This window comes from Pelophylax lessonae, assembly GCF_965119305.1.
Source record: "Pelophylax lessonae genome assembly, chromosome: 2".
NCBI classification, from domain to species: Eukaryota; Metazoa; Chordata; class Amphibia; order Anura; family Ranidae; genus Pelophylax; species Pelophylax lessonae.
Window position 1 is genome coordinate 715531010 of NC_138769.1, and position 72089 is coordinate 715603098.

Sequence of the window (72089 nt, forward strand, 5' to 3'; positions counted from 1 at the left end):
ACACTAAGATAGCCCACTAAGAACCCATTTACACTAAGATAGCCCACTAAGAACCCATTTACACTAAGATAGCCCACTAAGAACCCATTTACACTAAGATAGCCCACTAAGAACCCATTTACACTAAGATAGCCCACTAAGAACCCATTTACACTAAGATAGCCCACTAAGAACCCATTTACACTAAGATAGCCCACTAAGAACCCATTCACACTAAGATAGCCCACTAAGGACCCATTCACACTAAGGTAGCCCACTAAGGGCCCATTCACACTAAGATAGCCCACTAAGGGCCCATTCACACTAAGATAGTCCACTAAGAACCCATTCACACTAAGATAGAACACTAAGGGCCCATTCACACTAAGATAGCCCACTTAGAATCCATTCACACTAAGATAGCCCACTAAGAACCCATTCACACTAAGATAGCCCACTAAGGGCCCATTCACACTAAGATAGTCCACTAAGGACCCATTCACACTAAGATAGCCCACTAAGGGCCCATTCACACTAAGCTAGCTCACTAAGAACCCACTCACACTAAGATAGCCCACTAAGGGCCCATTCACACTAAGATAGCCCACTAAGGACCCATTCACACTAAGATAGCCCACTAAGAACCCATTCACACTAAGATAGCCCACTAAGAACCCATTCACACTAAGATAGCCCACTAAGGGCCCATTCACACTAAGATAGCACACTAAGGGCCCATTCACACTAAGATAGCCCACTAAGGGCCCATTCACACTAAGATAGCCCACTAAGGGCCCATTCACACTAAGATAGCCCACTAAGAACCCATTCACACTAAGATAGCCCACTAAGAACCCATTTACACTAAGATAGCCCACTAAGAACCCATTTACACTAAGATAGCCCACTAAGAACCCATTTACACTAAGATAGCCCACTAAGAACCCATTTACACTAAGATAGCCCACTAAGAACCCATTTACACTAAGATAGCCCACTAAGAACCCATTCACACTAAGATAGCCCACTAAGGACCCATTCACACTAAGGTAGCCCACTAAGGGCCCATTCACACTAAGATAGTCCACTAAGAACCCATTCACACTAAGATAGAACACTAAGGGCCCATTCACACTAAGATAGCCCACTTAGAATCCATTCACACTAAGATAGCCCACTAAGAACCCATTCACACTAAGATAGCCCACTAAGGGCCCATTCACACTAAGATAGTCCACTAAGGACCCATTCACACTAAGATAGTCCACTAAGAACCCATTCACACTAAGATAGCCCACTAAGGGCCCATTCACACTAAGATAGCCCACTAAGAACCCATTCACACTAAGATAGCCCACGAAGAGCCCATTCACACTAAGATAGCCCACTAAGGGCCCATTCACACTAAGATAGCCCACTAAGAACCCATTCACACTAAGATAGCCCACTAAGGGCCCATTCACACTAAGATAGCCCACTAAGAACCCATTCACACTAAGATAGCCCACGAAGAGCCCATTAACACTAAGATAGCCCACTATCTTAGTGTGAATGAGTTCCCTCCCCCATTGGTTGGATTGGTTGATAAACGTGAAATTATTTTTTAAAGTCAGAACTTATTTATTTTCAGTTTTGGATGAAGTACGGCATGGCTAAGACACAATGGGGTTGATTTTCTAAAACTGAGTGCAAAATCTGGTGCAGGTCTGCATAGAAACCAATCAGCTTCCGCCTAGGTTCACACTGAGGGTGGGTTTTAAAACATGCGAGTTGAACTGGCACGATTTCAAACCGGCATTTCAGTCCAACTTTAGGGGCGATTTTAGAGACATCTGATTAGGTTCATGCACAGATGTCTATTGAAATCACCCCTGAAATCGCCAAAAGAAGTGCAGGAACTACTTTTGGGAATCAGTGTGGTGCCGCAAAAATGGCTTTGCAATGATTCAGACAGTGCCATTGCCATGTCAAATTGCCCTGATGTGAATGGGGGCTCCAGGGTTTTGTCAAAGCTTCATTGAGCAAGCTGAAGTTAGAAGCTGTTTGGCTAATCTGCACAGCTGCACCAGATTCTGAGTGCTCCAGTTTTAGTATGACCCCTTTCACACTTGTGCGACCTAAAAGTCGACGATTTTGCCGCAATTTTGACTAGACTTGCGCAATGCCTGTGTAATATTGAGGTCTATGGACCTCAAAACGCATCAAAGTCGGACCAAAGCAGTGCAGGGACTACTTTGAAGCCATTGCGACTTGAAGTCGCACAGATATGAAGGGTGCTTATTGGAAATCATGGAGTGCGACTTGTCATAGTTACATAGTTACATAGTTACATAGTAGGTGAGGTTGAATAAAGACAATAGTCCATCCAGTTCAACCTGTGTAGGTGTGTGTGGCTGTAATCATTTCTCATACCCCTGAATGTTCTTCTCCTTGAGATGTACATCCAAGAGTCTTTTGAAAGCCACCATACTTCCCGCAGAAACCACCTCTTGTGGTAGAGAATTCCACAATCTTGTAGCCCTAACAGTAAAGAACCCCCCACGTTGCCTGAGGTTAAAACGCTTCTCCTCTAATCGCATTGTATGCCCTCTAGTCCTCATGCAATCCTTTCGACTGAACAGCTTTTTTTCTATGCTGAGATCACCATTGAGATATTTCTAAAATTTGAAAATAAATTTTTCTCCTTCACTGATGTGCGCTGATGAGGCGGCACTGATGGGCACTGATAGGCTGCACTGATGGGCACTGATGAGGTGGCACTTATGGGCACTAATGAGGGGGCACTTATGGGCACTGATGAGGAGGTACTAATATGCCGCACTGATGAGCACTGATAGGCGGCATTGATGGGCGGCACTGATAGGCGGCACTGATGAGCACTGATAGGCAGCACTGCTGGGCACTGAGAGGTGGCACTGCTGGGCACTGAGAGGTGGCACTGAGGTGGCACTGCTGGGCACTGAGAGGCGGCACTGACGGGCGGCACTGATGGGCACTGAGAGGCGGCACTGATGGGCACTGGCGGATGGCACTGATGGACACTGACGGGTGGCACTGATGAGCACTGATGGGCGGCACTGATGAGCACTGATGGGCAGCACCATCAGTGCCCACACTCAGTGCCCATAGTGCTGCCAGTCAGTGCTCATCAGTGCCTAGATGAGCAGGCACTGATGGGCACTGACTGGCAGCACTATGGGCACTGATTGTGGGCATTGATGGGGGGCACTGATGGCGGGCACTGTGGGCACTGAGTGTATGTTTTTTTACCTTGCAGTAATCAGGGCAATGGTGATCAGTGCCCTGATTACATTCTCCTGTGTCCCCGGCGGCTGACGGCTCCCCCTCCTTCCTCACACTGCAGGCTCCGTGTGAGGAAGGAGCGCCGGCGATGAGAGATGATCTCATATGTTTACATATGAGATCATCTCTCATTGGATGGTCCGATCACGTGGTGAATGGCCGCTGTGATTGGCCATTCACCACGATCTGTGATCGGCTGTGTCCAAGGGACACGGCCGACACAGATTCTCCCCGATGCGCGCTCGCGGGAGCACGCGGGGAGCCTGCTTCTGGGAGGCCGTTTAAAAATGGCCTTCCGAAAATTCGAGTCCGCGCTGCAGCCGTATATGGGATGGGAGGAAGTTAAAAGAAGAAGTCTCTTTTTCATTCTTCTTAATGTGTTCTGTTCCCTAGGGAACAAATGACATGTCGTACTTTGTCCTATCCTCCTATGTGCTGTCTAATGGCACTTTTCCACTGCAAGTTCCGGCTCGGCTCTACTCGGCCCTGCTTGGCCCGGTTTGCTTTTCCACTGCTGGTACCGCATGGTACGGTGTTGGAATGGTTTGGTACGGTTTGGTATGGTTTGCTTTTGCACTAAAGTAGTACTAAAGTTAAGTGGGTGGGATAACAACGATTCTCTGACCAATCAGTGGCTAGTAGTGACTGCATGCAAAGGATTGTGGGATATGGTACTGGTATGGTACCTCTTGGAACCACAATCAAGGTGGTACTGTTTTAGAGAGCCGTACCGTTCGGTTCCATGTAGTGGAAAAGCGAAGCCGTACCGTACCGTACCGAACCATTCCAACAACGTACCATGCGGTACCAGCAGTGGAAAAGCACAAAAGTGAGCCGAACCGTTCAGTTCCATGCAGGGGAAAAGCACCATAAGGCTACCCCTCCTGCCTCCACGGCCACCCAACAACGCTGCTAGCAAGGAGATGGCTGCTTTGACAGACAGCACTCTTCTCCATCTCCAAACACTTGTCTGCTTGCCTGGACGATTTTGAATGACACGCCTCCTTCCAGCTGCAAGTGCTTGGAGACGAAGGAAAGTGCCATATGTCAAAGCAGCCTTCTGTCAAATTCTGTCAAAGTGCCATATGTCAAATGCAGACAGTACTGATGGTGGGAGGAAAATCCCCCTTACTATAGTGGTCAGTGGAGTGCCTCTTTACATTGTCCCCCAATACAAATCATAGCAAAATATTTACTTACATTGGTGGTCAATAGAAGAGATGCCTCCTTACACTGAAAGTCAGTAGATAGAAATGACCACTGACACTATGGTCAGTATGAGAAATACCCCTTTACACTGGTGGTAAGTAGGAGAGATGCCCCTTACATTGTTGGCCAGTTTAAGAAACACCCTCATACATTGATGGTCAGTAGGAGAGACGTTCCTTTACATTGGTGGCCGGTATAGGAAACACACCCATACGTTGGTGGTCAGTAGGTTGAGATGTTGCTTTACATTGATGTCAGTGGCAGATGAAACTTTACATTTATGGTCAGTGGGAGAGATTTGTGCTTAGTGAGAAAGATGCCCCTTGTCTTTGATGGTCAGTGGGACAGATTCCCCCCCCCCATAATTGATGGTCATTGGGAGAGATCCCCCCTTACATTGATGGACATTGGGAGATATGCCCCTTACATTAATGGACATTGGGAGATATGCCCCTTACATTGATGGTCAGTGGGAAAGATCCCCCTTACATTAATGGTCAGTGGGAGAGATCCCCTTCCATTGATGGTCTCTGGGAGAGGGATCCCCCTTCCATTGATGGTCAGTGGGAGAGATCTCCCCTCCATTGATGTTCAGTGGGAGAGATCCCCCTTACATTGATGGTCAGTGGGAGAGATCCCCCATAAATTGATGGTCAGTGGGAGAGATTCCCCTTACATTGATGGTCAGTGGGAGAGATCCCCCTTACATTGATGGTCAGTGGGAGAGATCCCCCTTACATTGATGGTCAGTGGGAGAGATCCCCCCTACATTGATGGTCAGTGGGAGAGATCCCCCCTACATTGATGGTCAGTGGGAGAGATCCCCCCTACATTGATGGTCAGTGGGAGAGATCCCCCCTACATTGATGGTCAGTGGGAGAGATCCCACTTACATTGATGGTCAGTGGGAGAGATCCCCTTCCATTGATGGTCAGTGGGAGAGATCCCCCTTCCATTGATGGTCAGTGGGAAAGATTCCCCTTACATTAATGGTCAGTGGGAGAGATCCCCTTCCATTGATGGTCTCTGGGAGAGGGATCCCCCTTCCATTGATGGTCAGTGGGAGAGATCCCCCTTCCATTGATGGTCAGTGGGAAAGATCCCCCTTACATTAATGGTCAGTGGGAGAGATCCCCTTCCATTGATGGTCTCTGGGAGAGGGATCCCCCTTCCATTGATGGTCAGTGGGAGAGATCCACCTTCCATTGATGGTCAGTGGGAGAGATCCCCCTTCCATTGATGGTCAGTGGGAGAGATCCCCCTTCCATTGATGGTCAGTGGGAGAGATCCCCCATACATTGATGGTCAGTGGGAGAGATTCCCCCTTCCATTGATGGTCAGTGGGAGAGATCCCCTATCCATTGATGGTCAGTGGGAGAGATCCCCCTTCCAATGATGGTCAGTGGGAGAGATCCCCCATACATTGATGGTCAGTGGGAGAGATCCCCCTTACATTGATGGTCAGGGGGAGAGATCCCGCTTCCATTGATGGTCAGTGGGAGAGATCCCCCTTACATTGATGGTCAGTGTGAGAGATCCCCCATCCATTGATGGTAAGTGGGAGAGATCCCTCTTCCATTGATGGTCAGTGGGAGAGATCCCCCTTCCATTGATGGTCAGTGGGAGAGATCCCCCTTCCATTGATGGTCAGTGGGAGAGATCCCCCTTCCATTGATGGTCAGTGGGAGAGATCCCCCTTCCATTGATGGTCAGTGGGAGAGATCCCCCTTACATTGATGGTTAGTGGGAGAGATCCCCTTCCATTGATGGTTAGTGGGAGAGATCCCCCTTACATCGATGGTCACTGGGAGAGATCCCCCTTACATTGATGGTCACTGGGAGAGATCCCCCTTACATCGTTGATCAGTGAGAGATCTGGACCCTTGGTGTTTAGTAGGAGAGATGCGCCTTTACCTTGCTGGTCAGTGGAAGGAATGCCTTGTTGTATACTTGCATTACTTATATAGGAACACCTAACAACCTCTGAAGGAAACCTAAGGTTCTACCTAACAATGGGTAACAAAATCTATTTTAATTACACTTTAAAGAAACCCTGTCATCAACCTAAAAATTGTTAAAATCACAGAAAAATCAAGTATTAAAATATTTTTTTCTTGTGTTTTTCATTACAATATTATTTTTTTAAATTAATTTTGAACTTGCTAGAAAATTTTGACTACTCCAGGATGGGTCAGTTCCCTAGCGCAGCCCTCCAGCCCTCTCTGTCCTTGGTGGTTCACTCATTTTAGATTTTGTTTCCAAAAATAAAAGAAAAAGCATTACAGTACACATATTAAGGATTTTCTAGCAATGTCTCCAGTTGCAGACAGATCCCAAAAGAGGAAAATATGTTTACATAGCATAACTCCTGTCTCTTTTTTGAGCATGTGCAGCTGCTTCAAAGCAAAACCGGACAAATAAAGATAGAGCTTCTCTCCTGTAATGTAATTAATCTGCTAAAGTTGCTTGATAGCCTGTCTATGGATCTTAATACATAGATAAAGGTCATCCATGGTGAACTTTGCTTTTAACAAGCCTCACTGACTAAGAACTCCAACCGCAAGTTCATCATGTTGTCTGATAAAGAGGATCTCCACGATAAAATAACCTCAGCCTGTTTGATTAAATAATAAGCCCCATCCACCTTCAAGCATGCCATTTCACGCTTATATTGCTCAGTGAACTCAATAAGACACACTATGGGGTTGATTTACTAAAGGCAAAAAGACTGTGTGCTTTGCAAAGTGCAGTTACACTCTGCAAGAGAAGTTGCTCCAGATCTTCGTAAATGAGGGGAAACTCTGCAGACCTTCATCATCCAATCATGTAAAAAGCAAAATTGCTGTTTCTTTTTTTGTTTTCTTTGCACGTGGTTGGGTATTCTTTGCAAAGTGAAGCTTTACCTCAATTACTAAGCTCTGGAGCAATTGCACCTGCAGGGTGCAAGTGCACTTTGCAAAGTGCACAGCCTATTCGCCTTTAGTAAGTCAACCCCATTGTGTTATTCCTACAGTATTAATAACTGCTTGGATGGGCTGCACTCACAGACTCCCTAGCTGTTAGAGCTGCAGCACATTGCTCCAGAAGGAAATGGAAGAATGTGGAATTTGCTCTAAGTGGGTGAAACTAGTAGCCATTAGTCACATTCAACTGGACTTGTTCTGTAATGTTGAAGACTTTTTGGAGCTTCTTCAAGCCACTTGTTTAGTTCTAACGAAGTGTCAGGAAGACATCCTAACATTTATATCCATACAGGTAGCACAGACACCTTAATCCAATCACCATGGACTGTGTCAAGGTTGATTGTCCAAGAACAGGATGGGTGGGGGGGGGTGAAAGATGTGGAATCCACCTCTTCTAGTTACATAAAGCCACTCGTGGTGGCTAAAGTCTTCATAGGTGTTATTCATTCAATTCATATGGTTAAAGGTGTGAATTGTCAAATCACAGGGGTAGAGACGTTAAACTGGCATTAGATGGTCTTTTTCACATCTGTGGTGTGTACCAATTGTCCTCTATCCAAAATGTGCACCTCCTTGTCCTCGAAAGAAGCCATCTTTTCCCTAAGGTGTTGGAAAACTGCTGCCTTGACACATTCCATGGTGATTGGATTAGGGTTTTTGTGCTACCAGTGTGGATATAAATGCTTTAACATCTTTTACAAGACAGAACAGGTCCAGCTGATTGGAACTAACTACTACTAGATATACAATGACCTAAATCAGCGGTCTTCAATTCCAGATTGCCTGCTTTTACCTGGCCCTTGGGGCACTATTTTCCTCCACTGATACCAACAATGGGGCGTAATTCCCCCCACTGACATCAATAAAGAGGCAGAATAACTCCCAGTGACACCAATGGTAGGTAACAATTGTTACACCAAAGATGGGCAATTCCTCTCAATGATGCCAACAATGGGGCCTCCTGACACCAATGATGGGGCACCATTACTCCCATTGACACCAATGGGGCACTATTCCTCCAAATTAGACCAAAGATGGGGCATTGTTTATTCCACATATGTCGGGACCTTTTCTACTCTCAAAGGCCACAGCCCCCCTTTAGTTTGAAGAACAGTTAACTGGCCCTTAGTTTAGAATGTTTGGAGACCCCTGACCTAGATAATGAGATGGGGGACAATTCCTCCCAATAAGGCCAACAACGGGCCATAATTCCTTCCACTGACTCCAAAGATGTGACACTATTCCTCCAAATGACACCAACAATGGGGCATTGTTTATTCCATGGATGTTGGGACCTTTTCTACTCAAAAAGGCCACAGTCCAGCCCCCATTTAGTCTGAAGAACAGTAAATTGCCCTTTAGAAAGTTTGCAGACCCCTGACCTAGATAATGAGACCCATCACTGACAAAGTGGGTGAAACTTTCCCTGAATATGGTTCTGTTGTTTAGGTTGATGTGGCCAGAGCTTTATTCTGAGAGCCAATTTTGAGATGATGGGGTTGCTTTCCCAAAAGAAAAGGATCTCCATTTTCTAGGAATCCTCAGTATACATACATTTTTTTTTGCTTTTTTTGTTTAATTGTGGAAATCCCCCTAAAGATGCTAAAACCTGGCAACACTATTATAAAAAAAAGGCAAGCATTGTAAAGACCAGAACTGTTAGGGCGTCTCAGATACCCACAATTTTAAGACATTTTGACTCCTATGTGCTGCATTCATAAAAAATAGGTACTTGTATTTAGAAGTGAATGTCTGCTATAAGATGATAAAACCTGATACTCCTTTATATGCTGAACAGACAACCTGAGGATCCCCACCAGTGGAGGACACACAAACTGCAGCATTCTGAGAGGTTTAGTGCCATAGACACCAAAATGCCACTGCAGCCATGAGAACAATAATATACCTTGTAAAACACGATACACCCTGTGCAAAATGTACAAAGCCTTTTCACATATACATTCGACCTCCTAAATTTGGTTATTCAGATTTGCACAGGAACCAACTTAGTCCCACATTTCACAGTTTATCTGGAAGTAAACAAAACACATAGTCTTTTTAAAAAAGATGAATAGCACAAATTACAAGTCTGTTAAAAAAGTTGAACCCATATACCCAAAACTTCACGGCATTAAGAGGAAACCAATGAAAGCCATTCGTTCAGGTCTTGATTGCACAAACTCCAGCCATAGCCTAATCTTTTTTCACCCGTTCTGAAGATACTTTAGTCCGTTTAACTTTTGGAAGAACATACTCCAAAAGCAAGAAGGAGATTGCCGCCCCTAGAATAAGATGGAAAAAAGGTCATCTAATGATGGTGATATTATAAAAAATAAAAAAAAAACATTCTAATAAGCTATAACTGTATTTAGATAAGTAGTATAACATAATTACACTTTTGACAAATTTTAATCCTTTCTATTATAGAAAAAAAAAATAATTAAAGGACCAGTCAGCTTCTCAGGTGGACAGGAACAGTCTTTGGCATGAAGGTCTCACTGGTTATCCATGACATAGAAGAAATCAGAAATCAGGTCCACCTATTGCTAAAATATGGCTGTTCGATGGACTAAACCTTTAATGAGAACTTGTGAGCTCACCTTACCTTTCAAGGTGGCACTAGGTCTATCTTCAGCTGCCTGCCTGCATCCTTGGTATATTGTCATATAGTATGCTCATGTGGAATCACCCCCCTTTTTTTTTCTCCTTCTACCAGACAGATCTCCCAATTTTTTCTGGGTTCCAGCTGTCCCCATTCGGTCTATGGACTGACGGGCACACATTAATAAGAACGTGCTTACATGGTATACCTCCAATTTCTGTTATCCACCTTCCTCAATCTGGCACCCAAATACAGGGACGAAAGCATTCCAGCTTTTTGTTTTTAAAACACTATGGGCAGGCATACACTCTAAAGTGTCATCGGACAGATTCTGTAAGTGTTTCATCATAGATATATTGTGTCTAAATTATGCATGAATTGTAATAACTATGAAATACTGCTATATGCTTTTTATATTTACCAATGATTGATTAGTATATGATTGATCACTTGCAGACCGCCACTTTAAGGTTGCCCCTGAAGAAAGAATTTTGTTGTGTCTCTGAAACGCGTTGGGCACTCACCTTTATACAGCGGTATTTGTATCTGCCTCATGACCCTATGAATTGTACACAGCTTGCCATATGTTTTTAATCAATTTTTGTAACTGTAATTTTCAATAAATTTATATAACTGTATATGTTTGTTTCAAATTTTATATTATTATTTGTGCCTCAAAAGTCCCACCCCAAGGGGAACTTTTTTATAAGTTGGTATATTGTCAAAGCACCTCAGGTTACCCAAATAGAAAAATATTACCAGAGTGCTGATGATTGACACCTAACCTGTTTCTTCCTGAACTGTTTTAGTAGCCAATAAATAGGCAGCCTTACTGGCCAATGGGAAAACACAAAACAAGTGGGCCAGCCATAAACAGTGAAAGCTTTGGTTGATATTTCTATTATACAGTGCCTTTAGTTAGGGTCCTTTGAGAAAACCCGAAAGGGTATAATGCATCAGGTGGATGGTACGTCATGACGGATACCCAAATATAAAATAATTACCAGAGTGCTGATGATTGACACCTAGCCGGTTTTCTCCTGAACTGTTTACCTAGCCAATAAATGGGCAGTCTCACTGGCAAAAAGGAAAGCTCAAAATAAATGGGCAAGCCATAAACAATTAAAGCTTTGGTTGAGATTTCCATAATAGAGTGCCCTAAGTTTAAGTGCTTGTTCTATTGAACCTGGGAGTGCCTTAGAAGAAACAATGAGCCCATAAGAATACATTCACAGTATTTGAGGAGTTGCTTGCGGAGTAGAACCTGGGAACTTATTCGATGAAAAAATCTTCCCAAATGAATAAGATTACAGTATTTAAGGAGCCGCTTGCTATATGAAACCTTGGGCCATCTTAGAAAAAGGTGTGCCCATATGTATAAAGTTACAGCATTTGAGGGGGTGCTTGCTTTATGAAGCTTGGGGCCTTCTTAGAGGAAAAGGTGAGCCTATATGAATAAACTTATAGTATTTGAGTAGACACTTGCTCTATGGAACCTGGGTGCACCTTAGAAGGAAAGGTGAGCGTATATGAATAGGAATACAGTACCTGAGGAGTCACTTGCTATCTAAAACCTGGGGCCACCTAAGAAAAAACGTGTGCCCATATGAATAAAGTTATAGTATTTGAAGAGGTACCTAATGTATGAAACCTGGGGCCACCTTAGAAGAAAAGATGAGTCCATTTAAATAAAGTTACAGTATTTGAGGAGACACTTGCTCTATGGAAGAAAAGGTGAGCCCATATGAAGAAGACTACAGTACACAAGGAGTCATTTGCTACTGTATATGAAACCTGGAACCACCTGGGAAAAAGGTCTATCCATATGAATAAAATTACAGTATTTTAGGGGAGCTTGTTCCATGCAACCTGAAGCCACCTTTGAAGAAAGGATGAGCCCATATGAAGAAAGGTACAGTATTTGAGGAGGCACTTGCTCTACGGAACCTTGGGCCACCTTAGAAAAAAAGATCTGGGGCCACCTTAGAAGAAAAGATGAGCCTATATGCATAAAGGTACAGTATTTGAGGAGGCACTTGCTCTACGGAACCTTGGGCCACCTTAGAAGATCTGGGGCAACCTTAGAAGAAAAGGAAGCCCATATGAATAAAGGTACAGTATTTGAGAAGGCACTTGCTCTACGGAACCTTGGGCCACCTTAGAAGAAAAGATCTGGGGCCACCTTAGAAGAAAAGATGAGCCCATATGCATAAAGGTACAGTATTTGATGAGGCACTTGCTCTACAGAACCTTGGGCCACCTTAGAAGAAAAGACCTGGGGCCACCTTAGAAGAAAAGATGAGCCCATATGCATAAAGGTACAGTATTTGATGAGGCACTTGCTCTACAGAACCTTGGGCCACCTTAGAAAAAAAGATCTGGGGCCACCTTAGAGGAAAAGATGAGCCCATATGCATAAAGGTACAGTATTTGATGAGGCACTTGCTCTACAGAACCTTGGGCCACCTTAGAAGAAAAGATGAGCCCATATGCATAAAGGTACAGTATTTGATGAGGCACTTGCTCTACGGAACCTTGGGCCACCTTAGAAGAAAAGATCTGGGGCCACCTTAGAAGAAAAGATGAGCCCATATGCATAAAGGTACAGTATTTGATGAGGCACTTGCTCTACAGAACCTTGGGCCACCTTAGAAGAAAAGATCTGGGGCCACCTTAGAAGAAAAGATGAGCCCATATGCATAAAGGTAAAGTATTTGATGAGGCACTTTCTCTACAGAACCTTGGGCCACCTTAGAAAAAAAGATCTGGGGCCACCTTAGAAGAAAAGATGAGCCCATATGCATAAAGGTACAGTATTTGATGAGGCACTTGCTCTACAGAACCTTGGGCGACCTTAGAAGAAAAGATGAGCCCATATGCATAAAGGTACAGTATTTGATGAGGCACTTGCTCTACGGAACCTTGGGCCACCTTAGAAGAAAAGATCTGGGGCCACCTTAGAAGAAAAGATGAGCCCATATGCATAAAGGTACAGTATTTGATGAGGCACTTGCTCTACAGAACCTTGGGCCACCTTAGAAGAAAAGATCTGGGGTCACCTTAGAAGAAAAGGAAGCCCATATGAATAAAGGTACAGTAGTTGAGAAGGCACTTGCTCTACGGAACCTTGGGTCACCTTAGAAGAAAAGATCTGGGGCCACCTTAGAAGAAAAGATGAGCCCATTTGAGAAAAAGAAACAGTATTTGAGGAGGCACTTGCTCTACAGAACCTTGGGCCACCTTAGAAGAAAAGATCTGGGGCCACCTTAGAAGAAAAGATGAGCCCATATGCATAAAGGTACAGTATTTGATGAGGCACTTGCTCTACGGAACCTTGGGCCACCTTAGAAGATCTGGGGCAACCTTAGAAGAAAAGGAAGCCCATATGAATAAAGGAACAGTATTTGAGAAGGCACTTGCTCTACGGAACCTTGGACCACCTTAGAAGAAAAGATCTGGGGCCACCTTAGAAGAAAAGATGAGCCCATATGCATAAAGGTACAGTATTTTAGGAGGCACTTGCTCTACGGAACCTTGGGCCACCTTAGAAGACCTGGGGCCTTCTTAGAAGAAAAGATGAGCCCTTATGAATAAAGGTACAGTATTTGAGGAGGCACTTGCTCTACGGAACCTTGGGCCACCTTAAAAGATCTGGGGCCTTCTTAGAAAAAAAGATGAGCCCATATGACTAAAGGCACAGTATTTGAGGGGATTCTTGCTCTATAAAACATGGGGCCACCTTAGAAAAAAAGATGAGGGCAAAAAAATAAAATTACAGTATTTGAAAAGCTCTGGGGCCTTCTTAGAAGAAAAGATAAGCCCATATGGATAAAGTTACAATATTTAAGGGGGTACTTGCTCTAAAGAACCTGGGGCCACCTTAGAAGAAAAGATGAATACATTTGTAGTCACCTCAGAGATACTCAGTTCTTAACACCCCAACTTCCCTGCTATCTGCTAAGCTTCACTGAATATCGGTCAACAGTCCTGACACTAGGACACTGAATCATATCAGAATAACAGGTGAGGAATAATGCCTATTATTAACTCTCTTGGAGTTAGGAAGCCTCTGAAAAAAATTAAGAAAACTATATTTAGAAATGTTAACTGTGCAAGACTGAAGTAAGACTAGAGTTCAACTTTAAGTAAATAAGGCCCCATAGCCACCATCCATTTCCATCCAACAACATTGTCTCACCAATAAGGGGTCCGATCCAGTAGACAAAGATATTCTGCAAGTAAGTGTTCCCATGACACCAGAACACAACGGCGAAGGCCAGGGCAGGGTTAAAGATGGCTCCGGTCAGGGGTCCACCTGAAAAAAACATAAAACAGACCTGGATTTAGTAAAGATTCACAACACATTTAAAGTGAGGTTGATAAAATATTTAGTAATCATCAAAACATTTTTAACCCCAGTAATATGGACAAACACAACTCTGAATACCTTTGTGAGAAGGTTCCTGAATTAGGAACAAGTAATTATAGATTTAAAACGAAGGAAAAAATCTGCGCTTACACCAAAAATAGGAAAGCAGCAACTAGAGTGCAAGACAAACACAGTAACAAATCAGAATATCAAAAAAAATTACGCTGTATAATGTAAAACATTGAACTCATCAATGATAGCAAATAACCAAATTTTAAAAAATTACATGAAAAAAAGAAAAGTTCTTAGACATGTATTGCTGAAAAAAAAAAAAACAGTGATAATGTCCAAACCGGTAAAGAAGCCGCAATGCAGCTGTGCAGCTATAATTTTCTTCTGTGAAAAGAACCTTTATCACAATAAGTGATTCCTCAACTGAGCTAAATGGCCTCTTACTAGAAAAATATGACCTGCAAGGTCATCAACGCTTGTGGGGTCACCCAACCGGGGCCTATAGGATAGGAGATGTCATGCAATGTATGGATCCAGAGGGTTAGTAAACACTGCATAAACCTCGTCATCCACCTTCACTTACTACGGTCAACATCACTCCCCAAGAAAGAGATAATGAACCTCCATAGTGTAAAAATATATATATTTTAATAGTTGATAAAGAAATGCACTTAGAGCAATCCAGATAAAATGCGCATAAAAAGTGTATGTAGCCAGCCGGCTATTCCAGCATCATCCGTCCATCCGGGATATCACGTGGTGACATCAGTACGTCCCGACCTGGCGCGTTTCGTCACAAATGACGTCGCCCTGGGATGACTATGCTGTCCAGTGTGGATGGTGCCAAGTCAGCAGGTGACCATAATGTCCAGTGTGGATGGTGCCAAGTCAGCAGATGACCATACTGTCCAGTGTAGATAGCGGCAAGTCAGCAGGTGACCATACTGTGCAGTGTGAATAGTGCCAAGTCAGCAGGTGACTATACTGTCCAGTGTGGATGGTGCCAAGTCAGTGGATGACTATACTTCCCAGTGTGGGTGATGCCAAGTCAGCAGGTGACTAGTCTGTCCAGTGTGGATGGTGCCAAGTCAGCAGGTGACTATACTGCCTAGTGTGGATGGTGCCAAGTCAGCGGGTAACTATACTGCCCAGTGTTGATAGTGCCAAGTCAGTGGGTGACTATACTGTCCGGGTGGATGGTGGCAAGTCAGCAGGTGACTATACTGCTCAGTGTGGAAGGTTCCAAGTCAACAGGTGACTATACTGTCCAGTGTGGATGGTGCCAAGTCAGCAGGTGACTATACTGCCCAGTACGGATAATGCCAAGTCAGCAGGTGACTATATTGTCTAGTGTGGATGGTGCCAAGTCAGCAAGTGACTATACTGTCCAGTGTGGATAGTGCCAAGTCAGCAGGTGACCATACTGCCCAGTACGGATGGTGCCAAGTCTGCGAGTGACTATACCAGGGATCCTCAAACTACGGCCCTCCAGCTGTTGCAGAACTACACATCCCATGAGGCATTGTAAAACTCTGACATTCACCGACATGACTAGGCATGATGGGAATTGTAGTTCCTGAACAACTGGAGGGCCATAGTTTGAAGACCCCTGGACTATACTGTCCAGTATGGATGGTGCAAAGTCAGCAGGTGACAATATTGTCCAGACAGACTGGGTCTAAGGACTTATGTCAATGTATAAAGCAGCATTTGAAACAAAATATCTTGTTACTTTAAAAAGAAGAATGTGTATTGTGGACTTCACTATTAAAATAACATTTGTTTAGGTCATTGATAATTATAAGTAGAGGTGGATAGATAGCTGAAGAGTTTGTTCGGCCTTCCTAAACTTAAATAAATAGGTATTTGGTGTGATTGTGTGGGGATATGTGAAAGGTGCAGAGCCATGGTGTAAGACAGGAAAAGGTGGTGTAAGTGAGAAACCACAAACTTAATTACAGTGTCAAAGTCTAGTATTTTAGGAAAGGAGCATTTATTTATTTATTCATTTCAGGTACTTCAGTATTGCCGTCAATTTACGCAGCGCTTTACATATACATTGTACATTCACATCAGTCCCTGCCCTGAGGGAGCTTACAATCTAAAGTCCCTAACCCACATTCATACATACACATACTAGGGCCAGTTTAGACAGCAGCCAATTAAAATATTCTAACCCTCCAAGTAAAAAAATTATAAATGTTGGCAGATATCAGCACTTACAAAGTATGATGTATGATGCCCATCACGTGCTCCTTTGTATTTGCCTTTGAAAATTCACTTTCCTGAATCTCCCATCTATCGGGTGGCTACGCTGCTTTGCTGGGTACCATGGAGCCCCGCTGTAACCACCCTTACAAGCTTGCTCCCAGTCTCTGTGTGCCAACTTACATGGGCAGCCCTGAAGCCAAGGCCAGCCTGGCCTGCTGTGTTGCATTAACCACTTCAGCCCGGGAAGGTTTTACCCCCTTCCTGACCAGACCATTTTTTGAGATACGGCACTGCATTACTTTACCTGACAACTGCGCGGTCGTGCGATGCTGTACTGCCTTGGGGGACATCCACACTGGGCAGTATAGGTACTTGCTGACTTGGCACCATCCACACTGGACAGTATAGTCACCTGCTGACTTGGCACCAGGCGCGTAACTACAGGGGTTGCAATTGCAACCGGGCCCAATGCTCCAGAGGGCCTGTGCGGCTTCCATGTACACCTGGATAGGAGGGGTGGCGGGGGCAGCATGTAGAGAAATCACTGTCCTACTTTTTCCTTCTGTAGCTGCAGGAGGAAAATGGAGGAGATTGGTTCCTCTGTATGCTGCCCCTGCCGCCCCTCCTATCCAGTTTACTTGTGTTCTGCTGTCTCTGGGCCCCTGTGTGCTCCCCTGGTAACCCCCCCCCCCCACTGTGTTCCCCTGGTTCCCCCCCCCACTGTGCTCCCTCCTCCCCGCTCCTGCCGGCTGCTCCAGGGGATGTGTTACAATAGAGAACCAGGAAGGGGTCGGTAAATATGTAATTTACCAGCTCCTTCCTTTTCTGAATGGACAGAGTCATAGTCAGTGACATTGTAAGAAATATAAAATAAAATGATAAAAAATAATACAATAAAAATACCAAAAAATAAAACCTACTGACACGAGTGGGCCCTGAAGGTTCTAGTTGCGCCTCTGCTTGGCACTATCCACACTGGACAGTATAGTCATCTGCAGACTTGGCACAATCTACACTGGACAGTATAGACATCTGCTGACTTGGCACAATCTACACTGGACATATAGACATCTGCTGACTTGGCAATATCTACACTGGACAGTATAGTCATCTGCAGACTTGGCACAATCTACACTGGACAGTATAGACATCTGCTGACTTGGCACTATCTACACTGGACAGTATAGTCATCTGCTGACTTGGCACAATCTACACTGGACAGTATAGTCATCTGCTGACTTGGCACTATCCACACTGGACAGTATAGTCATCTGCTGACTTGGCACTATCCACACTGGACAGTATAGTCATCTGCTAACTTGGCACTATCTACACTGGACAGAATAGTCATCTGCTGACTTGGCACTATCTACACTGGACAGTATAGTCATCTGCTGACTTGGCACTATCTACACTGGACAGTATAGTCATCTGCTGACTTGGCACAATCTACACTGGACAGTATAGTCATCTGCTGACTTGGCACTATCCACACTGGACAGTATAGTCATCTGCTGACTTGGCACTATCTACACTGGACAGTATAGTCATCTGCTGACCTGGCACCATCCACACTGGACAGTATAGTCATCTGCTGACTTGGCACAATCTACACTGGACAGTATAGTCATCTGCTGACTTGGCACTATCCACACTGGACAGTATAGTCATCTGCTGACTTGGCACTATCCACACTGGACAGTATAGTCATCTGCTGACTTGGCACTATCCACACTGGACAGTATAGTCATCTGCTAACTTGGCACTATCTACACTGGACAGAATAGTCATCTGCTGACTTGGCACTATCCACACTGGACAGTATAGTCACCTGCTGACTTTGCACCATCATTACTGGACAGTATGGTTACCCGCTGACTTGGCACCATCCAGGCTGGACAGTGTAGTAGTCACTAGACATGGGCCAGAACTCCTGAACAGGGGAAATGTTCTAACCCGAACGGTGAACCCCATTTTAGTCTACGGGAGCCAACATGAAAAAGTGCCAATTTTGAAGGCTAATTTGCAAGTAATTGGTCATAAAATGGGTATGGGGGTCTTGGTAATTCCCTGGGGGACATGTATCGAGGCAAAAAAATGTTTTTGAAAAGATTGTTGATTTATGAGCAGTGATTTTAATGATGCTTAAAGTGCAAAATTCCTTTAAATATAGTGCCTGGGTTGAGGGGGGGGGGGTCCCCTTTGTCTGCCTGTAAAGTGGCGCATCTGTACTGTGTATATAACATGCTGCAGCAATAATGACATTTCTAAAGAAAAAAAACAAGTCAAATAACATTTAAATTGACTTGCGGTTGCAATTGCCGGCCCTCGGCTGTGTCCAGCACCTTGTCCCCATGTTAAAAGGAATAAGGGTCTCTTCCTGACAACCCTGGGTCGTGGTTGTCAGGGTCTGGGGGCTTATTGGAATCTGGAAGTCCCCTTTAACAAGATCCCCCCCATGTGAATGGGTATGGGGTACATAAAAAAGTATCAAAACAATAGAATAAAAACAGGAAACAAGTTATTGACAAGTCCTTTATTAAAAAATAAAAGTATAGTGTCCCTCAATGTAAATCCATCTCATGCTGTCCGCCACACCACCGACTTGGAAAAAAAACAAAAACGCTCTGCCTCTAAGAACGGCCACAGGCCAAATGCCTCCTCCGATGTTTTGACAATTCCTATATTATTATTATTATATAGTATTTATATAGCAGTTTACGCAGCGCTTTACAACTTGATGGCCCGCCCCCTTGTAGCCTAACAGACTGGTGCATGCATGCATCAACATGTGGCCTGGTATGGTTCAAGAGGGGGGGGGGGCGCTCGCTCATTCCCCCCTTTCCAGAAACTGACAGGCTGCCAGGATAAGGGTCTGGTATTGATTTTGGGGGGGGGACCCCACACCGTTTTTTTTTTTTTTTAACCAGCACTTTTTTTAATTTTATCTAGCTGTTAGCGGGAAAAACTATTGACAGCCGATGACTCATCGGTTGTTAAGTCCCGCTCCTTAACCAGTTTACACTGCGCCCTGATTGGGCAAAGCTTTGCCCAATCAGGGCACAGAATGCACTTTGCAGCACACAGTGCATTGCAGAGTGTTTGGTGGGGTGAACACCTGGCAAACACCCTGCAAATTCGGGTGTTCTGCGAACGGTCGAACAAGCAAATGTTCGACCCGAACTCATACTCGGGCCAAAACGTTCGCCCATCACTAATAGTCACCTGCTGACTTGGCACCATCCGCACTGGACAGAATGGTCACTTAGATGGTAATCTTAGGATAACTGCAGTACAGAGTAGGGCTGCCACGACTCGTCGACTACAAAAAATCGTCGACGTGCGGAAAATGCGTCGACGCGTCAACGCTTGACGTCACACGCCCCCGGCCGGCCGCCGCGCCGCTTGAAGCATTGCCGGCCGGGTAAAATTCCCCCGCCGGGATCCGTCGGAGACGAGAGGTGAGTGCTGACCGTCTCCAGCACCCCTGTACTCCCTGTACTGCCACAGCTTCTGCCGCAACACACATTCGCCATCCTCCCCCGATCACCCAGCTACTTAGACATGTCACATTTGCGGCGCTACACCGGCTTGTAATGGCCTGTACTAGGTGGGAGGGCTTACTGGGGGGTCTGCACTGGAAGGGGGGCTTACTAAGTGGTCTGTACAGTACAGACCACTTAGTAAGCCCCCCTCCCAGTACAGACCCCCCAGTAAGCCCTCCCACCTAGTACAGACCCCTTAGTAAGCCCCCCTTCCAGTACAGACCCCCCAGTAAGCCCTCCCACCTAGTACAGTCTGTACTAGGTGGGAGGGCTTACTGAGGGGTCTGCACTGGGAGGGGGGCTTACTAAGGGGTCTGTACTAGGTTGGAGGGCTTACTGGGGGGTCTGTACTAGTGTACTGGGAGGGGGGCTTACTAAGTGGTCTGTACAGTACAGACCACTTAGTAAGCCCCCCTTCCAGTGCAGACCCCCCAGTAAGCCCTCCCACCTAGTACAGACCACTTAGTAAGCCCCCCTCCCAGTACAGACCACTTAGTAAGCCCCCCCCTCCCAGTACAGACCACTTAGTAAGCCCCCCCCCTCCCAGTGCAGACCCCTCAGTAAGCCCTTCCACCCAGTACAGACCCCTTAGTAAGCCCCCCTCCCAGTGCAGACCCCTCAGTAAGCCCTGTACTAGGTGGGAGGGCTTACTGAGGGGTCTGCACTGGGAGGGGGGCTTACTAAGGGGTCTGTACTGGGTGGGAGGGCTTACTGGGGTGTCTGTACTGGGAGGGGGGGCTTACTAAGGGGTCTGTACTGGGTGGGAGGGCTTACTGGGGTGTCTGTACTGGGAGGGGGGGCTTACTAAGGGGTCTGTACTGGGAGGGGGGGGCTTACTAAGGGGTCTGTACTAGGTTGGAGGGCTTACTGAGGGGTCTGTACTAGTGTACTGGGAGGGGGGCTTACTAAGTGGTCTGTACAGTACAGACCACTTAGTAAGCCCCCCTTCCAGTACAGACCCCTCAGTAAGCCCTCCCACCTAGTACAGACCCCTTAGTAAGCCCCCCTCCCAGTGCAGACCCCTCAGTAAGCCCTCCCACCCAGTACATACTGTACTGGGTGGGAGGGCTTACTGAGGGGTCTGCACTGGGAGGGGGGCTTACTAAGTGGTCTGTACTGGGTGGGAGGGCTTACTGAGGGGTCTGTACTGGGAGGGGGGTTTAGTAAGTGGTCTGTACTAGGTGGGAGGGCTTACTGAGGGGTCTGTACTGGGAGGGGGGGGCTTAGTAAGTGGTCTGTACTAGATGGGAGGGCTTACTGAGGGGTCTGTACTGGGAGGGGGGTTTAGTAAGTGGTCTGTACTAGGTGGGAGGGCTTACTGAGGGGTCTGTACTGGGAGGGGGGGCTTAGTAAGTGGTCTGTTCTAGATGGGAGGGCTTACTGAGGGGTCTGTACTGGGAGGGGGGCTTACTAAGTGGTCTGTACTGGGTGGGAGGGCTTACTGTGGGGGGCTGTACTGGGAGGGGGGCTTACTGAGGGGTCTGTAGTGGGAGGGGGGCTTACTGAGGGGTCTGTATTAATTACAGGATTAATTAGCTAATCAAAAAGACACTAAATTAAGCAAAAAAACAAAAAATGTAAATAATCGTTAGATTAGTCGACTAATCGTAAAAATAATCGATAGATTAGTCGACAGACAAATTAATCGTTAGTTGCAGCCCTAGTACAGAGGATATTTTTTAAGTCCCTTGAAGTATAAGAAGACAATGACTTTCTTAACCACTGCCTCTGCCAAGTACAACACTGACTGGGGGAACGTAGAAGAAACAGGACAGTCTAGATAGGACTGAAATACCTAGCACTAAACAAGAGGGCAGGGAAAATACTAAATCATATAAGTAAACAAACTGCAGTGGCTCAAAGCCACCACTGGATGTTTGCATACTACCTAACAAAAAAAACGGGATTCAGTTCAATACCACCCAGAAAATGTACATATTGTGTAAGTGGGATAGAACGAGCACAGCACACACCTCTTTTTATGGTGTTAGTGAAGAGGTCACAGGGAGAAGTAACATGAATGCACTTATTTCTAGAGTTGAATGGGATTTTATCTGCGATATGCAAAGCATGAAGTTCCAAATTCCAAGTTCCAAATTCTGCATGTCAGCAAAATCTAAAAAAACTTTCCAACATAAGCCGATCACGTGTCTGAAACAGCAAATACCAGCGGGACATGAAGGTGCAAAGTACAAATCTCTGTGACCCCTGCACTACATTGTCAGCTGAAATAATGCAAACTATACTAGCAGAAAACTGATAGCCAGCAATAGGCAGGGTTCACACTGTTGGGGGCACTAGCACATCATATGCCGCACATCAACTTGCATTTTTGCAAGCTCATTCACTTGAATAGTAACAGAAAAGGTTCATGTACTATTTTGCGCATCACGTTGTAGTTCATCACCATGCATTAGGGTTCATTGTAACACACATTCAATGGCAAAGCATGTTGAGGCGCCATTAGGAATCAATGGCAATGTATGACACTAATGCATAATTAGGGAGGTAGCAACTGCAAATTAGATTGACTTCGCAATTTCATGCAAGGTTTGCTGTAACACAAAAATATGCACCTGTGCTCTGACTATGCACAGATATTTAGTGAAAAACCCTTTAAAACAACTCACCTCTGTAGCTAAAGGCATTGTGGCTAAATTCATTGTAGCACCCTCCTAGGTACGTGCTAGGTAAGGGCATTGTTTTGATCCATCTGCTTATCAGGGGAGCCTGATCAGTAGTTTTGCCTGTTACACGTGTCCATGTGTGATTCACTTGGCCTGAGAGAGTGTCCCCACTGTATCCAATAGGGAAGCCTGTTGGACAGTGGAGGAAACCCAGCCAGTGACACACAGGCTTTTGTGGCTGTCCCAGTGGGAGGGCACAAGAGTGGTGCATCCTGGGATAGGCTATAAAAGCCGGGGGCACTTGTGACAGGGCGTCTTTGGGCGGGAAGCCAGGTCCCAGGAGGACGGTGACGTTGGTCTCTCCTCCTGTCAGCAAGGAAGGTGGTCACAGGCAGTCGGCCTAGTGGATGCAGAGTGTGATGCTGGGCCAAGAGATCCAGGATACCGACAAGTGGAGCTGAAGGCAGAGCAACCCAGAGAAAAACAGTGTCCGTGAGTACCGGGACGCTTGCCAGGCGTCTGCCCAGGAAGGGGACCACTCCAGTGGAGAGTCAGTAGACAAGAGGCTAGCATGCACGGGAAGTAAGAAAGGGGGTGCCAAGTCAGGACCCTGAAGAGAAATCCAGTCAGAAACATATCTTCTACTTCACTTCAGTGGCAAGGTGAAGCAGCGGCCTTGCTGCACTCATTACAGTTAGTGTCCTCAGCATTTGTGCATAGTTCATAGTTTGAGTATCCCACTCATCCCTTCTCCCATCCAAGTTCCAATATAAAACGCAAAAACCAAATCCCCTGGACTGTTCATTGTCTGAGCCAAGTCTTAAAGTAATAAGTTTTATGGACTGTTGCTATGGGTAACCCAGGGGAATCCACACTCAGCAGCTCCCTAGGGGGCAGTGCTGCATCATCTTCAGAATTTAAAACAGAAGCACTGAAAGAATTTTTTGTACTCACTGTAAAATTCTTTTTAATGACAGACACAGCTCTTCTTTAGTTAATAACCTATTGATGCAGATGGCACTGTACCCAGTAGGTGATGATCTAAAGCAAGCTGTGTTCTCCAATGAACGGAAGAGAAAGGCATGAAACTAATCCCAATGTCAGGGCAGAAATTTTCAAAAAAAAAAACTGTTGTGGCCCATGATATCATCAAAAGGGCTAGACGTAATGTTCAATATGTAATTCTAGAGAGGACAGTGAGAGACCGTATATAGAAAGTAAAGAAAAAAATGGTCAGAGACTGGCGACATGCTGCAGAAGACAATAAGAGACTGGGGATATGCTGCAGAAGACAAAGACAGACTCGAAACATGTTACAGAAGACAATGAGAGACTGAGGACATGCTGCAGAAGACAATGAGAGGTTGGGGAAATGCTGCAGAAAACGGGAGACTGGGGATATGCTGTAGAAGACAATAAGAGACAAGGGACATGCTGTTGAAGACAGTGAGAGACTAGAAATATTCTTCAGAAGACAATAACAGACTGGGGATATGCTTCAGAAGACAATAACAGACTGGGGACATGCTGCAGAAGACAATGACAGACCGGGGATATGCTTCAGAAGACAATGACAGACTGGGGACATGCTGTAGAAGATAATAAGAGACTTGAGACATGCTGCAGAAGACGAGAGACTGGAGACATGCTGTAGTAGACAATAAGAGATTGGGGACATGCTGTAGAAGACAATAAGAGACTGGGGGCATGCTGCAGAAGACAATAATGCCTCGTACACACGTGCAGATCGTCGGCCGAACGATCGGCCGTCTTTTGTCCCCGGGCTGTCGTGTCTGTTGAAAAGTGCAAAAGACTGCACAAGAATTTTGTCCGCCGACTACAGCCGACTGCAGAAGTGATGTCATGTGATGGTTAACTTTCCCTGTGTTTTTTTTTTTTTTCTGAGCATGCCCAGTCTTGCAAATCTGCTGTCTGTCGGCCGAATTCTGTATTGACTGGCGAACAATCGGCCGCTCTGGTGTCGGCATACAAAAATTTTAATGCTTGCACGACAGATTCTTTTTGGCCGAAAGTGCGCTGTCGGCTGTCGGAAGCATCATACTAACAAGCCGAAAATCGGCCGATCGGTCGTCGGCCGAATCTTTTCGGCCGACAATCTGCACGTGTGTACGGGGCATTAGACTGGGGACCTGCTGCAGAAGATGAGATACTGGAGATATGCTGCAGAAGATGAGATACTGGAGACATGCTGCAGAAGATAATGAGAGAGAAGGGACATTGTGCAGAAGACGAGAGGCTGTAGACATGCTGTAGAATTCAAAAGGAGACTGAGAACATGCTGTGGAAGACAATTAGAGACTAGGAACATGCTGCAGAAGATGACAGACTGGAGACATGCTGTAGAAGACAATGAGAGACTGGAGACATGCTGCAGAATACAATAAGAGACTTAAGACATGCTGCAGAATATAATAAGAGACTTAAAGCGGAGTTACGGGCACAAAAACTATATTTTTTTTATGTGCCCCTCCGCTAGGTAGACCTCACCTGAAAAGGAATTGGATAGTTTTTTTTTTTTTTTGTTTACTTAGCTTGTAATTGAAGATCGAAGATACTCACCTCAGAGTACTTCCTCCCTCGGAGCCGCGGCTCACCCTGTCACTTCCTGTCTCGCTATGATTCCTGGGAGCTGAACGTCATCGCTCCCAGGAATCAATGCGACGGCACCGGCCTTGCTCGTCATTTCCGGGCGACGCCGCTTTCCCCTGCTAAACAGCTTCTGGGCATGCCCAGAAGCTGTGGAGGAATGCGGCGCCGCGCCGGAAGTGACGAGAAGGGACGGTGCAGGCGCATTCTGGGACAAGAAGACGCGGAAGAAGACACAGAAGAGGACCGCGCCGGCTTCAGCTGCCCACAAGAGAGATGGAAACGCTGTGGAAGAAATTTTATAAGTAAGTATTTCTTCTAAAAGGTAAGTGCGAACCGGGACAGATCAGAGGCTAGCCATTGTGGAATGTGCTAACCCTGACTGTCCCGGGGGTATGTTTAGTAAAAAATGACTTCTGTGCCCGGAACTCCGCTTTAAGACATGCTGTAAAAGATAATGAGATAGTAGGGACATGGTGCAGAAGAGAAGAGGCTGTAGACATGCTTTAGAATTCAAAAGGAGACTGGGGATATGCTGTTGAAGACGATGAGAGATTGGCGACACGCTGCAGAACACAAGCAACTGGAGACATGAGGTAGAAGACAGTGAGAGACTGGGGACATGCTAAAGAAGACAATGAGAGACTGGGGACATGCTGAAGAAGACAGTGAGAGACTGAGGAGATGCTGCAGAAGAAGATGACAGACTTGAGACATGTGGCAGAAGACAATAAGAGACTGGGGACATTCTGCAGAAGATGACAGACTGGAGACATGCTGTAGTAGGCAATAAGAGACTGGAGACATGCTGCAGAAGACAATGGTAGCTTGGGAACATGCTTCAGAAGACAATGACAGACTGGGAACATGCCATAGAAGACAATAAGAAACTTGAGACATGCTGCAGAAGACGAGAGACTGGAGAAATGCTGTAGTAGACAATAAGAAATTTGAGACATGCTGCAGAAGACAATAAGAGACTGGAGACATGCTGCAGGAGACAATAAGAGACTGGAGACATGCTGCAGGAGACAATAAGAGACTGGAGACATGCTGCAGGAGACAATAAGAGACTGGAGACATGATGCAGGAGACAATAAGAGACTGGAGACATGCTGCAGGAGACAATAAGAGACTGGAGACATGCTGCAGAAGACAATAAGAGACTGGAGACATGCTGCAGGAGACAATAAGAGACTGGAGACATGCTGCAGGAGACAATAAGAGACTGGAGACATGCTGCAGGAGACAATAAGAGACTGGAGACATGCTGCAGGAGACAATAAGAGACTGGAGACATGCTGTAGTAGACAAAAAGAGACTGGAGACATGCTGCAGAAGATGAGAGACTGGAGACATGCTGTAGTCAGGGCCGGCCCTACCATGGGTCCCACTGGGTCCATTGGACCCAGGCAGCACTTTGAGAGGGGAAGCAAATTCATACCCAAGATTTTTTTTTCCCAGCAGTTTTGTGTGTCATCAGTTTGCGCACGCGTTACGGGCGGCATTTCCCCATCTCATACTGCTGCCCATAGTACAAACTGATGAGTATGTGGTTTGGAATTAAACATAATGGTATGTCATATAATTGTGGATATAGACAAGTTGCTGTTGCATATAAATCTGACCTCCTGATAAATGTAATTTTAGTTTTGATTATCATGATGTAAAATAAAATTGTGTGGACCTTTTGGTGGTCGTGATTTTTTTTTTTGGAGGGGCGGCATTTATTTTTTGACCCAGGCAGCACAATGTCTTGGGCCAGCCCTGGCTGTAGTAGACAATAAGAGACTGGAGACATGCTGCAGGAGACAATAAGAGACTGAAGATATGCTGCAGGAGACAATAAGAGACTGAAGACATGCTGTAGTAGACAAAAAGAGACTGGAGACATGCTGCAGAAGACGAGAGACTGGAGACATGCTGCAAGAGACAATAAGAGACTGAAGACATGCTGCAGGAGACAATAAGAGACTGAAGACATGCTGCAGGAGACAATAAGAGACTGAAGACATGCTGTAGTAGACAAAAAGAGACTGGAGACATGCTGCAGAAGACGAGAGACTGGAGACATGCTGCAGAAGATGAGAGACTGGAGACATGCTGCAGAAGACGAGAGACTGGTGGCATTTATTTTTTGACCCAGGCAGCACAATGTCCCCAGATTTTTGGAGGTGTGGAAAAAAGATTGTGTTGAACGGGGGCTACATGTGATGCACCTAATTGTGGACGAAGAGAAAACACAGCTGGGTGAATTACAGATAGAAATTGAAGCCACTACAGCGGCCCTCGAACCTTTTAAGGAAAAAGAGGAATTCCAGAGACTAAACGAGAACCTTAAGAAAGAAGTCGAGAAAACTCAAAAAAATCTAAAATTGACTAAACAGAATAAGTTTAGACAGAATCTAGTTGATTGTGAAAGTGAGGATTTATTTAATCCCACAATCACCAGGAACCGTAGCAGATCCAGAAGTAGATACAATAAAAATAGAAAATCAAGCCGACATAGGGGACAGTCATCTGGTAGCAAATCTGATAGCACTGAAAAATCGGTCACTTTTTTAGTCCCGGGATCAGACCCAACTGCAGGGGAAATACACCCCCAACATACGGAACCTGTGGGGGGGTCGCAGAGGGGCAGGGGAAACCCCAAGAACAAATGCGGGGACACTCAAAACAACCCAGGCCCCCAAAGGGAAACCAGATCCAACACCCTGAGGAAATACCGCTAGAGACCACGTCCAGTGACCTCAGAGTGGTGAATCTCTCCACATTTAATCTACAGGAGAGACATATTAAATTACTCAGTAAGGGACTCTCTTTTGCACCCACCTCCTCCATGACAGAGTTTGATGTCTATAAAGACATTTGCTTGTTTCTTAGAAAGGTACTGTTCAGGATATGGCACAACAGGGAAGATGGCTCTCCGGACCAAAGTGCCCCTCCATCAGAGGAAGACGCTGAGGTATTGGAAATCTTGGCTTCCCTTCTTTTGGAGGGCAATGAAATGGAGACAGATAACCTATCCGATGAGCCCATACGAAGGGATGCTAACCTCCAGATCAGGTCCAAAAAGATGCCCTCCCTTTCCAAACATAAAAATATAAAAATATTCTTGGATCTAGTCCAACAAGATCTTACCAAAATAAAATGGACCAGGGAGGGGCAGGATAACCTTTCTAAGGCGGAGAGGATAGCCCTTAAGGAATTGAAAGAAGCCACCGGTGTGGTCATTAAGGGCAGTGACAAGGGAGGCAATGTGGTCCTCATGAGCGAAGAAATGTACACCCGTGAGGTGTTTAGACAACTTAGTGACATTAACACATATTTAAAGCTCCAGGGGAACCCCTTTCCCTCCCTTGTCGCTGCCCTTAACCAGAAGATCCTCCTTGCCAGGGAGGCAGACCTGATCTCCAAGAGAGAGGCAGACCATTTGACTGTAAAGAGTTATAACACCCCAACTTTTTACATCATCCCTAAACTGCACAAATCTTTGAACAATCCCCCAGGTAGACCCATTGTCTCAGCGATAGGGGGACCACTCGAAAGGGTGGGCCAATTTATTGATGTGCTGATCAAGGAGATGGTGACTAACCTACCTTCTTTTGTACAGGACACTAGAGATGTCCTCTTAAAATTATCACAAACTTCCAATATGTATAACATCACCCTAGTCGGGATTGATGTGGAAAGTTTATATACTTCCATCCCACATGAGTGGGGCCTACAGGCAGTCACCCACTTCCTTGATCGGCATCATCCACACCTGGGGGCACATAATGAATTTGTTGTTGAGCTCCTTGAATTCTTACTCCAACACAATTATTTTCAATTTTTACATAACTACTACCAACAAATTAGAGGTACATCGATGGGGGCACCGTGGGCCCCGGCCTACGCGTGCCTCCACTTGGGACTCTGGGAGGAGCAGGTGGTCTATCCATCCCCGATGTACCTCAGCCACTCACGCATGTGGCTGAGGTACATCGACGATGTCCTGCTCCTCTGGGGCGGTACCCAATATGAATTGGAGGAATTCATGCATGAGCTCAACGACAACAACCGTAACATCAAACTAACATTTAATGCCTCTTTCAATCACCTCCCTTTCTTGGACCTGCTCATTTCCAATGAGAGCGGTAGGTTGAAAACAACCACATACCGTAAGGAGACAGCAGCTAACACACTCCTAGCGGCAAGCAGCCACCACCCTAGACCCCTGGTCCAGAGCATTCCAGTGGGTCAATTTCTCCGTCACAAAAGGAATTGCTCTGACCCAGAGGACTACCAAGTCGAAGCTAGGCAGCTCCATAAGAGATTTCATGAAAGGGGCTATACACACCAAACTATCAAACGAGCCCGCAAAAAAGTGGCCTTGAGACCCAGGACAACCCTCCTTGGCAAGGGTGACAACTCAATTCCTAAAAAAACTTCCAAAGAGACTACCCATCCCCGCATTATCACACCTTTCGGCACGCAATGGGAGCAGGTCAGGACAGTGTTGAATAAACATTGGCAGGTCCTTACAATCTCTCCCCCAATTGAACGCATTGTCGGACCACGTCCCTTACTTACAGCTAAACGGGCACCGAGCCTTAGGGACAACCTCTGTCACTCGGAGTTCACGCGCTCACGAGGGGAAGACACTTGGCTTTCCTCACTGCCTAGACTAAAAGGTATGTTCCCATGCGGAAGATGCACGATCTGCAAATCGGTCCTTAAATGTAAAACTTTTTCAAGCTGTGATGGACAGAGGGAGTTTACCATTAACAGTTTCATAAACTGCCAAACAGAGCGCGTTATCTACGAACTCATCTGCCCCTGTAAAAAGTCGTACATCGGCAAGACGAAACGACAGCTCAAAGTGCGGATTTTGGAACATATCTCTGACATCAGGAAAAAGGTAGATAACAGAACCGTGCCCCTCCATTTTTTAGAGCACCACGGGGCTGACCCGGAGGGCCTGAAAGTTAGGGGGATATATGCATTAAAACTGCCAACCAGAAGGGGGGACTTTGATAATGTCCTCCTTCAAAAAGAAAAGATGTGGATATACATGATGGGGTCCCGGGTACCCCACGGCTTAAATGTTGAATTCAACCTCCAGCCTTTTCTTAATGCATGATTTGGGCCCCCCTGGACGCACCCCCTGGTTGCCCTGACGGGAGGGGTACGGTTCTGTGTCTATTCAGCCAAATTCTCGATATTTCCTCTTTTCCGTAAGTAGACATACAGTACCCATATTTACTGTGTAACTTACAGTCCTGGACTATTCAGGATAAGTTCAGTCCACAGATCTCCTCAATCATAGGTCACCAATACTGTGATTCTTTCTAGCCTGTCCAATATAGGTACTAGTTAGATTCTACATGATTATCATGGATAATCTTCTCCCTTTTCCCCCCCCCCCCTTTTTGTTTGAGTTCCCACGGTGATGGCAATCACACAGACTATTAATTTTTATTTATTTTCTCCATGTTGTGTCTATAGCTTAATTATTCATGTATTATGCAGTACTTTTATCCTGTCAGTTCATTAATTTGAACGGGGACATTTCCTGGTGCCACCCTTTATGATGAGTACATTCACCTTAGTCAAAGATGCGGATGCTGTTAAATCATTGAGGGGTTACTCCTTACAGGTGTCCCCTGAATGGGTTAAGCGCCGCAATGGTAATGACATAGTTAATTTACTGCCGCCAATTATGTCCAACATAAAGGCGGGCACCTCGGACAACACCACTAGCTCTGAAGAAACCGACTGTGTGTCGGTGAAACGCGTCAGCGTTGGTGTGGTGGCACCCCACACACTGTGTCCCCCCGTGCAGCATCATCCACATTGCTTGCCATCCTTATGGTCACTGTCAGCGGCTGTTCCCCTTACCAGGCACCCGGCGGATCGTACTAACCGGAAGTGACGTTCCCTACTCACACCAGGAAGCTACTGAATCACTCATGCCGTGGTAGCCGAGACCCGGGTTGAACGCCGCACGGAATAAGCCAGTGGACCGGACTGCACAGCACAACGGGACTGGGACGGAGCTTCATCCCTCTATGGATCCCATTTAGAGCCCAGTCGGATCGCATATCCACCTAAACATCTGCAGGTAAAGCTGTCCGCATTTCAAATACCTGTGGAACATTCCCTCTGCTTCCTGCACTTAAAGTTACCTTATGAGGATATCCTCTCCTCATCAGCATCTGTAACAGCGAATCCGAGCCTTCACGGGACTCAAACAGCTGACCATTACATCTATTTGCCAACTCCTTGTGATCAACCCTCTGTCCCCTTTCATTTGGAGCCCACAGCCCCTTACATCTCTCCTATGAGAGGACTGTTTGATCCACAGTCTTTCCTGTTTCATGCATATACCTACACAGGAATACTATGAGTTATTGAGGTGACAGCGGGTTAATTTTTCACTGAAGTACGTTCTCAGGCTGAGTTATTGGATGCATCCATAGAGGTTACCACACACCACCCGGCAATTGTGCCGACTTCATTGTTCGACATATGCCGCGTGGTTTGTCAGGTTATTTTGAGTGACTTACCTATTAGCTGGTCTTAGACCCATACCACCCTTAGGGTGTATCTACTATTTCAGCTAATTTTGGTTTATGCTCATGCTATTTGATATGCTCCAGTCCTATTTCATATGTGTGTAGTGCCACCTTTTATTTCATGGTTTTATTAGTGTCATTGTAGTGTGTTTCTCTGTTACCCTGCATTGTGTCTTATTTTTACTTTTATAGGCATACGTGCCTTAATAAAATTTACCTTTTTTCACCACTTTATTGCTTGAGTATCCTTAGTTGGTTTTCCGTGGGGGGTTCCCTCCTGGACCACCCCCACTACTTTTTGTTTTTTCAACAGCACAATGTCTTGGGCCAGCCCTGGCTGTAGTAGACAATAAGAGACTGGAGACATGCTGTAGTAGACAATAAGAGACTGGAGACATGCTGTAGTAGACAATAAGAGACTGGAGACATGCTGCAGGAGACAATAAGAGACTGGAGACATGCTGCAGGAGACAATAAGAGACTGAAGACATGCTGCAGGAGACAATAAGGGACTGAAGACATGCTGTAGTAGACAAAAAGAGACTGGAGACATGCTGCAGAAGACGAGAGACTGGAGACATGCTGCAGAAGATGAGAGACTGGAGACATGCTGCAGAAGACGAGAGACTGGCGGCATTTATTTTTTGACCCAGGCAGCACAATGTCTTGGGCCAGCCCTGGCTGTAGTAGACAATAAGAGACTGGAGACATGCTGCAGGAGACAATAAGAGACTGGAGACATGCTGCAGGAGACAATAAGAGACTGAAGACATGCTGCAGGAGACAATAAGAGACTGGAGACATGCTGCAGGAGACAATAAGAGACTGAAGACATGCTGCAGGAGACAATAAGAGACTGAAGACATATTGTAGTAGACAAAAAGAGACTGGAGACATGCTGCAGAAGACAAGAGACTGGAGACATGCTGCAGAAGATGAGAGACTGGAGACATGCTGCAGAAGACGAGAGACTGGAGACATGCTGCAGAAGACGAGAGACTGGAGACATGCTGCAGAAGACAATAAGAGACTGGAGACCTACTGCAGAAGATAATGAAAGAGTAGGGACATGGTGCAGAAGAAGAGAAGCTATAGACACGCTGTAGAATTCAATAGGAGACTGGGGATATGCTGTAGAAGACAATTAGAGACTAGGAACATGCTGCAGAAGATGACAGATGGGGGTCACAGGAGACATGCCTTTGAAGACAGTGAGAGACTGGGGACATTCTGCAGAAGACAACGACAGACTTGAGACATATGGCAGAAGACAATGAGAGACTGGGGAGATGCTGCAGAAGATGAGAGACTGGAGACATGCTGTTGAAGACAATGAGAGACTGGGGACACGCTATAGAAGACAATGAAAGATTGGGGACATGCCAAATGAGGACAGAAGAGATCACTGCTATCACCCCTTTTAAAATTGATGCTCCCACCACTTCTGAGGTCCGAGGGGCTGCAGATTGGGCACCAAGGTTCTAAGCTAATAGAACCAAACTGCAACCAAAGTCTCTGTTGCAGTATTTGAGGACCTACAGTATAAAAATGATTTATTTCACAGTATAAACAGCTAGAGAGGTCAGTGATGGCTTATTTTAAAGCTCGTCATCCAATTACAGATCTCTGTATGGTAAAACTAAATCCCATCCATCAATACAGCAGAGGCACTCAAATGAACATAATGAAGTGACGTCACCACACTTGTAGTCCATTGATTACTTCCTGACAGGAGCCTGTGGATTGCACTCAGGATTCCGTGATTAATATTGCAAGGCAAAAACGGGAAACATTCCTTCTACTATTCCTGCTATATGAAAGATTAGCGGTTATGTTTGGGTGGAGGAAGAGCCATTTTTCGTCCTCTGCTAGGCTTCAAAAGACGGGTTTGATTTTCCTTGTAACATTGATTCTAAATATATCCAGTAAGTGTAAAGTTCCAAGCTGATGTGTAGAACATTCTGTAGAATCTGTATATGATGTACATTGCCACATCCTATCCACTCACATGTACAGAGGGGATTGCATAGCCTGCATCTCCTTAGATTTTCCATTTTACATTCATGCCTTTTTTTTTTTTGCCACATCTACTGATCCCGGTAAACTATGTTTTTGTCAGACGCTGAGAAAGGTAAACTGCCTAGAGGCTTTCCCATGATTTCCAGACTCTCTGAAATCTCTGCAGTGGCATGAGATATATTTTTTATGCTAGTATGTCTGCAGTCTCTGACCATCTCCTCTAGTATGTCTGCAGTCTCTGACCATCTCCTCTAGTATGTCTGCAGTCTCTGACCATCTCCTGTAGCATGTCTGCAGTCTCTGACCATCTCCTGTAGTATGTCTGCTGTCTCTGACCATCTCATGTAGCATGTCTGCAGTCTCTGACCATCTCCTCTAGTATGTCTGTAGTCTCTGACCATCTCCTGTAGCATGTCTGCAGTCTCTGACCATCTCCTCTAGTATGTCTGTAGTCTCTGACCATCTCCTGTAGCATGTCTGCAGTCTCTGACCATCTCCTCTAGTATGTCTGCAGTCTCTGACCATCTCCTCTAGTATGTCTGCAGTCTCTGACCGTCTCCTGTAGTATGACTGCAGGCTCTGACCATCTCCTGTAGTGTGTCTGCAGTCTCTGACTATCTCCTGTAGTATATCTGCTGTCTCTGGCCATCTCCTATAGTATGTCTGCAGTCTCTGGCCATCTCCTCTAGTATGTCTGCAGTCTCTGACCATCTCCTCTAGTTTGTCTGCAGTCTCTGACCATCTCCACTGATATGTCTGCAGTCTCACTCTCTGACCATCTTCTGTAGTATGTCTGCAGTCTCTGACCATCTTCTGTATCATGTCTGCAGTCTCTGACCATCTCCTGTAGTGTGTCTGCAGTCTCTGACCATCTCCTGTAGTGTGTCTGCAGTCTCTGACCATCTCCTGTAGTACATATGCTGTCTCTGAACATCTCCTGTATCATGTCTGCAGTCTTTGGCCATCTCCTATAGTATGTCTGCAGTCTCTGGCCATCTCCTCTAGTATGTCTGCAGTCTCTGACCATCTCCTCTAGCATGTCTGCAGTCTCTGACCATCTCCTGTAGCATGTCTGCCGTCTCTGGCCATCTCTTATAGTATGTCTGCAGTCTCTGACCATCTCCTATAGTATGTCTGCAGTCTCTGACCATCTCCTCTAGTATTTCTGCAGTCTCTGACCATCTCCTGTAGTGTGTCTGCAGTCTCTGACCATCTCCTGTGGTACATCTGCTGTCTCTGAACATCTCCTGTAGCATGTCTGCCGTCTCTGGCCATCTCTTATAGTATGTCTGCAGTCTCTGGCCATCTCCTATAGTATGTCTGCAGTCTCTGACCATCTCCTGTAGTATGTCTGCAGTCTCTGACCATCTCCTGTAGTATGTCTGTAGTCTCCGACCATCTCCTCTAGCATGTCTGCAGTCTCTGATCATCTCCTGTAGTATATCTGCTGTCTCTGAACATCTCCTGTAGCATGTCTGCAGTCTCTGGCCATCTCCTATATAGTATGTCTGCAGTCTCTGACAAACTCCTGTAGCATGTCTGCAGTCTCTGACCATCTCCTGTAGCATGTCTGCAGTCTCTGACCATCTCCTGTAGTATGTCTGCAGTCTCTGACCATCTCTTGTAGTATTTTGACACCACTGGCCGAGGCCTTCAAACATATCATCACTGAAAGAAATCTGGAGCAACTTTTCTGCCAAGAAAGTTTTTCCAGCTGTCAGTAAATCTTTATGTCAGAATAGATCCAGTTCAGTCTCTAGAAGAACCTCTAAGACTCGTGTCAGCATGACAGGTGAGGTATGGGAGCTCCTGCAGAGTGTATGAGAAATGCAAGCTGTCTTGTGCTCCTGCACTCCCTGGTACATAATTGCAGACTATTGAGGGTGACAACACCTCTCACACTGTGCGGCACCTCAGGCGCTGTGTCATTCATGTCTCCTGACTGGTCTTCTGCCTAATAACGAACACTGATCATCTGTGACCTGCCCCCCCCCCCCCCCCATGGGGTGACTTCACCATCACAGTAATGTCATGAAGGTGCCACTTTAATATTTTATTTTCTTCCATAGATTCATTTTAAAGCTGAACTCCATACATTTATTAAATAGAAGGGAGTTGGCAAAGAATGTGTAATTCTTTCCATCCAGTCCTGACATTTGCACAGCTCTGTAATGCAGCAGTGTCTATCCTAGCAGGACAGGAGAACTGATTTTTCTCTGCTTCAGATAAGTAACACCTACAAGTCTGGTCACTTCCACAGCCTGTGATGGGACAGCAATGGAGAAGCAGCACACCAAAAAGCTCATCTCTCTGCTCTACAGTAGGGGTCTCAAAACTTTTTAAAGAAAGGGCCAGTTTACTGTCCTTCAGATTTAGGGGGGCCGGACTGTGGTCAATGGGAGTAAAACAGGTCCTGATGTCAGTGGAAATAAACAATGCCCAATCATTGGTGTCAGTGGGAGGAATAGTGCCCAATCATTGGTGTCAGTGGAAGGAATAGTGTCCCATAATTGGTGTCAGTGGGAGGAATAGTGTCCCATAATTGGTGTCAGTGGGAGGAATAGTGTCCCATCATTGGTGTCAGTGGGAGGAATTATGCCCCATCATTGGTGTCAGTGGGAGGAATAGTGCCCCATCATTGGTGTCAGTGGGAGGAATAGTGCCCCATCATTGGTGTCAGTGGGAGGAATAGTGCCCCATCGTTGGTGTCAGTGGGAGGAATTATGCCCCATCATTGGTGTCAGTGGGATGAATAGTGCCCCATAATTGGTGTCAGTGGGAGGAATAGTGCCCCATCGTTGGTGTCAGTGGGAGGAATTATGCCCCATCATTGGTGTCAGTGGGAGGAATAGTGCCCCATCATTGGTGTCAGTGGGATGAATAGTGCCCCATCATTGGTGTCAGTGGGAGGAATAGTGCCCCATCATTCGTGTCAGTGGGAGGAATAGTGCCTCATCATTGGTGTCAGTGGGAGGAATAGTGCCCCATCATTGGTGTCAATGGGAGGAATAGTGCCCCATCATTGGTATCAGTGGAAGGAATAGTGCCCCATCATTGGTGTCAGTGGGAGGAATAGTGCCCCATCATTGGTGTCAGTGGGAGGAATAGTGTCCCATCATTGGTGTCAGTGGGAGGAATAGTGTCCCATTGTTGGTGTAATTGGGAGAAATGCCAAACCTTTATTGGTGTCAGTTGGGGAGAATTATGTTCCATTGTTGGTAGCTGTAGATGAAAATAGTGACCCGAAAGCCGGATAAAAGCAAGCAAAGGCTCACCTGGACGCAGTTTGGAGATCACTGCCCTAAACAAAGGGCCAGTTTACTGTCCTTAAGACTTTATGGGGGCTGGACTGGACTGTGGCCAATGGGAGTAGGTCACAACATCAGCAGGGAAAAAACATTTTTGGTGTCATTGGGAGAAATTGTACCCCATTATTGGTGTCACTGGGCCCAATTGTTGATGTCATTGGGAGGATTATGTCCCATTCTTGGTGCTATTACACTGGTCTCAGTAGGAAGGAGATATGCTGCATTGTTGGTATCAGTGCATGTAATAGTGCCCCAAGGGCCAGATAAAAGCAAGCAAAGGGCCACATCTGGCCCCCAGGCCGCAGCTTGGAGAGCAATGCACTACAGCACAACTGATTGGCTGCTTGTGCTGTTTCTCCTTCTGCCCACTCCAAGCTCTGCTGTACAAGGGCTGAAGGGGCCGATCCAGGTATCTGGACCCTTACATAAAGACATGGATGAGTGAGTTTAGGGTGAAGGAACTTGACTGGCCTGCACAGAGTCCTGACCTCAACCCGGTAGAACACCTTTGGGATGAATTAGAGCGGAGACTGTGAGCCAGGCCTTCTCGCCCAACATCAGTGCCTGACCTCACAAATGCGCTTCTGGAAGAATGGTCAAACATTCCCATAGACACTCCTAAACCTTGTGGACAGCCTTCCCAGATGAGTTGAAGCTGTTATAGCTGCAAAGGGTTTATGTGCGTGTAAAGGCAGGTGTCCCAATACTTTTGACAGTGTAGTGTGTGTGTGTGTATATATATATATATATACACTCACCGGCCACTTTATTAGGTACACCTGTTCAATTGCTTGGTAATACAAACTGCTAACCAGCCAATCACATGGCAGCAACTCAATGCATTTAGACATCTAGACATGGTGAAGACGACTTGCTAAATGTCAAACCGAGCATCAGAATGGGGAAGAAAGGGGATTTAAGTGACTATGAACATGGCATGGTTGTTGGTGCCAGGCTGGTTTGTCTGAGTATTTCAAACACTGGTGATCTACTGGGATTTTCACACACAACCATCTCTCGGGTTTACAGAAAATGGTGGGAAAAAGAGAAAATATCCAGTGAGCGGCAGTTGTGTGGAGGAAAATGCCTTGTTGATGTCAGAGGAGAATGGGCAGATGATAGAAAGGCAACAGTAACTCAAATAACCACTCGTTACAACTAAGGTATGCAGAATACCATCTTTGAATGCACAACACATTGAACCTTGAAGCAGATGGGCTACAGCAGCAGAAGACCACACCGGGGCGGGTACCACTCCTGTCAGCTAAAAACAGGAAACTGAGGCTTCAATTCACACAGGATCACCAAAATTGGACAATAGAAGATTGGAAAAACGTTGCCTGGTCTGATGAGTCTCAATTTCAGCTGCAACATTCAGATGGTAGGGTCAGAATTTGGGGTAAACAACATGAAAGCATGGATCCATCCTGCCTTGTATCAATGGTTCAGGCTGGTGGTGGTGGTCTAATGGTGTGGGGGAGGAGGTGAGGGGGGTAATGGTTCAGGCTGGTGATGGGGGTGTAATGGTGTGGGGGAGGAGGCGAGGGGGGTAATGGTTCAGGCTGGTGATGGGGGTGTAATGGTGTGGGGGAGGAGTCCAGGGGGGTAATGGTTCAGGCTGGTGGTGGTGGTGTAATAGTGTGGGGGAGGAGTCCAGAGGGGTAATGGTTCAGGCTGGTGATGGGGGTGTAATGGTGTGGGGGAGGAGGCGAGGGGGGTAATGGTTCAGGCTGGTGATGGGGGTGTAATGGTGTGGGGGAGGAGGCGAGGGGGGTAATGGTTCAGGCTGGTGATGGGGGTGTAATGGTGTGGGGGAGGAGGCGAGGGGGGTAATGGTTCAGGCTGGTGGTGGTGGTGTAATGGTGTGGGGGAGAAGGCGAGGGGGGTAATGGTTCAGGCTGGTGATGGGGGTGTAATGGTGTGGGGGAGGAGGTGAGGGAGGTAATGGTTCAGGCTGGTGGTGGGGGTGTAATGGTGTGGGGGAGGAGGCGAGGGGGGTAATGGTTCAGGCTGGTGGTGGTGTAATGGTGTGGGGGAGGAGTCCAGAGGGGTAATGGTTCAGGCTGGTGGTGGGGGTGTAATGGTGTGGGGGAGGAGGTGAGGGGGGTAATGGTTCAGGCTGGTGATGGGGGTGTAATGGTGTGGGGGAGGAGGCGAGGGGGGTAATGGTTCAGGCTGGTGATGGGGGTGTAATGGTGTGGGGGAGGAGTCCAGGGGGGTAATGGTTCAGGCTGGTGGTGGTGGTGTAATAGTGTGGGGGAGGAGTCCAGAGGGGTAATGGTTCAGGCTGGTGATGGGGGTGTAATGGTGTGGGGGAGGAGGCGAGGGGGGTAATGGTTCAGGCTGGTGATGGGGGTGTAATGGTGTGGGGGAGGAGGCGAGGGGGGTAATGGTTCAGGCTGGTGATGGGGGTGTAATGGTGTGGGGGAGGAGGCGAGGGGGGTAATGGTTCAGGCTGGTGGTGGTGGTGTAATGGTGTGGGGGAGGAGTCGAGGGGGGTAATGGTTCAGGCTGGTGGTGGTGGTGTAATGGTGTGGGGGAGAAGGCGAGGGGGGTAATGGTTCAGGCTGGTGGTGGTGGTGTAATAGTGTGGGGGAGGAGTCCAGAGGGGTAATGGTTCAGGCTGGTGATGGGGGTGTAATGGTGTGGGGGAGGAGGTGAGGGAGGTAATGGTTCAGGCTGGTGGTGGGGGTGTAATGGTGTGGGGGAGGAGGCGAGGGGGGTAATGGTTCAGGCTGGTGGTGGTGTAATGGTGTGGGGGAGGAGTCCAGAGGGGTAATGGTTCAGGCTGGTGGTGGGGGTGTAATGGTGTGGGGGAGGAGGCGAGGGGGGTAATGGTTCAGGCTGGTGATGGGGGTGTAATGGTGTGGGGGAGGAGGCGAGGGGGGTAATGGTTCAGGCTGGTGGTGGTGGTGTAATGGTGTGGGGGAGAAGGCGAGGGGGGTAATGGTTCAGGCTGGTGATGGGGGTGTAATGGTGTGGGGGAGGAGGTGAGGGAGGTAATGGTTCAGGCTGGTGGTGGGGGTGTAATGGTGTGGGGGAGGAGGCGAGGGGGGTAATGGTTCAGGCTGGTGGTGGTGTAATGGTGTGGGGGAGGAGTCCAGAGGGGTAATGGTTCAGGCTGGTGGTGGGGGTGTAATGGTGTGGGGGAGGAGGTGAGGGGGGTAATGGTTCAGGCTGGTGATGGGGGTGTAATGGTGTGGGGGAGGAGGCGAGGGGGGTAATGGTTCAGGCTGGTGATGGGGGTGTAATGGTGTGGGGGAGGAGTCCAGGGGGGTAATGGTTCAGGCTGGTGGTGGTGGTGTAATAGTGTGGGGGAGGAGTCCAGAGGGGTAATGGTTCAGGCTGGTGATGGGGGTGTAATGGTGTGGGGGAGGAGGTGAGGGGGGTAATGGTTCAGGCTGGTGATGGGGGTGTAATGGTGTGGGGGAGAAGGCGAGGGGGGTAAAGGTTCAGGCTGGTGGTGGGGGTGTAATGGTGTGGGGGAGGAGGCGAGGGGGGTAATGGTTCAGGCTGGTGGTGGGGGTGTAATGGTGTGGGGGAGGAGGCGAGGGGGGTAATGGTTCAGGCTGGTGGTGGTGTAATGGTGTGGGGGAGGAGGTGAGGGGGGTAATGGTTCAGGCTAGTGGTGGGGGTGTAATGGTGTGGGGGAGAAGGCGAGGGGGGTAATGGTTCAGGCTGGTGGTGGTGTAATGGTGTGGGGGGAGGAGGCGAGGGGGGTAATGGTTCAGGCTGGTGGTGGGGGTGTAATGGTGTGGGGGAGGAGGTGAGGGGGGTAATGGTTCAGGCTGGTGGTGGGGGTGTAATGGAGTGGGGGAGGAGGGGGGAAGATAATGGTTCAGACTGGTGGGGGTGGTGTAATGGTGGGGTGGGGGATATTTTCTTGGCACACTTTGGGCCCCTTGGTACCAATTGAGCATCGTTTACACACCACGGCCTACCTGAGTATTGTTGCTGACCATGTCCATCCCTTTATGACTACAGTGTCCCCATCTTCTGATGGCTCCTTCCAGCAGGATAATGCACCATGTCACAAAGCTCCAATCATCTCACCACTGGTTTCTTCACCATGACAATGAGGTCACTGTCCTCCAATGGCCTCCACACTCACCACATCTCATCCAATAGAGCACCTCTGGGATGTGATGGAACAGGAGATTCGCATCATGGATGTGCAGCAATTGGATGATGCTATCATGTCACTATGGAGCAAAATCTCTGAGGAATGTTTCCAACACCTTGTTGAATTTATGCCATGAAGAATTTAAGAGGTTGTAAACCTCCCAAAAAAAAAAAAAAAAGTAAAAAAGAAAGACAAAGGCATAATGTGCTACTAGTGTGCATGGCATCCAAGCTCATTATGAAGTACTTACCTTAGAAGGAAGCTCCCGCAGTGCCGCTCGCTCACTGGTGACCAGTGGCGGCTGGTACTCAAAATTTTGGGGGGGGGGGGGGGGGGGCGCAAAAAGAAAAATGTAATAGGTATTGCTTTGCGGCAAAAACGCAGTAAAAAATTGCGTGACTTTGAGGTCATGGTACAGGCATGGCACAGATGGTATAGGCATGGCACAGGTGATGGTACAGGCATGGCACAGATGATGGTATAGGCATGGCACAGGTGATGGAATAGGCATGGCACAGGTGATGGTATAGGCATGGCACAGGTGATGGAATAGGCATGGCACAGGTGATGGAATAGGCATTGCACAGGTGATGGTACAGGCATGGCACAGGTGATGGTACAGGCATGGCACAGGTTATGGTATAGGCATGGCACAGGTGATGGTATAGGCATGGCACAGGTGATGGAATAGGCATGGCACAGATGAAGGTATAGGCATGGCACAGGTGATGGAATAGGCATGGCACAGGTGATGGAATAGGCATGGCACAGGTGATGGTATAGGCATGGCACAGGTGATGGAATAGGCATGGCACAAGTGATGGACTAGGCATTGCACAGGTGATGGTACAGGTATGGCACATGTGATGGTACAGGCATGGCACAGGTGATGGTACAGGCATGGCACAGGTGATGGTACAGGCATGGCACAGGTGATGGAATAGGCATGGCACAGATGGTATAGGCATGGCACAGATGGTATAGGCATGGCACAGGTGATGGAATAGGCATGGCACAGATGGTACAGGCATGGCACAGGTGATGGTATAGGCAGGGCACAGATGGTACAGGCATGGCACAGGTGATGGAATAGGCATGGCACAGATGGTATAGGCATGGCACAGGTGATGGAATAGGCATGGCACAGATGGTACAGGCATGGCACAGGTGATGGTATAGGCAGGGCACAGATGGTACAGGCATGGCACAGGTTATGGAATAGGCATGGCACAGATGGTATAGGCATGGCACAGGTGATGGAATAGGCACGGCACAGATGGTACAGGCATGGCACAGGTGATGGAATAGGCATGGCACAGGTGATGGTAAGGTCATGGCACAGGTGATGGAATAGGCATGGCACAGATGGTATAGGCATGGCACAGGTGATAGAATAGGCATGGCACAGATGATGGTATAGGCATGGCACAAGTGATGGAATAGGCATGGCACAGATGATACAGACATGGCACAGGTGATGGTATAGGCAGTGCACAGATGGTACAGGCATGGCACAGGTGATGGAATAGGCATGGCACAGGTGTTATAGGCATGGCACAGGTGATGGAATATGCATGGCACAGATGATGGGCATGGCACAGGTGATGGTATAGGCATGGCACAGGTGGTATAGGCATGGCACAGGTGATAGAATATGCATGGCACAGATGGTAAGGTCATGGCACAGATGATGGTAAGGTCATGGCACAGGTGATGGAATATGCATGGCACAGATGGTACAGGCATGGCACGGGTGATGGAATAGGCATGGCACAGGTGATGGTAAGGTCATGGCACAGGTGATGGAATAGGCATGGCACAGATGGTACAGGCATGGCACAGGTGATAGAATAGGCATGGCACAGGTGATGGTATATGCATGGCACAGGTGATGGTAAGGTCATGGCACAGGTGATGGAATAGGCATGGCACAGATGGTACAGGCATGGCACAGGTGATGGAATAGGCATGGCACAGATGGTATAGGCATGGCACAGGTGATAGAATAGGCATGGCACAGATGATGGTATAGGCATGGCACAAGTGATGGAATAGGCATGGCACAGATGATACAGGCATGGCACAGGTGATGGTATAGGCAGTGCACAGATGGTACAGGCATGGCACAGGTGATGGAATAGGCATGGCACAGGTGTTATAGGCATGGCACAGGTGATGGAATATGCATGGCACAGATGATGGGCATGGCACAGGTGATGGTATAGGCATGGCACAGGTGGTATAGGCATGGCACAGGTGATAGAATATGCATGGCACAGATGGTAAGGTCATGGCACAGATGATGGTAAGGTCATGGCACAGGTGATGGAATATGCATGGCACAGATGGTACAGGCATGGCACGGGTGATGGAATAGGCATGGCACAGGTGATGGTAAGGTCATGGCACAGGTGATGGAATAGGCATGGCACAGATGGTACAGGCATGGCACAGGTGATAGAATAGGCATGGCACAGGTGATGGTATATGCATGGCACAGGTGATGGTAAGGTCATGGCACAGGTGATGGAATAGGCATGGCACAGATGGTACAGGCATGGCACAGGTGATGGAATAGGCATGGCACAGGTGACGAGTCAGCACTTCCCTGGCTGAGACACTTACCCGGCGGCGGCGGCTTCTCCCCCTCCTCGCGACTCAGACGTCCGTCCTCTTCTGCTCGGCTCCCGGCGGCGGCTTCTCCCCTCCTCGCGACTCCTCTTCTGCGGCGGCGGGAAGCTGACCGGGCGGTGAGTGACTGATGCACGCACCAGCACCGCCCCCAACGAGGTCAGCATGGATGTCCTTAATCATGATTGGTCCAGGCTGGAGTCTGGACCAATCATGATCCAAGACATCACAAAAGGGGGGTGGTGTAGCGCCGTGCTCTGCGCTACAGTTACGCCCCAGAAGGCCGCCTCTCGGCGCCTCTGCGGGTGGAAAACCCCACCCCCCCCCCATATGCACCAATGAGGCGGGCGCCCCTTGTGGGCAAAAATTATTTATTTATTATTTTTTTTTTTAATCTTTTTTTTTCTTTTTTTTTGGGGGGGGGGGGCGGCGCCCCTGCGCCCCCTATGGGCCGGCCGCCACTGCTGGTGACACGGCCGACATGTTCACCCATCTTTCTTCCGGGTTTGCGTCCTCCGGCTATCTGATTAGCCGTAACCGTGATGACATGCATGGTGAGAGCCACCGTTCACGGCACGGGCGGCCGTTACTTCAGAGCGAATGCGCCAGTGATGTCACCAGCTGCATGCAGTAAATATGGATATGGATATCTTTAAGAAATGGCTTTCTTCTTGCCACTCTTCCATAAAGGCCAGATTTGTGCAGTATACGACTGATTGTTGTCCTATGGACAGAGTCTCCCACCTCAGCTGTAAATCTCTGCAGTTCATCCAGAGTGATCATGGGCCTCTTGGCTGAATCTCTGATCAGTCTTCTCCTTGTATGAGCTGAAAGTTTAGAGGGACGGCCAGGTCTTCGTAGATTTGCAGTGGTCTGATACTCCTTCCATTTCAATATTATCGCTTGCACAGTGCTCCTTGGGATGTTTAAAGCTTAGGAAATCTTTTTGTATCCAAATCCGGCTTTAAACTTCTCCACAACAGTATCTCGGACCTGCCTGGTGTGTTCCTTGTTCTTCATGATGCTCTCTGCGCTTTAAGCGGACCTCAGAGACTATCACAGTGCAGGTGCATTTATACGGAGACTTGATTACACACAGGTGGATTCTATTTATCATCATTAGTCATTTAGGTCAACATTGGATCATTCAGAGATCTTCACTGAACTTCTGGAGAGAGTTTGCTGCACTGAAAGTAAAGGGGCTGAATAATTTTACACGCCCAATTTTTCAGTTTTTTATTTGTTAACAAAGTTGGAAATAACCAATAAATTTCGTTCCACTTCATGATTGTGTCCCACTTGTTGTTGATTCTTCACAAAAAATGACAGTTTTATATCTTTATGTTTGAAGCCTGAAATGTGGCAAAAGGTTGCAAAGTTCAAGGGGGCTGAAATGTGGCAAAAAATTGCAGCAAAATCACGCGAGTTTTAGGTCACAGAAGTGTTAAAGGGGCCTAAGCTGCAAAAAATGCTGCAGCTCTAACTTTTGTTTTGTTGTGGTGCCTTAACCTCCCTGGCGGTATGATTCTTTCGGATTTTAGGTGCTGAAAGCGGTACAATTATTTTGCACGTAATTCTTAAGAATGAGCAGCCCAAATCAACTATTTACATATGATTTTTTTTTTACTGTGCGTTCTTCTTTATAACATCTCGGGTATGATAAAGTTTGAAACACAAAATCAAAAATTATAATAAAATAAATAACTATAAATAAGTTAAAGTATGTGTGTGTGTATATATATATATGTATATATATATATATATATATATATATACAGGGCTTTTTTTCTCAGAGAATAGGTGCCGGAACTCCCTCTTTTGGACTTACCCCTTGTCTCCGCCCCGACCTACCTCCGTGAACCGTTTCTTGGTTCCACCCACTACCCACCTCCCAGTACCATCCTTTTTAGAAAATACAGAACAAAGTAACATTTGTGGTACTAAGTAATTTGTATGGAATTTGTTAATGATAACAAATAAGCAGTAAAATAGATCCCATGCAGCCAACAACAATATATCCCCCAGCAACAATAGATCCAGCCAGAAACAATGGGCCCTCAGCAGCAACAACAGATCTCCCAGCAGCCAGCTGCCTAAACAGTAGATCCCTCCCAGCAACAACTGACCCCTCAGCAACATAAGACCCACCCCAGCAACAATAGATCCCCCCTGCAAAACGAGATCTCTTCCAGAGACAATAGATCCCCCAGCAGCCACATTAGATATTCCCAGCAGCAATAAATCCTCCTGCAGGAATAGATCCCCTCCAGCAACAATAGGTTCCTCAGCAGCCAGCATTAATAGACAATGTAGCACAACCCAGCACTCCTTGCCATTACATACATTCAGGGCTGGAGGTGCCGGAACTGCGTTCCCCCGCGTTCCCGCTGAAAAAAGCCCTGTATATATATATTTATATATATATTAATATATATACAGTGGTGAGATTCAGCCGGTTCGCACCGGTTCCATAGAACCGGTTGCTAACTTTCTGCAAGTTCGCAGAACCGGCTGAATCCCTCTGCGCGTCTAAGGACGCGCAGTACAATTGAATGTCCCGCGCTCGGGCAGATGTGGAGGCCGGGGGGCGGAGCAGTGCGCCCCGACCCGCCCATTCTGTGACAATAGCGAATGAGAATTCGCTATTGTCACACGTATCCTCCTCCTGGCCAATCAGGGAGCGGGTCCTCCCGCTTCATGATTGGCAAAAAGGCAAACACCGTGCCATTGGACGAGGAGGAGGCGCCATGGGAGGACTGAGGACTCGGAGACGCTGGGAGCCGGGGACTGAAGAGAAGCTGCGACTGCGAGACCGTCCGTGAGGTAAGTGCATGGGTCTCGTGGGGGGATCGCTGGCACTCTGCAATTGGGGGCAATGCTGTGGCTGGCACTCTGCAATTGGGGGCAATGCTGTGGCTGGCACTCTGCAATCATTGGGGGGCAATGCTGTGGCTGGCACTCTGCAATCATTGGGGGCAATGCTGTGGCTGGCACTCTGCAATCATTAGGGGCAATGCTGTGGCTGGCACTCTGCAATCATTGAGGGCAATGCTGTGGCTGGCACTCTGCAATCATTAGGGGCAATGCTGTGGCTGGCACTCTTCAATCATTAGGGGCAATGCTGTGGCTGGCACTCTGCAATGATTGGGGGCAATGCTGTGGCTGGCACTCTGCAATAATTGGGGGCAATGCTGTGGCTGGCACTCTGCAATGATTGGGGGCAATGCTGTGGCACTCTGCAATGATTGGGGGCAATGCTGTGGTCACTGTGCATTGAAAGGGGGCATGCTGGTCACTGTGCATTGAAAGGGGGCACGCTGGTCACTGTGCATTGAAAGGGGGCACGCTGGTCACTGTGCATTGAAAGGGGGCATTCTAGTCACTGTGCATTGTAAGGGGGCACGCTGGTCATTCCGCTGGGAAAGTCGGAACTGGTTACTAAAATTTTTGAATCCCACCACTGTATATATATATATATATATATATATATATATATAACGTTTTCTTCAGAATAACAAAAGGAACACGTCTGACAGCGATTGGTATAGAGTGCTTTGGTATAGAGTGCTTCTTCCTGCTGTGCTGAGGAGACTACATGGGACCAGCTGAGAACAGGTGCTAGTCTCTCGAGTGGATCTGTTCCAGTGATATGCCTATTCCTTAATGAGCTTTGGTAAGCCTGGTGTGAGCCCTTTGCATGCGGCACGGAATGTGGTTTAATGCCCCGTACACACGTGCAGATTATCTGAAGACTTTTGTCTGTAGACTTACCAAAACCATATAATATGAGGTCAAACCTAAACACTTTCAATTTGTATGCAATCCGGCAGGCCCTTGCACTACATAGAAAAGGTAAATCTGAAGACAAAAGTCTTCAGATAATCTACACATGTGTACGGGGCATTAAGGCCCGTACACACGTACCGATCGTCGGCATACAAACGTCGGCGGACGAAAGATCTGCCGATTGTACGCTTGTTAGTATGGTGCCTCCGACAGATGTCAGCGCACATTCTGCCGACAAGAATCTTTCATGCAAGCATTAAAATTTTTGTATGCCGACACCAGAGCGGCCGATTGTTCGCCAGTCAGTACAGAATTCTGCCGACAGACCGCAGATTTGCAAGACTGGGCATGCTCAGAAAAGAAAAAACACAGGGAAAGTTAACCATCACATGACATCACTTCTGCAGTCGGCCGTAGTCGGCGGACAAAATTCTTGTGCTGTCTTTGCACTTTTCAACAGACACCGACATCCCGGGGAAAAAAAGACGGCCGATCGGTCGGCCGACGATCGGTACGTGTGTACGGGGCTTCAGGCACATAGATGTGGTGAAGGATTCCCTTTCTACACCGGACACTCTCTGCTTGCCCATCCATGCTTTTTTGGACTCTTTTGTTTGATGGACTTACATGTTTGATATATATGATTTATATCTGGCTCATTACTGGCTGACAATTTTTATATGATTGCTATATACCGGACTAGTTAAACACTGGTTCAAGGTCTTACACTTTCTTGATTTCTTATCAAGCTATATCAGTTAGCGCAGCTCTTTTTATACATTTCAGATTTTTAGTGACTCCCACTACAGCTGCAGCTTTCTATTTTAGGCTTAGTGCAGTTATTACTTTTATAATTATATATATATATATATACATACATACTTTAACTTATTTATAGTTATTTATTTTATTATAATTTTTGATTTTGTGTTTCAAACTTTATCATACCCGAGATGTTATAAAGAGCACAGTAAAAAAAAAAAAATCGTATGTAAATAGTTGGTTTGGGCTGCTCGTCCTTAAGAATTACATGCAAAATAATTGTACCGCTTTCAGCACCTAAAATCCGAAAAAATCATACCGCCAGGGAGGTTAAGGCACCACAACAAAACAAAAGTTAGAGCTGCAGCATTTTTTCCAGCTTAGGCCCCTTTAATACTTCTGTGACCTAAAAGTCGCGCGATTTTGCGGCAATTTTTTTGCAGCGATTTTGACTACACTTGAAGCAATGTCTGTGTAATTTGAGGTCTCCGGACCGCAAAACTCATCAAAGTCGGACCAAAGTAGTGCAGGAACTACTTGGAAGTCACGCAATTTTTTACTGCGTTTTTTTGCTTTTTACATTTTTCTGTTTGCGCCCCCCCAAAAAAAATTTTGAGCACCAGCCGCCACTGGTTAGGGTGGACATATCATTTAAGGCAGTTCTGAAGGCAAAAGGAGGTCCAACCCGGTACTAGCAAGGTGTACCTAATAAAGTGTCCGATGAGTGTGTATATGGATTATACATCTCTTCTCTTCTTAGTCCTGCACTGCCGATGTCCTTGCAATGGGGGGAAAACAGGAGTGACTGCGGCTGTAGGTGCCAAGCCTGACAATGAAACTGTAATGGGGTCTTGCTTTACACAGAGTGGATCCAACGCTACTAACTACCTATGACGGGATTTCCAAAGTCACCATTGCTGGTAACCCTTCTGGACTACATTCTACATATTACCAGTTTGCTGTAGAGAAACCAACGTTTGAGTCAATGAATGGGAAACGCTCCTGAAAAGCACAGAGGGTGCCCAACCTGAAACAACAAGATACTTAGGAGAAGGGGGTTGGGGGGGGGGGTATTTATCTTTTGAATGTGGATGGCCCTGCAGTTACGCCTGGAAATAACAAAGTCCCGTGTTTTTGGAGTTGTTTTCCCAGGAAAAACATGTGGCCAAGTCAGTACAGGTCAGACCTGTTTATCTGCTATAGTCGTGAGCAAAAGTAAGTTCACCCCATTGACCTTTTCAACATATTTGATCAGGCAAACATTAGCTCTTCATTGGAACAGTGCCTACAGATAAAAGGCACATATAGTATATTCGATTAAGAAAAAATTGCTATTTCAATAATTTTGTTCAACCAAATTTCATTAGATGTAATAGTGTAATGAGGGAAAAGTAAAGTTGGCCATAGACGGTTCAAAACTTGGCCAGTTCAGCAACAAATGGCTGAGATTCAAACTATGTATAGGCAGGCTAATTGTACCCAAGTTTATCCATCGATATAAAACCAGCATATTTCAGATTTGTACATACAATTATCGCCAGTGGCTTCCCTCAAACTGTGGTTGCAGGAAAGAAAATCGCACCATCTGTGGCCGGCTCAAGATCACCATTGGCATCAGAAGCTAGGATTATCCCCTCAGTTGGGAATGACTTATTGTCGATATTTGTATATCTGCCCACCAATCTCTCACATCAAAACTTTGATCACTTCTCCATGCAAGGTTCCTTCTATTTCAAGAAGTTTGTGGGGTATCTTGAATAAACTGCCCGAAAATCGCACCATCTGTGGCCGGCTCAAGATCACCCTTGGCATCAGAATCTAGAATTATCCCCTCAGTGGGGAATGACTTCTTGTAGGCATTTGTATATCTGCCCACTAATCTCTGACATTAAAACTTTGACCACTTCTCCATGCAAGGTTCCTTCTATTTCAAGAAGTTTGTGGGGTATCTTGCATAAACTGCCCGAAAAGCGCATCATCTGTGGCCAGCTCAAGATCACCCTTGGCATCAGAAGCTAGGATTATCCCCTCAGTGGGGAATGACTTGTTGTAGGCATTTGTATATCTGCCCACTAATCTCTGACATCAAAACTTTGACCACTTCTCCATGCAAGGTTCCTTCTATTTCAAGAAGTTTGTGGGGTATCTTGAATAAACTGCCCGAAAATCGCACCATCTGTGGCCGGCTCAAGATCACCCTTGGCATCAGAAGCTAGGATTATCCCCTCAGTGAGGAATGATTTATTGTAGACATTTGTATATCTGCCCACTAATCTCTGACATCAAAACTTTGACCACTTCTCCATTCAAGGTTCCTTCTATTTCAAGAAGTTTGTGGGGTATCTTGCATAAACTGCTCGAAAATCGCACCATCCATGGCTGGCTCATTTTCACCCTTGGCATCAGAAGCTAGGATTATCCCTTCAGTGAGGAATGACTTCTTGTAGGCATTTGTATATCTGCCCACCAATCTCCGACATCAAAACTTTGACCAGTTCTCCATGCAAGGTTCCTTCTATTTCAAGAAGTTTGTGGGGTATCTTGCATAAACTGTCCATATTAAAATCCCCCTACAACATTTCAAAGTCAGTGCTTTGACTAGGGCAAAACTTCTCGAGCCATTCCTTGGTGGATTTGCTAGTGTGCTTTGGATCATTATTGTGTTAAAGATTAACATCAACTTTTGGACAGATGACCTCACATTTTCATCAAGCGCACTTTGATATGATGAAGAATGTATAGTTGTTTTAATGACTGCAGCAAAGCAACCTCAAACCATACCATTTCCATCATCATGCTTCACAGTTGGTATGAGGTTCTTCTAAAAAAAAAACTCCACTGTGATCAAACAACTCTTATCTTTGATTGAACACACTGTTCCAGAAGGTCCTTCCCTTTATGTTCAATGGCAAACTGTAATGTTTAAAAGAAAATGCTTTTTCTTAACCCCCCTCCCATACAGGTAGAATTAGTGCAATCACTTTCTGATTGTAAATACACTTTGACAGCAACTATAAGAGTTACCTGAACATCCAGCAATGAACCTTCTTGGAGATTTTTTTTAGCATCTCTCACAACTCGGGTTGAGTGTGCTGGGCTGGCTAGTCCAAAACCAATCAAAAGTGGTTTTAAAATCTACCCCACTTGTAGATTCTTTTACAGCGGAATGATGGATTTCAATTGATTTGAAGAACTTTTTACATTTTTGCCACACTCCTAGGCATCCATAAATTTCTTTCTGAAGGTCTCAGAGAGCTCTACTGATCTTGGCAGCTAATTCGGAACATCCAAATTCTAATTTCATGCATATGAAGCTGTGGTAAATGTAGGAGTGTACCTACCCCTTATCTATATGACTAATTAGAGTTAGATCAGGGTTTCCAAACTTTCTAAACAAAGATAAAGTTTACTGTCCCTCAGACTTGGTGGGGGGGGGGGGGGTGAGCAGACTGTAGCCAGTGGGAGTAGAAAATGCCCTGATACCAATGGAAGTACCATCTCAGAAACAGTGGCGGCTGGTGCATTGGGGACGCAGGGGCGTCCCCTAATCTACATTCAGGGCACCGGATGCATGGAGTTTAATGGGCCTTTTTTTATAGCATGTGATTAGAGCCAGAGGCTCTAATAGGCTAAAAAAAAGGGTGGTCTCAGGGCGCAGAGCACTGTGCCCTGAGCCCACCCAGTTGTGCGACAATAGCAAATGAAAATTCGCTATTGTCACACAGATCCTCCTCCTGGCCAAACAGGAACAGGTCCTGAGACCCATTTCTCGATTGGCCAAAAGGAGAAGCCATGCCATTGGGCATGAAGGAGGAGACGCAGAAGACTGAGGTGGAAGAAGCTGAAGCTGCTGCACATGTCCAGATGTCCAGGCAGGGTGAGTGAGCCAGGGGCGGGGTCCTGCTATGGTCCTGGGGGGGGGGTATGGTGCGTGACCTGGTGTGGTTCCGGGGTGGTGTATGGTGCAGTCCATCTGCAGCCCCCCCCCCCCCTGGCTCATGGAGCACCAGCCGCCACTGCTCAGACTTGGTGGGAGTAAAAAAATTATATAGCACCTGTGGTCAGTAGGAGGAGAAATAGTGCCCCATCAAGTGTCAGTGGGAGGAATAGTGCCTTATCATTGGTGTCAGTGGAATAGTGTCCCATCATTAGTGTCAGTGGGAGGAGTAGTGTCCCATCAATGATGTCAGTGGAAGGAATAGTGCCCCATCATTGGTGTCAGTGGGAGGAATAGTGCCCCATCATTGGAGTCAGTGGGAGGAATAGTGCCCCAACATTGGTGTCAGTGGGAGGAATAGTGCCCCAGCATTGGTGTCAGTGGGAGGAATAGTGCCCCAGCATTGGAGTCAGTGGGAGGAATAGTGCCCCATCATTGGTGTCAGTGGGAGGAATAGTGCCCCAGCATTGGAGTCAGTGGGAGGAATAGTGCCTCATCATTGGAGTCAGTGGAAGGAATAGTGTCCCATCATTGGTGTCAGTGGGAGGAATAGTGTCCCATCATTGGTGTCAGTGGAAGGAATAGTGCCCCATCATTGGTGTCAGTGGGAGGAATAGTGCCTCATCATTGGGGTCAGTGGAAGGAATAGTGTCCCATCATTGGTGTCAGTGGGAGGAATAGTGTCCCATCATTGGTGTCAGTGGAATAGTGTCCCCCTATTGGTGTCAGTGGGAGGAATCATGCCTCATCATTGGGGTCAGTGGAAGGAACTGTGCCCAATTGTTGGTGTGAGGGATGGTGCCCAATTATTTATATCAATGGGAGGAATAGCGCTCCATCCTTGGTGTCTTTGGAAGGAATAGAGCTCTATCATTGTTGTCAGTGAAAGGAATAGTGCCCCATCATGTGCCAGTGGAAGGTATTCTGCCTTGTTGTTGCTGTTAATGGAAGGAAAAGTACCCCATTATTGGTTTCAGTGTAAGGAATAGTGATCCATCACTGGGGGGGGGGGGGGATTGTGCCTCATTATCTGTGTCAGTGGGAGGAATTTTGCCTCATCATTAGTGATCCGAAACAGGAATAGTGCCCCAGTCTTGGTGTCAGAGGAAGGAATAATACCCCAGTGTTGGTGTCAGTGGGAGGAATAGTGCCCCACCAATAGTGTCAGTTGGAGGAAAAGTGCCCCACCAATAGTGTCAGTTGGAGAAAAAGGGGATCCACCAATAGTGTCAGTTGGAGGAAATGTGCTCCACCAATAGTGTCAGTTGGAGAAAATGTGCTCCACCAATAGTGTCAGTTGGAGAAAAAGGGGATCCGCCAATAGTGTCAGTTGGAGGAAATGTGCTCCACCAATAGTGTCAGTTGGAGGAAATTTGCTCCACCAATAGTGTCAGTTGGAGGAAATTTGCTCCACCAATAGTGTCAGTTGGAGGAATAGCATCTGTTGTTCACATAGATCACGTTTCTCTGTAGGAACTATGCGAATCAAGAGCTAATGTTTCCCCCGATCAAATATGTTAACAAAAGCCAAATTTCTATTGGATGCACTTATTTTTCACATGACTTGAACAATTAAAATGTAGTCTAAGACTAGGTAAAAAGTAGGAGGTTATACAAATTCATCCAATATTGTCATTGCTATGACTAAGGCCTGACAGCCAAAACGCGTTAGCACCCATGTACTGCTTTTGGCCATGTAGTCAATAAAGTTTTTTTATATTGGAATGTCACTGAGTTGTGGGCTTGACCTTACCGTGTTACACAAGTGTGTTTTCGCTGAAGCCTGGTCAGCAGTTTTTCCAGACCCCACCCCCGGTCAGGTTATACTTGACCAGTGCTAATTACTCACTGTCAACCAATACATCTGTACTGCATTCTGCTAGTCCAACAGGTTTTCAGCCACTCAGGGCTGGAGAAGTAGGTTTTTGGGTAGCTTCTAGAAAGGAACTAAGAAATGTGATGGTGCCTACCCATGGTCCAACGAAGGTGAGCTACAGCAGTCTTGTGATTTCTTCTTGGATGTGCAAATCACAAGACTGGCTGGCCAGAATTACAAGTGTAATGCAATGTTAAAAAGTTCACAATAAACACTTTTCACTGCCCATCGCCCTCCGCTCAGCTAAGTCTACAGGCCAATAAAACTCAATGCTCAGCATTCATGTTGACAGATGGACTCTTACCTGCGTAGACGATAGCAGTGATGGTCGTAGCCACTACGTGTGGTTGGAGAGGGGCACTGACCCGGGGAAACAAATGTAGTATAAGGAACAGGCTCAGGGAACAGCTCATCTCCACCAAAACCCCAGACAGGTGGGTTATATTCAGGAGGCTCTCACAGTCCTTGTCCAGCCCATGTAGTGGTGATAGTCCTAGTGACCAGAGATGAGGCATCAGAACCCGGGACAGTGCAGCGCCCGCAAACTGCCCCAACACACGGAGAGGGGTGTGTGAACTCCGCACCAGTCCACGGAGCCATTGGTCCAAACTGCCACAAGGGTTACAGGTGGCTCTCCGGGAGGTCACGCAGTGTAGCACAGTCAAAAGATAGGTGACAGTCAGAGACTGCCAGAGCTGCAAAGCAGCCTTAGTGCCCAGGAGTACACTCTCCCTGGTGCAGCAACAGAGCTGCAGAGTGGACACCACTTCCATTGCCAGATCCCGTCCCAGACCGGCGGGCACTGTCCTCCACAATATCCATCGGAGCAACTCACACAGCAGCACTGTGCAGCCCACCACTGCCGCTGAGCCCAGCAGCAACTCCATGGTGCCCATTATCTACTGGGTGAAGGGGCACAGTCTGTGATATTTTTGATCTCCTGCTATAGAGGGGAACAATCTTCTGATGGGTTCAGTCTGTAATATCTCTGATCTTCTGATGGGTACAGGGGCACAATTTGTAATATCACTGATCTCCTGCTGGGGGGGGGGGGGGGGGGCACAATCTTCTGATGGGTACAGAGGCACAGTCTGTAATATCTCTGATCTTCTGATGGGTACAGTCTGTAATATCTCTGATCTTCTGATGGGTGAAGGGGCACAGTCTGTAATATCTGATCTTCTGATGGGCACAGTCTGTAATATCTCTGATCTTCTGTTAGGCACAGTGTGCGATGTCTTTGATCTCCTGCTATAGCAGGGCACAATCTTCTGATGGGTACAGGGGCACAGTCTGTATTATCTCTGATCTTCTTTTGGGTTCAGGGGCACAGTCCGTAGAATCACTGCTCTTCTGATTGGTACAGGGCACAGTCTGTTATATCTCCACTCTTCTGATGGGTACAGTCTGTATAATCTCAGATTTTCTGATGGGTACAGGGGCACAGTCTGCAATATTTCTGATCTTCTGTTGGCACAGTCTGTAATATCTCTGATCTTCTTATGGGTACAGTGGCACAGTCTGTGATATCTCTGATCTTCTTATGGGTACAGTGGCACAGTCTGTGATATCTCTTATTTTCTGATGGGTACAGGGGTACAATCTATAATATATCTGATCTTCTGATGGGCACAGTCTGCAATATTTCTGATCTTCTGATGGCACAGTCTGCAATATTTCTGATCTTCTGATGGCACAGTCTGCAATATTTCTGATCTTCTGATGGCACAGTCTGCAATATTTCTGATCTTCTGATGGCACAGTCTATAGTATCTCTGATCTTCTTTTTTTTTTCTGAAAAGTTAGCAGATAGTTTTTTAATATGTATCTCTGCTCTTCTGATGGGTACAGTCTGTAATATCTCTGATCTTCTGATGGGTACAGTCTGTTTTATCTCTGATCTTCTGATGGGTACAGTCTGTTTTATCTCTAATCTTCTGATGGGTACAGTCTGTATTATCTCTGATCTTCTGATGGGTACAGTCCGTAATATCTCTGATCTTCTGATGGGTACAGTCCGTAATATCTCTGATCTTCTGATGGGTACAGTCCGTAATATCTCTGATCTTCTGATGGGTACAGTCCGTAATATCTCTGATCTTCTGATGGGTACAGTCTGTATTATCTCTAATCTTTTGATGGGTACAGTCTGTATTATCTCTGATCTTCTGATGGGCACAGTCTGTATTATCTCTGATCTTCTGATGGGCACAGTCTGTATTATCTCTAATCTTTTGATGGGTACAGTCTGTATTATCTCTGATCTTCTGATGGGCACAGTCTGTATTATCTCTGATCTTCTGATGGGTACAGTCCGTAATATCTCTGATCTTCTGATGGGTACAGTCTGTAAAATCTCTTAAATGCTTCTTGCTTGGTTGCAGCTTTCCCCACAACTCCTCTTGTGCCCAGTCCAGGGGTAAAGTTTTCAGTAGTGCTGGGATCAGTGCCAGTCCTTCTCTGCTGGGCACAACGCCTTTCCTCCTCCTGTACCGGTCACCACCAGCAACCTCCCTGTGCTCCCAGCAGCTCCATGCTCTCCTCCTGCAGTCCTCCCCTGATCCTACCAGCTGCACAGTCCCATTCACTGCAAGCAATGTGTGACAAGGCAAAGGGGGGGGGGGGGGGGGTTGATGACCTCATAGTCACATGATCAGTAGGTGGGGTCACTGTGTGCAGTCAGTGTGCTGTGTAACTTCTGTGTTTGCATGCATGCTCTCCATGGACTGTGTGCTCGATCATTTAACTTTTTTATCGCCAGGCAATTGTTTTTATATTTAAATGCATGCTACCAGGTTAACTGGTGCACACACAAAACATGTTTATATTGGGACCTCAGATCAACCCCAATATTGTCACATATGGGATCATGAATGGTTGGGGGGCTTGGACCCTCTGTGCATCGTGCACGCTGGATGGCGGTGTATTCGGAGCACGCCTGCGCACGCTACAGCTGACCTGGTACAGGGAAGCACGAGAATCTTAGAAAGCACGGAAAACTGGATTTACTGGAATAGGAGGAGTATAATGCAGCACCGGGGTGCTGGCCCCACAGGCAGACAGGAGTACAAGGAAGAAGTACACAATATTGTCAAAAGTATTGGGACGCCTGACTTTACACCAGGGGTAATGAATTAAAATTCAAGGAGGTCCGATTGCTAAAATTTTCTTTGGGCCGAGGTCCGAATCTCAAGTCTGTGCTATGACTCAGAAAGATGGGCAAAACAAAAACGTGTCCATCAGCGTTGCTCTTAACATAAAATATGCCCATTAGAGTGCCCCTTAACATAAAGTATGCCCATTAGAGTGCCCCTTAACATAAAGTATGCCCATTAGAGTGCCCCTTAACATAAAATGTGTCCATCAGCATGACCCTTAGCATAAAATTTGCCCACCAGCGTGACCCTTGACATAAAATATGCCTATCAGCATGACCCTTAGCATTAATTATGCCCATCAGCATGACCCTTAGCATAAAACAAGTCTGTGCTATGACTCCGAAAGATGGGCAAAACAAAACCGTGTCCATCAGCGTTGCTCTTAACATAAAATATGCCCATTAGAGTGCCCCTTAACATAAAATGTGCCCATTAGAGTGCCCCTTAACATAAAATATGCCCATAAGCGTGCCCCTAACATAAAATAAGGGGCATGCTGATGGGCACATTTTATGTTAGGGGCACTCTGATGGGCACATTTTTTTTTTTATGGGACACTCTAATGAGCACAACAAAATATGACCATCAGTCTGCACACTTTATAAAACTCTCTCATAAGCTTTAAGAAGTGCAGCTATTGTATTAAACCACATTGCTTTCTCCCTTTAACATGTGCCCCACATACCTTTAGGGCAGGAGTCCGCAAGCTGTGCCAGGAGCCGAGCCAGGAGCCGCGAGCAGCAGGGGGGCGGGCGCGCACATAATGTCACGCCCCAACTCACTGCCCGGCTGAGAGGGAGCCGCAGTCAGGAGACGGGGGGTGGGGCGCACATGTGACGTCATGCCCCTACTCGTAGCCCGGCTGGGAGTGACCCGGGAGCCGCAGTAAGGAGGGGGAGTGGCGCACACACGGGACATCACTGGTTGCTGGGACACAGCAAACCAATGACTGATTACAGGTAGCGGCCTCGCGTTTCGGGAGGAAGCATCGTGTGGTTCGTCCTTGGACCACGGGCCGCCATTTAGTGATGGCTGCTTTACACGCACATGAACTTTAATGGCATCCCAGTCTTAGTCGGTAGGGTTCAGTATTGAGTTGGCTCACCCTTTACAGCTATAACAGCTTCAACTCTTCTGGGAAGGCTGTCCACAAGGTTTAGGAGTGTCTATGGGAATGTTTGACTATTCTTCCAGGAGCGCATTTGTGAGGTCAGGTACTGATGTTGGAGAAAAGGGTTGAGGTCAGGACTTTGCTTTGTGCACTGGTCCAAATCATTTGGTGGAAGGGGGATTATGGTGTGGGGTTGTTTTTCAGGGGTTGGGCTTGGCCCCTTAGTTCCATTGAAGGGAACTCTTAAGGCGTCAGCATACCAAGACATTTTGGACAATTTCATGCTCCCAACTTTGTGGGAAGAGTTTGGGGATGACCCCTTCCTGTTCCAACATGACTGCACACCAGAGCACAAAGCAAGGTCCATAAAGACATGGATGAGCGAGTTTGGGGTGGAGGAACCTGACTGGCCTGCACAAAGTCCTGACCTCAACCTGATAGAGCACCTTTGGGATGAGTTAGAGCGGAGACTGCAAGCCAGGCCTTCTCTCCAACATCAGTGTCTGACCTCACTATTGCCCTTCTGGAAGAATGGTCAAACATTCCCATAGACACACTCCTAAACCTTGTGGACAGCCTTCCCAGAAGAGTTGAAGCTGTTATAGCTGCAAAGGGTGGGCCAACTCAATACTGAACCCTACGGACTAAGACTGGGATGCCATTAAAGTTCATGTGCGTGTAAAGACAGGCGTCCCAATACTTTTGGTAATTAGTGTACTTACAGCACTGGGATGCTGGACTCACAGATGGGTAGATTTACTAAGGGTAAATAGACTGCACACCTTGTAGGCGCAGTTGCTCCAGAGCTTAGTAAATGAGTTGAAGCTTCACTTTGCAAAGAATACCCAATCACATGCAAGGAAAATTAAAAAAAAAAAAACAGCATTTTTGCTTGCACATGATTGGATGATAGAAGGCAGTAGAGCTTTCCCTCAATTACTAAGCTCTGGAGCAACTGCACTTGCAAAGTGCTCAGTCTATTTGCATTTAATAGATCAAACCCAGAGAGACAAAAGTACAGGTATCTTACAGCAGTAGGATGCTGAGCTGACAGGAACGCAGGGGTAACTGTATATACGAGGAAATGGAGGTTCACAACAGGGGTCCTAGAGAATGCAGGTTTACAGGATAAAGTTGGGTTGCATGAACAGTCTAGGACAGGGAGAATTCCTATTGGTACTGACGGGGGGAGAAACCAGCCTGCCCGCACCTAAAGTGAAGGTAAGTCTAAGAAACCATCTGGTCTTCTCCAGAGTGCTTGATGGTGGACATGGGTTGCGCTGCAGCTGACCCTAGTTTGGACTCGCCCGAGCAGGCAGCTACTGTAAGGTGACCAGACGTCCCCGGTTTCCAGGGACAGTCCCCGGATTGAGGACACTGTCCCCGGTCCAAATCTGTCCCCGGTTTTGTCCCTGGTTTCAGGGCCGGATAAATGTAGACAGGGCATCCCATGCTGGCTGAGAAACAGTATGCCGACGCCCCCTGCTGGAGGATCTCACTGCCGCTCCTGCTCAGTGCAGAAGAGGCAGAGCCAAAAATAGACTGTGTGGGGGGCTGAGAACAGGAAATGAGCAGATGGGGGGGGGGGAGGTCTGTTTGTACACAGGTGAGGGCAGTGGGGGAGCAGGGGTCAGCTTCATGGAGAGATAGGAAGTTTAGCTGTTGTGGGGGAGGGGCTAAGAGTTGGCTGCAGAGATAATCTGCGAGAGAAGGGTGCAGAGGTGAGCTATGGTTGTGGGGGTAGAAGTGTCCTCTGTGCATTGCAAACCCCTGAACCCTTTACTCTATGCCTAACACCCTCCTGTGTATTATGTAGTCCTGTGCCCAGCGCTTTGTGTATTATGCAGTCCTATGCCCAGTGCTCTGTGTATTATGCAGTCCTATGCCCAGTGCTCTGTATATTATGCAGTCTTGTGCCCAGTGCTCTGTGTATTATGCAGTCCTGTGCCCAACGCTCTGTGTATCAATGCAGTCCTGTGCCCAACGCTCTGTGTATTATGCAGTCCTGTGCCCAGCACTCTGTGTTTTATTCAGTCCTGTGCCCAGTGCTCTGTGTATTATGCAGTCCTGTACCCAGCGCTCTGTGTATTATGCAGTCCTGTGCCCAGCACTCTGTGTGTTATTCAGTCCTGTGCCCAGTGCTCTGTGTATTATGCAGTCCTGTGCCCAGCACTCTGTGTATTATGCAGTCCTGTGCCAAACGCTCTGTGTGTTATGCAGTCCTGTGCCCAGCACTCTGTGTATTATGCAGTCCTGTGCCCAGGGCTCTGTGTATTATGTAGTCCTGTGCCCAGCGCTCTGTGTATTATGCAGTCTTGTGCCCAGTGCTCTGTGTATTATGCAGTCTTGTGCCCAGTGTTCTGTGTATTATGCAGTCCTGTGCCCAGCGCTCTGTGTATTATGTAGTCCTGTGCCCAGTGTTCTGTGTATTATGCAGTCTTGTGCCCAGTGCTCTGTGTATTATGCAGTCCTGTGCCCAGTGCTCTGTGTATTATGCAGTCCTGTGCCCAACGCTCTGTGTATTATGCAGTCCTGTGCCCAACACTCTGTGTATTATGCAGTCCTGTGCCCAGCACTCTGTGTATTATGCACTCCTGTGCCCAGCACTCTGTTTGTTATGCAGTCCTGTGCCCAACGCTCTGTGTATTATGCAGTCCTGTGCCCAGTGCTCTGTGTATTATGTAGTCCTGTGCCCAACGCTCTGTGTATTATGCAGTCCTGTGCCCAGCACTCTGTGTATTATGCAGTCCTGTGCCCAAAGCTCTGTGTATTATGCAGTCCGGTGCCCAGTGCTCTGTGTATTATGCAGTCCTGTGCCCAGCACTCTGTGTATTATGTAGTCCTGTGCCAAACGCTCTGTGTGTTATGCAGTCCTGTGCCCAGCACTCTGTGTATTATGCAGTCCTGTGCCCAGGGCTCTGTGTATTATGTAGTCCTGTGCCCAGCGCTCTGTGTATTATGCAGTCTTGTGCCCAGTGCTCTGTGTATTATGCAGTCTTGTGCCCAGTGTTCTGTGTATTATGCAGTCCTGTGCCCAGCGCTCTGTGTATTATGTAGTCCTGTGCCCAGTGTTCTGTGTATTATGCAGTCTTGTGCCCAGTGCTCTGTGTATTATGCAGTCCTGTGCCCAGTGCTCTGTGTATTATGCAGTCCTGTGCCCAACGCTCTGTGTATTATGCAGTCCTGTGCCCAGCACTCTGTGTATTATGCAGTCCTGTGCCCAGCACTCTGTGTATTATGCACTCCTGTGCCCAGCACTCTGTTTGTTATGCAGTCCTGTGCCCAACGCTCTGTGTATTATGCAGTCCTGTGCCCAGTGCTCTGTGTATTATGTAGTCCTGTGCCCAACGCTCTGTGTATTATGCAGTCCTGTGCCCAGCACTCTGTGTATTATGCAGTCCTGTGCCCAGCACTCTGTGTATTATGTAGTCCTGTGCCCAAAGCTCTGTGTATTATGCAGTCCGGTGCCCAGTGCTCTGTGTATTATGTAGTCCTGTGCCCAACGCTCTGTGTATTATGCAGTCCTGTGCCAAACGCTCTGTGTGTTATGCAGTCCTGTGCCCAGCACTCTGTGTATTATGCAGTCCTGTGCCCAGCACTCTGTGTATTATGTAGTCCTGTGCCCAACGCTCTGTGTATTATGCAGTCCTGTGCCCAGTGCTCTGTGTATTATGCAGTCCTGTGCCAAACGCTCTGTGTGTTATGCAGTCCTGTGCCCAGCACTCTGTGTATTATGCAGTCCTGTGCCCAGCACTCTGTGTATTATGCAGTCCTGTGCCCAGCGCTCTGTGTATTATGCAGTCCTGTGCCCAGTGCTCTGTGTATTATGCAGTCCTGTGCTCAGCGCTCTGTGTATTATGCAGTCCTGTGCCCAGTGCTCTGTGTATTATGCAGTCCTGTGCCAAACGCTCTGTGTGTTATGCAGTCCTGTGCCCAGCACTCTGTGTATTATGCAGTCATGTGCCCAGCTCTCTGTGTATTATGCAGTCTTGTGCCCAGTGCGCTGTGTATTATGCAGTCCTGTGCTCAGCGCTCTGTGTATTATGTAGTCCTGTGCCCAGCGCTCTGTGTATTATGCAGTCTTGTGCCCAGTGTGCTGTGTATTATGCAGTCCTGTGCTCAGCGCTCTGTGTATTATGTAGTCCTGTGCCCAGCGCTCTGTGTATTATGCAGTCTTGTGCCCAGTGCTCTGTGTATTATGCAGTCCTGTGCCCAGCGCTCTGTGTATTATGTAGTCCTGTGCCCAGCACTCTGTGTATTATGCAGTCTTGTGCCCAGCGCTCTGTGTATTATGCAGTCCTGTGCCCAGTGCTCTGTGTATTATGCAGTCCTGTGCTCAGCGCTCTGTGTATTATGCAGCAATGTGCTATTTGCCATTAAAAAATTTAAAAAAATTATGTCCCCGGATTTCATTTTAAAATCTGGTCACCTTACGCTACTAAGAGCTAAGCGCTGATAAGCAGGTAACAATCTCTTGCAGCACCCAAGTGCAGGGATCACAGGACAGTAGGTTAAATGGGCCAAGCTGGCAGAAGGGCACAGAAACACACAGGGGCACTGGAAAAATGTAGTAGTGCACGGTGGCACAAAGGAGCACAATGAATGAATATCAATGTACAGAGACAGACAGGAAAAGTAGAAGAAATACAAAGGGAGACAATGACGCTGACTGCAAACACTGATAGGGAAGGTAACCTGCCACTCACAGGGGATAACCGAGGTGCCGGAAGGGTATAAGCTGGCAGAAGTTCATAAGGGAAAGAGAGGAGCAAGTACACTGGAATGCTCAGAGGATACAAAACGCGTAAGATAGAGGTTTGGATGACACCGAACGACTATCCACTCTGCTCCAAGTTGCTCCTTCTTACTGTCAGTCGAGTGCGGGGTGCCAAAAGCAAAGCTGAGCCGTCCATACTCATAGACTCGATGTAGAAAGAATGGGCTGACACACCAGGTAAATCACTGGCATCTATGTCTATTGTGTAAGACATCTACAAGTTTGGCCAGGGCCACAAAAAAGTGGGTAGCACTGTACCTCCTGTACGGGGGTATGGCCCCCTTTTCAACTGGCCCTCCTGCTCCACAGTGAGCTTCTTCTACTCTCTCTCCTGCTGGTTTCAGCTGCTGCAGGGGGAGCCACAGGGGGATCGGTTCCAGTGCTGTGAGCCACAGGGGGATCGGTTCCAGTGCTGTGAGCCACAGGGGGATCGGTTCCAGTGTTGTGAGCCACAGGGGGATCGGTTCCAGTGCTGTGAGCCACAGGGGGATCGGTTCCAGTGTTGTGAGCCACAGGGGGATCGGTTCCAGGCCAGAGTCCCCCATAGATCCCCTTTAGAGCAGGGTCCCCATAGATTCCCCCTTTAGAACAGACCAGGCCAGGGTCATCTATAGATCCCCCTTTAAAGCAGGGTCCCCATAGATTCCCCTCTTACAGTGGCAAGGAAATTTCCAGGGGGGGGGCACTTGCCCCCCTTGTGGATGCCCATGAATACAGTATTTTTTTAAATACCTGGAATGCCTCTTTAAAGAGACACTTCTATTGTGGAAAAAGCATTCCCCTCTGGGTGGTCTCTGTACATTGCAGGGATTTTACCAAATTTTGTTGCAGATTCCAACCTCTTATTATTGTTTGTTTGTTCGTGGACATATGTGAAAAAAAATCTAAATGGGAGTGACTTTAAAATTATCAATCAGCTGCTGCACTTGCAGGGCTTTAATGAGGAAAGTGGCAGGGTCTGCATCCCCATTGATGTGATTTCCTATTTGGAGTATCTCACCAAAAATGACATTTGTGTTGCAGGGGATGCCCAAAATCGATGTGTTTTTAGTGCTTTTTGCAGAAATGTGCTACAGTCCATTAACATGATTTCCTATGGAACACGTTCTGTAGTGCAAATCTGTAAAATGCAAGGTGTGAATCGGGCCTAAGGCAGACTAGGCTGGGATTACACACACGGCCTCAGTTTCAGTGCCGGAAATCCGGTACGGTTTTGTTCACCGGTTCAGGTGCAACATTTTTACCTGAAACTGCACTTGAACTGACACCAATGATGGGGCAGTATTCCTCCCACTAATGCCAATATTGGGGCACTATTCCTCCCACTAATGCCAATATTGGGGCACTATTCCTCCCACTAATGCCAATATTGGGGCACTATTCCTCCCACTAATGCCAATATTGGGGCATGCTCTCACTGACTCTAGGGCATCTTCTACTCACACTGGCCCCAGTCCGGCCCTCTCAAAGTCTGAAGGACAGTAAACTGGCCCTTTGTTCATAAAGTTTGGAGACCCCTGATCTAAACTATTCCATTGTAGTTCTGGCAGTATGTTTCGGGTTGTTGTCCTGCTGGAAGGTGAACCTCCGCCCCAGTCTCAGGTCATTTGCAACAGGTTTTCTTCTAAGATTGCCCTATATTTGGCTCCATCCATCTTCTCATCAACTCTGACCAGCTTCCCTGTCCCACCATGTTTCACGGTCTGGTGTGTTCCTTTGCCTTCATGATGCTGTTTGCTCACTAAGGTTCTCTAACAAACCTCTGAGGGCTTCACAGAACAGCTGTATTTATACGGAGATTAAATTACACACAGGTGGACTCTATTTACTAATTAGGTGACTTCTGAAGGCAATTGGTTACACTATATTTTAGTTAGGGGTATCAGAGTAAAGGGGGGGGGGGGTGAATACAAATACATGCCATATGTATCAGATCTTTAAAAATAATCTGAAAACCATTTATCGTTTTCCTTCCACTTCACAATTATGTGCCACTTTGTGTCGGTCTATCACATAAAATCCCAATAACATACATTTACTTTTTTGAACCGAGCCTAAATAACATTCACCAATGTTACAATTGTGTAGCAATTTTATATGCTATTTTTTTTTTATTCATTTTTATTTGCTATTGTTTCCCACCATGGTGGAGTTACCCTTTAGGGCTGATTTATTAAAGGAGTTGGGAATTTTCACACAATAAATTGTGTGAATTTTCATTGTTCACATTAATGGATAGTTGGAGTGAATCTTCACATGTATAGAGTGTATGTTCTCAACTCCTTTAGTAAATCAGCCTTTCTATTGGTCCTGTGTGCCTGTGCATGAGATGTCATCAGTGGCAACCCACCGGCTCTATGTGTGGTATCCAGTGCCAGGGCAAGGTAATCTAAATTGCGCCCCCCCTCCCAAGATGTATGAGCATTATGTCTCAGCAAAAATCCCCTCTCAAAAAAAAAAAAAAAAACAATAATTATTATTATTATACAGGATTTATATAGCGCCAACAGTTTGCGCAGCGCTTAACCACTTAAGCCCCGGAAGATTTTACCCCCATTCCGACCAGGGGGTATTTTGCGATTCGGCACTGCGTGACTTTAACGGACAATTGCGCGGTCGTGCGACGCTGTACCTAAACGAATTTGGCGACCTTTTTTTCCCACAAACAGAGCTTTCTTTTTGATCACCTGTGCGATTTTTTGATCACGCGCTATAAACAAAAAAAGAGCGTAAATTTTGCAAAAATAGCAATATTTTTCACATTTTTTTATATGAAATTCCCCCCCAAAAAAAATGTAAAAATCAAAATTAAACTTTCGGCCAATTTGTTTTATGCTACCTATGTTTGGTAAAAAAAATCGCAAAAAGCGTATTTTGTTTGGTTTGCGCAAAAGTTATTGCGCTTACTAACAAAGGGAAAGATTTTTGTCATTTTTGTTGTTTTTTTTTTTAACGCGTAATGGCGGCGATCTGCGATTTTTTTTGCGGTACTGCGACATTGGGGCGGACAGATCGGACCCTTGACTGACATTTTTGACACTTTTGGGGTTACCAGTGAAATTTCTACAGTAATCAGTGCTATATATATGCAATGTTACTGTAAAAATACACTGGTAGTGAAGGGGTTAACTTTATTTGGGAGGGAGGGGCTGTGTGTGTCCCTAGGGGCGTGCTTTCTACTGTGATTGGCTGTGGCTTGAGCTGTAAGGACACTGATCAACAGATCTACATAGTAGATCCATGTGATCAGTGTCTTTACAGCGAGGAGAATGACAGGTGGCTTGTTTACACAAGCTGCCTGACATTCTCCCTCTCCCCCGCCGATCGCCGAGTGGCCGGCGGACATCGGGTCCGCTGGTCACACGCGCGGGGGGGTCCGTGACCGCGCGGGAGCGGGAGCACGCCTCCAGGGGCGCGCGCTCGCTCCCTAGACCCTCACAAGCAAGCAACATAGCCCTACGTTAGTTTGCCTGTGAGGGGCTGACCGCCGACGTAGATAGTCGTGCGGCGGTCGGCAAGTGGTTAACAAAATGAGGGCAGACATTACAGTTACACTACAATTTGGAACAAAAGGAATCAGAAGGCCCTGGTCCTTAGAGCTTACAATCTAAAAGGGAGGGTCAATTGATACAAAAGGCAATAGCTGTGGGGGATGCGCTGATGAAGCAAGTGAAACAGCGTTATTAGTTAGTAGCCGGGTAGGCTTCTTTAAAGAGAAGGGTTTTCACGGATCGCTAAAGATGGATAGATTAGGGGACAGTCGGATAGATTGGGGTAGAGAGTTCCAAAGAATGGGAGAAGCTCTGGAGAAATCCTGGAGGCGAGCATGGGAAGAGGTGATAAGGGAGCTAGAGAGCAGGAGGTCCTGGGAGGACCGAAGAGATCTGCTTGGTTGATATTTTGAGATCAGGTTAGTGATGTAGCTGGGGGCAGAGTTGTGGATGGCTTTGTAAACTATTGTTAGCACTTTGAATTTTTTTCGTTGGGTGAGTGGAAGCCAGTGAAGGGATTGGCAGAGAGGGGTGGAGGACACTGAACGGTTGGTAAGGTGGATGAGTCTTGCAGCAGCATTCATTATGGATTGAAGGGGGATAATCTATGTAAGGGTAATCCAATGAGGAGGGAGTTGCAATAGTCGAGGCGAGAGATAACCAGGGCGTGAGTTAAAAGCTTGGTGGTGTCATTGGTTAAAAAGGGGCGTATTCTAGCGATGTTGCGGAGGTTAAGGCGGCATGATTTGGACAGGGATTGGATGTGAGCCTGAAAGGACAGTGCAGAGTCCAGGGTTACCCCTAGCACCCTGGCATGTGCAGAAGGACTAATAGTTGTGCCATTGATCTTGACAGAGAATTCCGGGGAAGGGGTACGTAGAGGAGGAAATATTATGAGCTCGGTTTTAGATAGATTCAGTTTGAGGAAGTGGTGAGACATCCAGGCTGATATGTCCAGAGATGTATAGTAACGAAGTAGAACTACTTAAGTACTGTACTTAAGTACCGAAATGCGGTATCTCTACTTTCCTAGAGTAGAACTTTTTTCTCCTACTTCTACTTTTACTTCACTACATTTTTTCGATGATTTCGATACTTCTACTCAAGTATTTTTTTTTTGTGCTGCATAGTTACTCGTTACTTTTAACCGCTTGCCGACTGCGCACAGTATATTTACTGCGGCAGTCGGCCCCGGCCAGGCAGAGTGACGTAGGTCTACGTCGCTCGCCTGTCACTCCTTCCAGAGCCAATAGCGGGCGGGCGCGCGCCCGCCGAGGCGCGCGCCCGCCTCGGCTCGTTCACGGAGGAGTGCGGGAGTGTGACTGGCGGACCCGATGTCCGCCGGTCACACTACGATCGCCGCTACAGCGGGAGAAAGACAGAGCGGCTTGTGTAAACAAGCCACCTGTCAGTTCTCCCTGTGTAAAAGTGAAGATCAAACAGTTCTACTATGTAGAACTGTTGATCTTTGTTTTTACACTAGTAGACCTGTCCCTACACAGTTAGAATCACGCCCCTAGGACACACTTAACCCCTCCCTGTCCAATACTGTTAACCCCTTCCCTGCCAGTGTCATTTTTGCAGTAACAGTGCATATGTATAGCACTGATTACTGCAGTAATGTCACTGGTACCCCCAAAAGTGTCAAAAATGTCAGTCAAGGGTCCGATCTGTCCGCCGCAATGTCGCAGTACCGCAAAAAAAATCGCAGATCGCCGCCATTACTCGTTAAAAAAAAAAACACCAAAAATGACAAAAATCTTTCCCTTTGTTAGTAAACGCGATAACTTTTGCGCAAACCAATCAAAATACGCTTTTTGCGATTTTTTTTACCAAACATAGGTAGCGTAAAACAAATTGGCCGAAAATTTTAAAAAATTTTGATTTTTACATTTTTTTTTGGGGGAATTTCATATAAAAAAAAGTGAAAAATATTGTTGTTTTTGCAAAAATTACGCTCTTTTTTTGTTTATAGCGCGTGATCAAAAAATCGCACAGGTGATCAAATACCACCTAAAGAAAGCTCTGTTTGTGGGAAAAAAAGGACGTGAAATTCGTTTAGGTACAGCGTCGCACGACCGCGCGATTGTCCGTTAAAGTCACGCAGTAAAAAATCGCAAAATAACCCCTGGTCTTTTAGCAGGAAAATCCTCCGGTGGTAAAGTGGTTAAAAAAATTACCACTGCCAGAACAGTAGATGGCAGGTTTCATGAAGTTCAAAAAAATGTGTATAATGTCATTTGTAAATCAGGGCATACGAAAATAAAGGCTGTGTATAATAAAAGCTGCTATACCAAATCTTTCCAATAAAAAGAAAATATGAAACAAACAAATAAATGGTGCTACAGCGCTTAAAGTGCATCAAGAAACTACTAACAAACACAGGTTAATCATTTGAATAAATCATTTGAAATAATAAAAAACAATATGATGTTCAAACTTTTGACTTATTTCTTTAATAACTACATAACACAGTACTTGTACTTCTACTTTCAGTACTTGAGTAGAATTTTTTTTTCAAAACTACTGGTACTTTTTACTTTTAGTACTTAAGTAGCAAATTTTTTGAAAAAACTACTTGCAATACTTAAGTAAAAAAAATGTTGAATACTTTAGTACTTCTACTTAAGTAACTTTTTCTGCGAGCACTTCCACTTCTACTCAAGTCACTTTTTGATCGAGCACTTGTACTTTTACTCAAGTAGAAATTTCGAGTACTTTATACTTATCTGGATATGTCTGTTAGTAGATCAGTGATGCGGGAGGAGACTGATGGGGTGAGCTGAGGGGTAGAGAGGTAGATTTGGGTGTCATCAGCATAGAAATGGTAGTGGAAGCCATGGGAGGCTATTAGCTGATCCAGGGAGGAGATATAGATTGAGAATAGTAGTGGGCCAAGGACAGAACCTTGGGGGACCCCAACAGTAAGAGGAGTTGCAGAGGAGTAAGTGGAATTGTAAGTGACACTGAAGGTGCGGTGAGATAGGTAAGATTCGAACCAATGGAGAGCACAGCCACGGAGACCGAGCAAACTGAGTTTATTGAGAAGGAGGGGGTGGTCAACAGTATCAAAGGCAGCCGAGAGGTCCAAGAAGTATTATTTTGCATGCTCACCCCCCCCCCCCCGAGTATAAACTCCACCTACTCCCAGCACAAATATTTGCCCCCCACCCCCACGTCAAATGCTCTCTTTTCCCATTTGCTCCCAGCATAAACCCCCAGCCCCCCCAAAAAAATCCTCCTCCAAGCATAATTCCACATTTTTGCCCACTCCAAATCCCCCCCTTCAAACACTAATTCCCCTCCCCCCCAATCCCCCATCCTAGCAGAAATCCCCCCCACAAATTTCCCCTCCCAGCACAAATACCCCCCACAAATGCACCAAAACCCCCAATTATTCCTACTAGCCCCCCCCCCCACCCCTCAAAGGAAAAAAAATATTTCTTCTCTACCATTATACTTTTATAGCATGAACCTCCAAATCCCCCATCTCAGCACAAATATTTGCCCCCCACCCCCACGTCAAATGCTCTCTTTTCCCATTTTCTCCCAGCACAAACCCCCAGCCCCCCCAAAAAAATCCTCCTCCAAGCATAATTCCACATTTTTGCCCACTCCAAATCCCCCCCTTCAAACACTAATTCCCCTCCCCCCAATCCCCCATCCTAGCAGAAATCCCCCCCACAAATTTCCCCTCCCAGCATAAATACCCCCCACAAATGCACCAAAACCCCCAATTATTCCTACTAGCCCCCCCCCCCACCCCTCAAAGGAAAAAAAAAATATTTCTTCTCTACCATTATACTTTTATAGCATGAACCTCCAAATCCCCCATCTCAGCACAAATATTTGCCCCCCACCCCCACGTCAAATGCTCTCTTTTCCCATTTGCTCCCAGCACAAACCCCCAGCCCCCCCCCAAAAAAAAAATTCTCCTCCAAGCATAATTCCACATTTTTGCCCACTCCAAATCCCCCCCTTCAAACACTAATTCCCCTCCCCCCCCCAATCCCCCATCCTAGCAGAAATCCCCCCCACAAATTTCCCCTCCCAGCACAAATACCCCCCACAAATGCACCAAAACCCCCAATTATTCCTACTAGCCCCCCCCCCCCCCACCCCTCAAAGGAAAAAAAAATATTTCTTCTCTACCATTATACTTTTATAGCATGAACCTCCAAATCCCCCATCTCAGCACAAATATTTGCCCCCCCACCCCCACGTCAAATGCTCTCTTTTCCCATTTGCCCCCAGCATAAACCCCCAGCCCCCCCAAAAAAATCCTCCTCCAAGCATAATTCCACATTTTTGCCCACTCCAAATCCCCCCCTTCAAACACTAATTCCCCTCCCCCCCAATCCCCCATCCTAGCAGAAATCCCCCCCACAAATTTCCCCTCCCAGCACAAATACCCCCCACAGATGCACCAAAACCCCCAATTATTCCTACTAGCCCCCCCCCACCCCTCAAAGGAAAAAAAATATTTCTTCTCTACCATTATACTTTTATAGCATGAACCTCCAAATCCCCCATCTCAGCACAAATATTTGCCCCCCACCCCCACGTCAAATGCTCTCTTTTCCCATTTGCTCCCAGCACAAACCCCCAGCCCCCCCCCCAAAAAAAAAATTCTCCTCCAAGCATAATTCCACATTTTTGCCCACTCCAAATCCCCCCCTTCAAACACTAATTCCCCCCCCCCCCAATCCCCCATCCTAGCAGAAATCCCCCCCACAAATTTCCCCTCCCAGCACAAATACCACCAAAACCCCCAATTATTCCTACTAGCCCCCCCCCCCACCCCTCAAAGGAAAAAAAATATTTCTTCTCTACCATTTATAGCACAAACCCCCAAATCCCCCCCCCCTCCTAGCACAAATCCTCCTGCCCCATCCTCCTTCCCAACACAAGTACCCCCAAATCACCACTCCTAGCACACCTCACCAAAATTGCCTTCCTAGAACAATACTTACCCTCTGCCACCCCCCAAATTTCTCTTCTCAACACAGATCCCCTCCCCTCAATCTTCTTGTGGTGAAAGATCGCCCCGCCCGCCCGCCCGCCCGCTCGCCTCAGCTCACTTGATACCACAATGCCCAGGGCAGGCACCACAGTGCCCAGGG

General features: G+C 46.8%; 1 protein-coding gene across 1 annotated transcript; it reads right to left on the minus strand.

The window, feature by feature from the left end:
* Window positions 1–9135: 9135 nt before the first annotated feature.
* On the minus strand, window positions 9136–55441 carry LOC309545881 (aquaporin-11-like). Its single transcript, XM_082245296.1, has 3 exons — window positions 54734–55441; window positions 14255–14371; window positions 9136–9736 (listed from the first exon to the last, which is right to left on the minus strand). Exons 1-3 carry the CDS (start codon window positions 55323–55325, stop codon window positions 9648–9650), a joined length of 798 nt encoding a protein of 265 aa, XP_082101422.1. The 5' UTR covers window positions 55326–55441; the 3' UTR covers window positions 9136–9647.
* Between the last annotated feature and the right edge of the window lie 16648 nt (window positions 55442–72089).

What these genes read in the sequence shown, in the direction of transcription:
- LOC309545881 (XM_082245296.1), bottom strand. Translation starts at nt 55,325, where the DNA reads ATGGGCACCATGGAGTTGCTGCTGGGCTCAGCGGCAGTGGTGGGCTGC. An exon ending in CACTGCTATCGTCTACGCAG is followed by an intron (nt 14,372 to 54,733) that starts GTAAGAGTCCAT and finishes TGTTTTTTTCAG; the next exon opens with GTGGACCCCTGACCGGAGCC. An exon ending in CTGGATCGGACCCCTTATTG is followed by an intron (nt 9,737 to 14,254) that starts GTGAGACAATGT and finishes ATCTTATTCTAG; the next exon opens with GGGCGGCAATCTCCTTCTTG.